This window comes from Haliotis rubra, unplaced genomic scaffold, assembly GCF_003918875.1.
Source record: "Haliotis rubra isolate DU_JTF1 unplaced genomic scaffold, ASM391887v1 Scf579, whole genome shotgun sequence".
Taxonomy (NCBI): domain Eukaryota; kingdom Metazoa; phylum Mollusca; class Gastropoda; order Lepetellida; family Haliotidae; genus Haliotis; species Haliotis rubra.
Genome location: NW_025767278.1, coordinates 473,810 through 545,898, shown reverse-complemented (window position 1 = coordinate 545,898; position 72,089 = coordinate 473,810). Strand labels below are relative to the sequence as shown.

The 72,089-nt window shown below is 39.8% G+C and overlaps 1 protein-coding gene across 1 annotated transcript; it reads right to left on the bottom strand.

The window, feature by feature from the left end:
- Nucleotides 1-24,083: 24,083 nt before the first annotated feature.
- On the bottom strand, nt 24,084-66,406 carry LOC124254654. The gene is made up of 3 exons (XM_046688493.1): nt 65,886-66,406; nt 34,458-34,527; nt 24,084-26,047 (listed from the first exon to the last, which is right to left on the bottom strand). The coding sequence occupies exon 3, from the start codon at nt 26,033-26,035 to the stop codon at nt 24,698-24,700; it is 1,338 nt and encodes a 445-aa protein (XP_046544449.1). The 5' UTR covers nt 26,036-26,047; nt 34,458-34,527; nt 65,886-66,406; the 3' UTR covers nt 24,084-24,697.
- Nucleotides 66,407-72,089: the final 5,683 nt, after the last annotated feature.

Sequence of the window (72,089 nt, the reverse complement as noted above, 5' to 3'; positions counted from 1 at the left end):
CAAACATACTTGACAGAACATTATGTGTCAAACATACTTGACAGAACATTTTGTGTCAAACATACTTGACAGAACATATTGTGTCAAATATACTTGCCAGGACATCTTAGGGCAAATATTCTTGACAGAACTTCCAGTGTCAAGCATACTTGGCAGGACATTTGGGTCACATATACTTGACAGGACATTTGGGTCAAATGTACTTGCCACGACATTGTGTGTCAAATATACTTGACAGAACATTTTGTGTCAAATGTGCTTGACAGAACATTTCGTTTCATATATACCTACCAGAATATTTTGTGTCAAATATACTTAACAGAACATATTGTGTTAAATATACTTGCCAGAACATTTTGTGTCAAATATGCTTGACAGAACATTTCGTTTCATATATACTTGACAGAACATACTGTGTCAAATATACCTGACAGAGCATCCAGTGTCAAATATACCTGACAGAACATTCAGTTTCAAGTGTGTTTGACAGGACATATTAGGCCAAAAAGCCTATTCTTGACAGGAAATCATGTGTCACTTCTGATTTATTCAAATATTTGACTGATTTAATCAGACACGTGTCAAAAGACCGTGGCCAGTCCAGCGTTCGTCCCACAGCCTAAATGTAGTCTACATATGCAGTACCCCTGTATCTGTAGACACGTCGTTGATAGATGCGTGTTAGCTTGTGTTAAATGTCAGAGTGAACATGATGCTTGGTAAACATGTATAGGAAAGAGATTGGATGTTGTCATTCCCACTAGAAAATATCTATTATATAGAAAGCTATAACTAAACTCACTGACGTCAAAGATTTCTAAATATGTCCATTCACAGATATTAATACCTTTAAATTAGAAGCATTGCACACTTTAAATGAAAACCCTATCACATTCAAGGTACCGTTTTAACCGTTTATAAAAGCGTTTATGAATGAATATTACACCTGATTTAGCTTAATCATTGGGTGCTTAAAGATAGTGGTTTGTTTCTAAAATACTTCTGGCTCATGACATCATAACTCTAGATTATATATATCACATTTGCATGTATGACGAAGAGTATAACACAATAAGCTAGGCTGTACGTCCTAGTTTAAAAAGTCGTAGTCAAAAATACATATTGTTTCTATTTGGCAGGCAAATCATGTGGCACTCTACAATATACAATATCTACCCTAGAAAATGACTAGCCGCTAAACCCAACGAAACATGTCTTACTTGGAGGAAGGTAAAATCATATATGAATTAATCACAACATGCGTTCGCAAAAGCGAGTGAGTGAGTTTAGTTTTATGCCGCTTTTAGCAATATTCCAGCAATATCACGGCGGGGGACACCAGAAATAGGCTTCACACATTGTACCCATGTGGGGAATCGAACCCGGTCTTCGGCGTGACGCGCAAACGCATTAACCACTAGACTACCCCACCGCACCCGTTTGCAAAAGGGATAAGCATGTCCAGTCCAACCGGTGTTATGTTAGGTGCGAATTTCACACCCGGGATTAGCAAGTAAAACCTTGTCAAAGAAACTGAAAAGGAAATAATACTAAGTAAGAATAGGTCTTCTGAAATTTCACACAAAACCGGATTCATTTTGCAAAACACTGTAATTGGGTATTAGTACCACAAAATACTCTCAGCGCTATATAAATAGATTATTATTTCAAGGAGACGATACTGGCAATTAGACATACTTGATAGGGAGATGATACCGAGAATTAGACACATGTTTTAAAAGCCATCTGAATGGCATTCCAGTTACATCACAGTTTCAATATCACAAGCGATGCTGGTCATAGACTTTTCCCCACCAACAAGGATATGGTACAACAACAACAAAAAATCAGTATTCGCCAGTCCTGGATTCGAACCCGCGATCATATGAATTTTGCACGCTAAAATATTCGTGAAGACACTTATCGGAAAGTGAGTGAGTGAGTTTAGTTTTACGCAGCTTTTAGCACTATTCCAGCAATATCACGACGGGGGGCACTAAATATGGGCTTTATACATTGTACCCAAGTGGGTAATTAAAATCGCGACAAGCGAACGCTTTAACCACCGCCCTATAGGATGAGCCATCAAATAATGCTAGTGTTTATAGGTTATAAAATGGTAATGGCAAACCGATAGGCAGGCTTACTGGAATGTTGGCAAACTATGACTTCCCACCTTTGAGAACACCCTCCAAAACAGAATATTCAAGAACATACTTCGGACAAAACTGTCGTCTTATATTACGACACATATATACTAGTTCTTAGGCACGTGTGATCACTGCATTAGATAGTTTTCTTGGTGTGAAATTAATACTGAATGAGACCAAACAATGTCACAACTATGAATTCGCCGATGTTCCTATAATCATCTCTCATTTGAAGGATCTGTTGCCAGGGAACACAAGGTGACTGTGTTTCGTATTCCTCACTAATTACCTAGAGGGAATTAATGTTCAGATGAGATCATCCTTCAGAATATCACTCCATATCACACACTGTAGCGTCGGGACAACGTTGTTTAATTACAGACGTGGACGTTGGTGTTTGGAGAGCTGTGATCATCGGCCTCAGTGGTAATTGTAATACGCAGGTCCTCTGGGACGAAAATGTGAAGATCCACACCGACCAGACACACAAACCTTGTGTGTTTATGGTGTATCACGAAATTAATCAGAGGACGGGTTCCAATCTTGTTGAAACAAGATACAGTCACTTCAACCAGAATTGAAGATGACGTGTAATTGACTTGAATTCTCCCACAGTTTAGTATCTATACGTAGATGTATATGGTCGGTATTGGGATACAGCAGACGACTGAGGCAGACGACATATTGTTGACCTTGACACTGACACTGATGTGGGCCGTATTGAGCAAGTATTCTTGATCGTTCCTCCGTTTGTCCACATCGCCTTCTTAACGTCTCTGAACATCGCCATCTTGGTCCAAGCACAGCGCCCTCTATCCATGAAACCGTCCATCTTCCAGAAGAGCGCCTGGCGAGCTTTGGATGCCTCTGTGGGACGACACATCCGTTTGTTGATGGCATCCAGTTCCTCATCACTCAGAGGGACAAGTTTCTTTGGCTGTGGAGGGGGAGGAGGAGTTAGGGACCCTCCCACTTGAGGTCTATGTTGGTACCATGGAGACGACAAGGTCGGCATATTGAGAGATTTTAGACTGGCTCTTGCCTGAAATTGAGAAGCAACATTTCACAAATATAGATGATTGGTTTTTGATAGGCGACGATGAAAATATGTCATACTGTGTACTCATGAATGACTCTGAACAAAAGAGACCATTGAAAACCCGGGTTAGAATTTATCTTCAGCAACCCATACTTGTCGACTAGCGATGCTCATGATGTCAATCACTAGACTGACTGGTCCAGATTCAGTTATTCACAGAACGCCTAGACGAATGCAGTGTCAAACAATAAAAGAGTAATCACACAAACTGTAAAATACAAAAAACACGTATAGTTTAAAAATAAGTTGAATGAATGTCAGTGTATGTGTTCAGTGTGTATGTCCGAATTGTGTAAACATACATAGATTAATAGCCTCAAAACTATTAGACATTTAGCCAAAATATAAATTAAATTGTAACTTTTTAAACATTCTTTCAATAATTAAATAAATCTCGTTTATCTTAAGAAGAAAGACTACCTGAGCTTTCCGCGAAAGCAAGTATATTCCTGTCTACAAGGCACACTCTTCCTATCCTGCCAGGGGTAGAGCCGCCATTAATATGTCCATGGGTGTGAAACCGTTAGTGTAAATCCGTTGGGAAAGGAAAATTTCTGAAAATAATTTAGTGAAATTATAAACAGTAACAACTTGAAATAATGACTGAAACAAAAAAAGTCACCATGACATGTTAAACCAGTTGTTAAACAACAAAACAATTAGAACATATCAATAAACGATACAAAATCACAAATTACTGACAGACAAGAGTAACATTAAAGCCAATAATGTTACCACGTGTCAACATCATCAGAATGATTACAAATTATCACAATGGTATTGTCTGTGGTGCTAATCAGAAAGCTGCCTACCTGATTCAGTCACCTGTAAATACTGGCATCCAGGGGTCTCCTAGCTACATCCCACGTGACTGCACGTGCAGCACGTTGATCAATTATCTTCCGATAATGTCCAAAACAAACACCTTTCACACTTCCAAATTGCGTTAATCCTTTACAGGGATCCCGAACATGGGCGGATACTTCACTCTGACTTGGTTCGTCAAATTACTTTCCGATAACCACCGCCATTAATCATTCAACTTTTTCTTGGTGTCTGATATTTTCCATGGCAGTCGTTTTCAGTCAGGGCGAGTGTATTGAGTCCTCTCGTCGAACACAGAGCAGTACTAGATTAGTATATACTCACACTGCTGGCTTTTCAGATCACTGGGGCAAAGGTTTGCTGTTTAAAGCTTATCCCTCATGTATAAAAATCCCCTTGGAGAATTATCTTTAAACAGTCGAGGCACCAATCAGTTGTATGAGAGATCGATATATCGATATAATTCATTGTATTCATTCCGTTGTTATTGATTGGTAATTAATCGCTCGGAACGCTAACTACAGAGATAACAGACGGGGGCTGTAGTGTCTTGCGAGGAAGGTAGGCGTAGAGAGAAACATAAGATTCGTGGTCGGCTGATAACAGTGTCAGCGTACCCGAACCCGTGACTGAAACAATCATAGACTTGGTCAAGTCTCTTTATGGTGTTTTGTTAACTGAGACTAACACAAAGAAGTCCCTTGTAATTCTATGGTGACGTAATCGACCTAATATCTCAGCTAACCACAGCCTTGTTGAATTCTCTGGTACATTCTTTCTTAACACACCCAGGCCGTACCTAAGACAGGATAGACTTTTTTTTTTTGTAATTTCGCTTTCTTTCAGGTATATTCAGGTATAGGATAGACTTGGTGAAGCCTGTTGTTCATTCGTTGCTCACACAACTGTACCGTAACTAAGGTGAGGTGAGGTGAAATGGGGTTTAACGTCGTACTTGAGAATATTTCGCTCATATGACGAAAGGTATGCGTGTGTATGTATATGCTGCTTGTAAAAGCCCAGACAAGCCGGTTTTATAGTGCTAGCCCACTGAGATGCCATGCCGCAGTGAAGCATGAATACCCCACTCAGACACAGTATACTGACTCCGAGCCGACCAGTCCTTGTTGTACCCATTAATGCCGAGCGCCAGGCAGGGACAACAAGTACCATATTTTAACGTCTTTTGGCATGACGCGACCGGGGATCGAACCCGCGACCTTCCGCTGTACCGCAACTGAGACAACGTAGACTTAGTGAAGTCTTTTGTACATCATTTCGTAACACAACCGTACAGTAACTGACACAACATAGACTTGGTGAAGCCTCTTTACATTCTTTCTTAACACAACCGTACCATAACTGATACAACGCAGACTTGGAGAAGGATCTTGTTCATTCTTTCTTAACACAACCGTACAGTAACTGACACAACATAGACTAGGGGGGGCGATAGGGTAGCCTAGTGGTTAAAGCGTCCGCTCGTCACGCCGAAGACTGGTTCGATTCCCCTCATGGTTACAATGTGTGAAGCCCATTTCTGGTGATATTGCTGGAATATTCAATTTGCTAAAACGGCGTAAGGCCATGCCCACTCACAATTTTTCTATTTAAATTGGACATTGTCCCCAACCCACTCGTTCGCCCACTCACCGACGTATCTCAATAAAGCTTGTGCATAGAACACTCTATGAAACTATACTGTTCCATACGTTTGCCTTGGGAAACCTAATACTCAGCTTCGTGGACATCTGCTCATAATACAAATATATTCTGATTGACGTGCACACAACTTTGACATCTAATGACGCATTCACATCGATTCAATTAATGACACAACATTTTGTATTCAAATGTAAGGTGATCTTCATATAAAACCCACATTCATTTTGTAAATGGCTGGGGTTCAATAATTCAAAGTGGCTTGGCCTCTTGTAGGACTCGCTTGGCAGTCTCGACAGCCCACGTTGATAATCCTGGGAGGTATTGTGATTATATCAACATGGTAGAAAGAATATAACCGCTGGTTCGTGCAGCGTGTGACCGGTGGGTGATACGGGTAGATGTACCCGTCAGATATGATGAGCACCTGTTTGGTAATGCGCACCTTGTTTACACTTGTTGCCAGTGGAGACGGAGTGCCAATCAAGATACTTGTGTGCACGATATATTGTTTTACAATCGGTTTGTTGAAAAAAGTTGTCGCTCTTTATAACACGTCCGCTCCAAACACATGCCCCACCATCCCCATCCCCCCGCACTCTCAACCCGACCATATCTCTACATACATTTCAAGCACTGTTAAGAAATTAAAATTTCTTTTTTGGATTCCGATTATACACCCCGAGTTGGAGGTGACGTTGCCAAAGCAAGTAACGCGGTACATTGGCATCAAGATGGCTTACATGGATTTGAAAACTAAAGAGAATATAATTTGAAATAAAAGAACCCTCTCTCCCTACCCAGTTATTTTTTTATAAATATACTTCCCATCAAAAGTTTAGACTAACTAGTGTAAATAAAGCCACCTACTTCAGGCAACTGTTCTAAACTAGATTTTGCAAAATATCCCATACTGTTTAAAGGTACTGTTTACACATGAACTGATGTATTGTAAAACAAATTCGTAATCTCGGAAAGAGTATTGTCATGAGTTCAATAAATGATAAAAAACAGTGAAAAATGGCGAATTTTGAACAAAACTTTACACCAAAACGCAGCTGTTCACATGCACGATATTTGCACATGCTTTTCAGCAATTTGACGCATGATCCTCGTGCAATTCATGTGCATAAAAGGTTTGCAGTTTGCAGGAATTCAGGGTAATCATTGACCCTGAGGAACAATCTTTGCTTGTCGTAATCGGTGACTAAATAAACTATAAAAATGATAAGGAGAGGCTCGCTAACTTGATAGTAGCGTGATATCCAATTCCAGTTGCGTTGATATATGCTCGTGATATCAGTCACTGGAGTGGCTCGCAGTCTGGGTTGATACATGTCACCGTACCCCAATTTTGTATTCCGAAACTCTTGATGACTGACAATCACTGGATTGTCTAGTCCAGACTAGGTTGTTTTCAGACCGCCGTCATATAGTGGAGCGGGAGAGCGGAAGGTCGCGGGTTCGATCCCCGACCGCGTCATACCAAAAGACGTTAAAATATGGTACTTGTTGGTCCCTGCTTGGCGCTCGGCATTAATGGGTACAACAAGGACTGGTCGGCTCGGAGTCAGTATAATGTGTCTGAGTGGGGTATTCATGCTTCACTGCGGCATGGTATCTCAGTGGGCTAGCACTATAAAACCAGCTTAAATCTGGGCTAGTACAAGCAGCCGTAGACTAACAACTAGGCTCTGAAATGAACATATTTTACTGAAAAAAGTTCATAGTATAAAAATAAATATATAATGAAAAGGAGCCCTGAGACTTTCTTCATTTTCAGAGGAAATCTAGACTTGCCACATTTTCTAGACTTGTGTTGGCTTTCTTGGATATATTTGCTTCAGGGTCTGTACGAGAGACTAAAGCAGCCGCACAGACACATACACACGCATGCACATCGTCATATGAGCGAAATATTCTCAAGTACGACGTTAATCCCAATTTCACCTCACCTCACCATATAGTGGAGTGCGCCTTTAAACAACAAACAAAAATGTCCTTCACGAAAGTCTAAATTCTAATAATATTTGATGGATTTTAGCAGAAACAGTGTGGTTGTTGTTTAACGCCGCACTCAGCAATATTCCAGCTATATGGTGGCGGCCTGTAAATAATCGAGTCTGGACCAGACAATCCAGCGATCAACATCATGAGAATCGATCTACACAATTGGGAACCGATGACATGTGTCAACCAAGTCAGCGAGCCTGACCACCCGATCCCGTTAGTCGCCTCTTACGACAAGCATGGGTTGCTAACCTGAATTCTAACCCCGGATTCCCGGTAGAAACGGGCATTAAAACAGTACAGGAACAATAAAGGAACATTAAAAAATGTTATTATTTTCTGTACTTCAGAGCATCATAAACCTCTAATTAAATCACCGCCCCTTACGTTGCATGATGTTGTAATTAAGTATATGGTATCAAATATGTTTCGTTTATCGACGGGTCACCTTGACATTAATCTAATAAATTGAAACAAGTGAGTTATCTCGGACTAGGTGACCTGTGCAATCAAAATACTTGCCAGTTTAAGGGTATCCAAGAGCCCTGCACATGCAATACCGCGCGAGGTGTCAGGTCTGCCTAGCCGTGATACATTCCCTGCACGGAGTGACAGGTTAATCAGCCTAATTGCCGAACAACATGATCTATTTGCTGGAGTTCATCGTGATCACAAACCGCAGTAGCCATCTGGTGCTGTCACAGGCCTACAGCTTCAACTCATTGGTGTCAAGAATATTATTGTTATTAACATAATTGTGCAGTTTGACGAAACAACTTAACCTGTGAAATATTAGGGTAGAACTGGCCCCCCATGTTTGTCAGAACAGCAGTTTAAAGTGAGTACAGTTTAACGATATAAGCAATATTCCAGCGAGGGAAGGGGCGGTGGGGTAGTCTAGTGGTTAAAGCGTTGGCTCGTCACGCCGAAGACCCGGGTTCGAATCCCCAGATGGGTACAATGAGTGAAGCCCATTTCAGGTGTCCCCCGCCGTGATGTTGCTGGAATATTGCTAAAAGCGGCGTAAAACCAAACTCAGTCAGTCAGTCAGTCCAGCGAGGGAAACCACCTCCGTGGTGTAGTGGTTAGAGCGTCCGCAAGGAAAGCGGAAGGTCGCGGGTTCGATCCCCGGTCGCGTCATACCAAAAGACGTTAAAATATGGTACTTGTTGGTCCCTTCCTGGCGCTCGGCATTAATGGGTGCAACAAGGACTGAGCGGCTCGCAGTCCCTATAATGTGTCTCAGTGGGGTATTCATGCTTAAGTGCGCCATGGTATCTCAGTGAGATAGCACTATAAAAAAAAAAAGCTTAAGTCTGGGCTAGTACAAGCAGCCACAGATATACACGCATGCACGTCGTCATACGTTCATATTCTTAAGTACGACGTTAAACCCCATTTCACCACACCTCACCTCCAGGGAGGGAAACCAGAAATATCCTTCACACATTATACCCATGTAGGGAATCGAACCCAGATCAGCGTGACGAGTGAACGTTTTAACCACTTCATCGCCCAAAATGAGGATTGGATGGTTATAAGGTGTAACCTGGATGTTATTGGCCCCCGTTCCGCTGAATATTGCTCATGTTATCGACCACATGTTTGCCTGGACCAGAATCTATTATAAAAACACTGTAACTATAGTATACTGACTGAACATTCAATCACTCCAAATGGATTTCAGTCTCCTCTATGCTATACGTATATGCTTAAAAATACTATACTAAGCAGCAAAAGAAACGTCAGTTGGAATTTTCCTTCGCAGAAACGGATAACTGCAAACTCATTAAATGTTTTGATTGTATATTTTTGACAACATTTCCAACTTTACCTGAGCAAAGACATTCCTTCCCAAACTCAAAATGGAACCCAGGAAATGGTCTCAAAAACGCAATCTGATCTCGGAGATGGTACGGTGTTCTCCATGTTTTTTCATGCAACTCATGCTGCACGTGCTGTGCACAAGGACCAGCCCTATAAAATGCATCCCCAAACCTGGTTGAAACATTCACATTACAACGTCAGCAGGATGCCGCGACGCAGCTCAGAGGAACCAGGCGCTAGGAAGACTTGAAGCTGGCCACACTGCACAAGCCGTTGCCAATCACTTCCAGGTCAACATTCGGACCATCTACAGGCTGCAGCAACGTTTCCGTGCCACCAACACCACAAATGATCGCCCCCGTACTGGCAGACCAAGGGTGACCACAAGACAAGACCGCCATGTTGTGCTATACAGCATGTACAGAATCCCTTCATGCAGGCATCCGAAACAGCACGTCAGACAGTGGGAACACACGGGTTCGATTCCCCACATGGGTACAATGTGTAAAGCCTATTTCTGGTGTTCCCAGCCGTGATATTGCTAAAAGCGGCGTTAAACTGAACTCACTCACTCCGAGTTCAAGACGACTATTTGAATGCAACGGTCTCAGATATCCATATTCTAAGAAGAGTCCAAGAAATTGAGAAAGTTGTCTAATGCACGTATAAACTATAGAAATTTTACTTAAAGTGTCTTTGCAGTACCTTGTGAGAATTGCCCTTGCCCTGTCACGCCCCTTTCAAAGTTATCAAGAGCCAGTTTTCTTTTCTCTTCTGTTGTCAAATCTGCCATGTCAACAAAGGAAGCTATCTGCTCCATCAGGGGAGATAACTCTTGATGTAGTAAGGTTCATTCTTAAGCCTACAAGAGTTGCCTCCCATATCTAGTACCTTTACTACATAATGTTTTACCTATTTTAAAATTATATTATCAGCATTAGGAAACAAAGATTTTCTCAATAATTTCTGAGAAAACTGTAACTCAACTGTATTAAACAGCGATGATGCCAGGTATCCGCGAAAAAGGAGTGCGTATCCTGACACACCGTCAGCATCACCCACATACCCATGCAATGTCAATTGTTCACCCGATAAAACACACCTAAAAATGGTACAAGTCAAAACTGTATATTGCATCGGATATCTGGCCTGGGTGCTCTACGACATTCGCAAGCCTATGATAACCTTAGAGTTACGACAGGTTACGAACGCTTCGTTGATCGGGACCTTGGTCACTATAACGCATAGACTTGAAATGATAGTCTACTTTTGAATACACATATTTTGTAAAACTTTTGTGTTGTAACCCTGGTCGAATAACATATACTAGCCACATAAAGAAACTGTGCATTGTCAAAGGTACATATAAACTTTAATGGAGGGATCATGAGACGATAACAAGTCGGGAGAATTTCAGTTGAAAAGTCAATCACAATGACGTCACGAGTCCACAAGCGGGACAGGGGTCAAACGACCATGTCACAAGCTCAATAACGGGTATGTCCACCATCGGCATTGAGAACAGCAGTGCATCGACGACGCATAGAGCCTATCAAACGTGCAAGGAAGGTTTGTGGGATGTCACGCCAGATTCTCTCAAGTTCTGTTGCAAGGTCAAGGACGTTATCTGGCGGATGAGGATGGCGGCGTAGACGTCGATCCATCTCGTCCTAAACATTCTCTATCGGGGAGAGATCCGGTGAATTTGAAGGCCAAGGCAGTAAGTCAACGTTGTGGTGTTGCAAGAAATCCATAGCAACCCTTGCCGTATGAGGGCGGGCATTGTCCTGTTGGAATGTTAACCCAGGGCCATGACGTTGCAGAAAAGGAATTGTCACAGGTCGAAGAACCTGATCCCTGTAGCCCACACCAGTTAAGTTGCCCTGAACAATCACCAAAGGAGTTCTTTGGCGTGCTGTTATTCCACCCCAAATCATAACGGAACCACCACCAAAGCGATTCCTCTCCAAGACACAGCCCTGTGCATAACGTTCTCCCACGTGGGAAATGTTAAACCTGGACTCATCTGTAAAAACAACATTCTCCACCAAAACAAGGGTCTGCGGACATGATTTCGGCACCACATTCGGCGAGCTTGTCGATGACGTTGTGTCAAGATAGGCCGTATGGCGGGACGTCGTGGTCTGATCCCGTGATGACGTAAACGTTGTCGAACTGTGTTGGGGCGGATACGGCGAAGTCCTGGGATGGTTCGGGCAGTCATCACTGCAGTCTGAAACCTGTGGCGAAGATGGGTCACCCTTATCCATATGTCCTGTCTTGGCGTTGTTACAGAACGTGGCCGATCGATGACGTCATTTGTGTTCTGGTAGCGTCTCACCAGTGCAGAAATGGTGTTCCGGTGGCAGTGGAAATGTGCAACCACTTGTCGTTGAGACATTCCCCCCACGGACCATCCCAATGGCCTCATGACGTTGTGCAGACGTGAGCCTTGGCATGCTATGCGTTTCAATAGCCGTTTAATTTTTTGAACGATCGCAAGGGCAGGGGTTGAGCTTTCCAAAGTGACAGTATTGTGCGGCATTCATTTGCTCTGTTTTTCTTTCCCGGAATGCAAGTGCAACAACGTATTGCACGTCTCAAGGACGAACCCACTGACGTCACGGAACGTGGAACGTGCATGCATGTTGAATACATGTCACTCATCTCTGAGTTTAAATCCTTATGTGTCTACACAGGTTTGATAATTTTAGATTTTAAATTTTTGTATGCACAGTTTCTTTATGTGCCTAGTATATAAGAAATGTGACGCTCTTTCGCAGACTCCCTTCTTCATGCACCTTACTTCCCTACCAAACCCGATACGTGTTGTTATTCCTTTCGTGTGCACACTCCAGCTCTACCGAATATAGGGGCGGTGTGGTAGCCTAGTGGTTAAAACGTTCGCTCGTCACGCAGATGACCTGGGTTCGATTCCCCATATGGGTATAATGTGTGGAGCCCTTTTCTGGCGTCCCCCGTCGTGATATTGCTGGAATATTGTTAAAAACGGTGTAAAACCATACTCACTCACTCACTTCCGAATATAGCAATATATACAACTCGAAAACCCGTGAAATTCCCGATTAGAATTTGTCTTTAATAATGTTGATCAAAGTCCTGATCTGGTCCAGACTCGATTATTTACGCACCGTCGCCATATAGCGATAATATTGGTTTGAGCGAGGCGTTAAACAACAAACAAACAAACAACTAAACATGAGTCAAAGAACACCCAGTTCCTCCATATTGCTATAGTTAATCTCTCTCGCCACAACGAAGGCATAAACTTAACTGCTGAACAGTTTTGTCTGACCGGTGCAGTAATGAGCTTTATCGACTAAATTACGATTGAACCCTGCTAGAAGATGCGTTTGTAAAATCCTAGCTAGTTATAAGGTAAAGGCATTCTCTCGACGCTATTGTGTGTTCAAAGTTCCTCGAAGCAAAGGCACGGTGACTGTTTGCGACTAAAGGCCACTCTGTGATGTACTTCAGTTATAGGTCGGTCACAACTGACCCTTGGTTCCTGCGCCTTTGCGGTAGATTTACACTACTCCTAATAATATATAAAGTTCATATCTGCATTGCGCATAATTCAAAAATTTGCTCAAAGGCGCAGGTCATAGGGTCGTTTGGACAAGAGGGTCTTCAGCTCACTATGAAATATGTCACAGTCATTGATTTACAGGATATTTGGCGGGACTTCATTCCTGAGTGCAGGGCCTGCCTTGGCAAAACATTGAATAACTCGAAATTTTAGCCTCCGAGCTGGAGAATATATTGCCATATCTTACAAGTTTGATGTCGGTAGGCCTAACTAACATAACGGGTATCAGGGTAGGGTAAGGTAATAGGGGTGGGGTACCCGTGTAGAAAATTAGGACCCGTCCCAGCCCTACTTTACGAGCGTTCCCAGGACGGCCATTGAATTTGACCCTGGAGTTTTTCCCCTTTGCACACGTCTTCAACCTTGCCTGTTGCACGTCACACGAAAAGCACGTGTGCACACGTGAAATTGGAAAATGGCCACTTGTCACTTGCTACTGTGTTATCATCGTCGGCAACCGTACACACAGTGACGACAGCTTCCAAAGGAACGGTGCATAAAGGTTTGTGAACTAGAATGTATGTATAATCTTTATAAAAACTCATGAATCTTACGAAGTTCCATAAATTGTAAATACCAGTACGAGTTGTGTCCCTTGCCTTACTCAGTAATGCCATTACTGTGTAAGGCAAGGGACACAATTCGAATGGTCAGAGACTTCAGTAGAATTTTGTATGCGGAAATAAACGTTAAGTTTAAGTGACAAACTCAAATCGAGTAAACAATCGTTTAACTGTACTAAATTAAATATTTTACAAGTTTAACCAAGGTTATTAAATAATCCCAACATCAGAGCTAGGTGACAGTACATTGCTACATCAAAAAGACCAATATGATGGAGAGTTCTCATGAAGGGATCATTTCTGATTTTTTGTTACGTCAAGGTGGTTCGTTTTAAGATATGTATCGTGAATGAGTATTAAATATCAAACTGGCATATACCTGAAATATTCTATTCACATATTCAGACACTTATTTGCTGATATCAGATGATTTCCATAAGAGTTACTTGCCCCTGATGTCGCAGACGACACCATTGATGCATTTGGGAAGGTATTTGTCATTTTCATATTTTCAGTCATCATGGGTATATTTTATGATAACTTAGATCAGCCATTTCTTGACAGAAAATATGAACATGGTCTTCACCTCTTGTGAATTTCATGACCAATATTATGACTTCATTCTCCTTGTTTGATTTTTCACCTTGTCAAGACACAAGTCACATTTGTCCAAAAATCAGTTTAAGAGAGTTTTGACTTGTTGACTATTGATAAAAAACGATAATTTGATTGTATTGATACTGAATGTACAGACAAGATTTGTATGGCTTCAGTGATATTTACAAGGTCAATATTGATCCATGTGTTTGCTTGCTGTTTTACCATACAAGTGTTGTTTTAAATCTGTACCTTCTGTCACTGAAGAAATCTAGCATGACCCAATTTTTTTTAAATGATTAATTGGTAAGTTTTAAATTTGTGACATTTTGCTAATATTAAACACTCCATCGAGACCTGTCTTTGTAAATTTTGATTTGGGAAATATATTGAATTTAAATATGGAAAGAAAATTATTTCAGGCAAGACAGAGAAGGAGGAGAATTTGCCTCAGGTTTGATAATTGATCACTAGTCATGCAAATGTCTTGAAAATATTAGGTTGTGTTTGCTCATCCTCTGGTAAAGGAAATGCCAGCATCCCCTTATTTGTCAAATGTGCCATTTCAGTTGGATATAATGGACCAGGCTTTCAAAAGACATGTTACCAGAGAACTACCCAATCATCCTCAGACATGTATGAAGGCCATGTGGAATTTGAAATAGATTCCCTGGCAGAATGACACATTTATTCTGGCACTGATACATCATACTGTTACACGCAGCTGCAGCAGTGCACTGTAGGTGTCCTGCGTCACCAATACATCTGACAATCCATGGAACTCCTTCTCATGTACAAGACACCTCTGTGAAGGTGATGATCTGGGTTAGAATTGATCTTCAGCAACCCATGCTTGTCGTAAAAGGCCACTAACGGGATCGGGTGGTCAAGCTCGCTGACTTGGTTGACACCTGTCATGCTGTTGATCACTGGATTGTTTGGTCCAGACTGGATTAATTACAGACTGCTGCCATATGGCTGGAATATTGCTGAGTGAGGTGTTAAACAACAAACCAACCAACCAACTGATGGTGAAACCTATGAAGATCCAGGTTAGGATTGGTTTTCAGCAACCCATTCTTATGTCTCCCCATGAAGGTCAAGGTAAATATTGGTTTTAGCATCCCATGCTTCTGTCTCCCTGTGAATTCAGGGTAAATATTGGTCTTAGCATCACATGCTTCTGTCTCCCTGTGAATTCAGGGTAAATATTGGTCTTAGCATCCCATGCTTCTGTCTCCCTGTGAATTCAGGGTAAATATTGGTCTTAGCATCCCATGCTTCTGTCTCCCTGTGAATTCAGGGTAAATATTGGTCTTAGCATCCCATGCTTCTGTCTCCCTGTGAATTCAGGGTAAATATTGGTCTTAGCATCCCATGCTTCTGTCTCCCTGTGAATTCATAAATATTGCTTAGCACCCATGCTTCTGTCTCCCTGTGAATTCAGGGTAAATATTGGTCTTAGCGACCCATGCTTCTGTCTCCTGTGAATTCAGGGTAAATATTGGTCTTAGCAACCCATGCCTGTCTCCCTGTGAATTCAGCTTGTGAATTCAGGGTAAATATTGGTCTTAGCATCCCATGCTTCTGTCTCCCTGTGAATTCAGGGTAAATATTAGTCTTAGCATCCCATGCTTCTGTAATTCAGGGTAAATTGGTCTTAGCAACCCATGCTTCTGTTTCCTCCTGTGAATTCAGGGTAAATATTGTCTTAGCTTAATTCAGTGAATTCAGGGTAAATATTGGTCTTAGCGACCCATGCTTCTGTTTCCCTGTGAATTCAGGGTAAATATTGGTTTTAGCGACCCATGCTTCTGTCTCCCTGTGAATTCAGGGTAAATATTAGTCTTAGCGACCCATGCTTCCGTCTCCCTGTGAATTCAGGGTAAATATTGGTCTTAGCGACCCATGCTTCTGTCTCCCTGTGAATTCAGGGTAAATATTGGTCATGACATCCCTTTCTTGTGTCTCTCCATGAAGGTCCAGGTTAGGATTGGTTTTCAACAACCTTACTTATGATTCCCTGTGAAGGTCAGGGTAAATATTGGTCTTAGCATCCCATGCTTGTGTTTCCCCATGAAGGTCAGGGTAAATATTGGTCTTAGCATCCCATGCTTGTGTTTCCTCATTAAGGCCAGCAATGATGTTGCCAATGGGAGATTCATGCATCATGCATGCCAATAACCTGCTATCATGTATTTTACCAAAAGACTATGTTTTGCAATGTCAAGAAAAGCTAGGTTTCAGTACTGTCACCTTTTAAATCAGTTCAGTAAACTGCAATTATAAAATTTAGTCTCCAACATGCTTGGCACCTTTGAAGCACATGAATATATGACCCATAGCTTTTGAACCATTTTGTGAAGCACATGAAAAATTATTGTTAAGCATTTGCATGTGCAATTAAAACAAATGCCTATATATTTAGGGTATGCTCGACCATTCAAAAATTGCCCATTATATTTAAGGGTTTTGACTCAGAACACACCTGCTTAGCTGGTGTTTAACTAATGCTCATGTCTGTGGCTGCAAAATATTGGTGAGCGTTGCTTTAAACACACAAATACAAGGCAAGGCGGTTTTGTACAAACAGCTGATCACTGGTTTATTTCAAATCACATGGTCAAACTTCAACAATAATTACACCTATATATATGTATCAAATTTCAACAATACTGAGACCCCGATGTCATGCAGCAGGGACTCAGGGACCATTCATCTGGTGATCTGAATTGCATTAATGTAGATTGATTGATATATTGTACACCAGTTTTCTAACAACCATGTACCTACACTGAGTGGGAAACACAACAATGGGGTGAAAGTAATATCTGAATATATGAAAATATACACTCATCAATGCCATTTATTATCTAGGAGGGATAAGATCTTCCATTGATTTTACACATTTGTTTTGTTTTTGTATTTAAAAGATTCTGGCAATATGTTTTTTCAAACACGTTCAATCTATACAAGTAGTATTTTTTAACTCTGATCTTTAACAAATATAAAGCTCATAAAAATTTAAAATCATCTTTTAAAAAAATGATTGCTGAAAATAGGTGGTTTGAAATACTGTTGATATTCACATACACATGTTTTAATGATGCATTCCTAGAAGCTACTTACAAGTATTTCTAATGCTACATTAGGTATCCATAATTTAGTTGCTTGTTCCATAAAGTATTTGGAATCTGTACAGTCATGTTCTGAAAGTTTAGGGGTCAAATCCTGCTAAGTGATCAGATTATAAGATTGAAACGGTGGGCACTTGTTGGCAGACAGTGTTGGGTGTGGTCAGATTGTTTGGACACATGGTGACTCATTTTGTCATGTGTGGCCAGATTGTGCTTAACCACTTAAGCAGGGATGTACCTAGCCTATGCTTGACCACATTAGCAAGGATGTGCCTAGCCTGTGCTTGGCCACATTAGCAAGGATGTGCCAAGCCTATGCTTGACAACATTAGCAAGGGTGTGGATAACTTGTGCTTGACCCTATTAGCCAGTGTGTGCCAAGCCTATGCTTGACAGCATTAGCAAGTGTGTGGATAACTTGTGCTTGACAACATCGGTAGGGATGTGCTAAGCCTATGCTTGACAAGTGCCAAGCCTATGCTTGACAACATTAGCAAGGTGGTGGAGATCCTGTGCTTGACCACAGTGGTATGGATGTGCTTAGCCTGTGCTTGACCATATTGGGTGTGGATAGCCTGTGCTTGATCACATTAGCAAGGGGGTTCTTAGCCTGTGCTTGACCATATTGGGTGTGGATAGCCTGTGCTTGATCACATTGGCAGGGTATGTCTACTGTAATGGACAACACATGTCCTATGATATGTTCAGGTGTTGGGTGGGTGGTCCGACTGACCATATATGGGTGGCAGGGCTAGCCATACTGTGTTTGACCTCATGGACAGAATGTGGCTATAGACTGTGCATATATTTATCCATTACTAGATGATGTCGGCAAACCTCTAATGATGTTCTCATGTTTTCATGCACCAAACAAAATTAAATGTACAATATTTTACTGTTCTAATGTAATGGTCAACGGAAAAAGTATGCATAATGTCTCATTCATTCCAGACCAGCAGCAGACATTTACAAACAACAGCCTCTACAAACTTCCAACATCTCTTGTATAGGTTTGAAAGTGTACGTCACTAGCTGTACAATCTTCTTGCTAACTATTTGTTGAAGAAAAGCGTCATAGTTTTGTAACACCCTGGTATAGTTTGTCTAAACCCAGACCAACTCACTGTTTTGTTCAGTAAATTCTTTGGTTGTGTATCACATAGAGCTGTGCTCTTGTGTCTGAGACAATATAGCAGCAAAACAATTCAAGTCCTCAGGGATTAGGAAAGGCAGGGGCCATGGGCCATTTTGCACATTAGAATAAAAAATGGCCCATTAAAATTTTGAAGTTTACTATTGATACAAGGGCAGTGGCCCATTCTAAATTCAGAAAATGGCCATTAATCCTGAAAATGGCCCATTGTCAAAGTTCTCTATCCCAATCCCTGAGTCCTATGATAGGAGCTGAACCCAGTGGACCTTCTGATTCACGTTTGGATGCCTTGACCAAACAGGGTGAATCCCTTTTACAAAACAGGATATTGGTTCATTTTCTTTAAGGATGGGATCATAGCTAATCAAATGTATGGGATGATATAAAAAAACTGTTTTGGTTTTAATTAGAACGTTCATTTTGGACCTGATAGATATGAAAAAATGTATAGTTGATCTTTCATTTGAAGTTAAATTATCAGTAAATTTGGATGGCAAAATACATTTGGAATGTTTTTGTGTTCCAATTTTGAAAACCCCAAATCAACAAGTCAGCTTCTGGGCTTACTCCTTGAAAATGTTCAGTTGTGTTTGTTGATGGAAGCAGTGCACTAACTACATTGAACACATATACATTTATTGATTAATAGTAACAGTGACCTTGACCCTGACAGACACAATGGGTTATTTTCAGCTTGTCCACAAATTGTTGTTTGATCATTAATGAATATTGTATTAAACTACCAGTCATGAGACCTTTTCAAAAGCTTCAGACTAACAGGATGTGGACACAAGACAGCCACCGTATTAATGATAGGTTTATCTCAGCAGGGATACTCCTCTTGAACCTCATCTGACCAATCGGGTGGCTGAAAGGTAACATTAGTTATAGGTTATAGAACCAATCACACAACACCTCCCTAATGTTATGTATAAAACAGAAACTACCATTAATGTATACAAATTTTGAAAGATAAAATCAGGAATACAAACTTACCAGTCAAATTAGTTTTTAGTCATTTGAACAACAGAGACTTAAGAGCTTGTAAATACCATAAGAAAATAACATTTAGCCATTTATTTTTATGTTTTAATCATATCTGCCTTGTTTGAATGGTTAGGCAACACCTGTTTTTATTCAAATTGTGTGAGGGGCAGGTGCTATTCAACCTTATTTGAATGGTTAGCAACAAACGTGTTTTTTTATTTAAATTGTGTGCATGAGAGGTGTGAACAGCAGAGCAGGAATTGCTGCCCTTGCTATTCGACCTATTTGAATGTTTAGACAATAAACAGTTGGTTTTTTTATTAAATTTATGTGAATGCATGTGGCAGATGATTTTCAACCTTATTTCAGGGCTCCAGATAATTTTTCAACATCAGGAGAACGTACTCCTTATTTTTTCAATATAGGAGTACTGGAAAACCTTAAGAGTACATTTAGAGTACTGAATGGAATTTAATGGAGTATCAGTAATCTTGTGTTTTGTTTCATATATGCACCACAACATTGCTACTCTTGTGTAAACAGGTCAATAACAATACTTTTTCAGATAAATATGTCTGTAAATGATTAAGACTAAGACCGTACACCACTGCTGTGGTGCGTATCTGCTACGTTTTCTAAGTTACTTTCTACCGTATCGTGCATATCTTTTAGCCGTACATATGCCGATACGGCCCTTATCTGGAGCCCTGTTATTTATATGGTTAGCAACAAACATTTTTTTTTATTCAAATTATATTCAAATTGTTCTAACAGCAGAGAAGGAATTGCTGCCCTTCCAAACACGTGCTGCTATTCGACCTATTTGAATGGTTAGACAATAAACAGACAAATGGTGTCATCACAGTTTTACGTGATCCACCTGTAATCTCCGTCCCTGCTATCCCTTTTCACTCATGGTAATCTGGGCAGATAATCACGACAAAATATTCTCTGACATATCACTGACAATTACCTGTTTGGTATCTCACACAGAATCGTTACTTTATGTTACGTTAATAGTTGTAGACAAGTATTGAATAAAGGACAAGGATAGTTTATATACAAGTTTATAATGTCACAGCTATTTGCTACATCGTCTAAGGCCTCGTCATCATATAGTACAGAATATCACACCTTGGCTGCTCCCTCATAATATTAATACAAAATTTACAAAATAATTCTTGAACAACATTTTGCACGAACTAAATGGCTTGCAAACAATTTGTACCTAACAACATAAAGTGACTACTAGCTAGCATACATACATATAACTTTAAGGACTGTTCTGCCTTACACACCTAATGCAATGTTTTCAAGGACTGGGTGCTCTCTGGTGTTGAGGTATGGTATGAACTCAACTAAAGACAGACAGTATTTTCAAGGAACTCAAACATTTGGGCAAGTGGTTAAGGTTGATGATTGGTTACATAGGAATACCATGGCAGATTTATGAACTTGGAATTCATATTTCAATTTGGTCCTTCCTATAGTGTGTGTTACAAGGGCATAGACTGAATATTATTCTGTGGAACAATATTCACCTTTATGACTACTGGTTGGCTTAGTACAGAAGATGTGATAATATGCTGCCAGGTTATATGTTGCTTACCATGGCATATAACCAACCCTCTCACTCACTACCTACCTCACTCACTCACTCACTCACTCACTACCTCACTCACTCACCACCTCACTCACCCACTACCTCACCCTCTCACTCACTCACTACATCAATCTCACTCAATCACTACCTCACTCACTACCTCACTCACCACCTCACTCACTTCCTCAATCACTACCTCACTCACTCAATCACTACCTCGCTCACCACTTCACTCACTACCTACCTCACTCACTCAATCACTACCTCACTCATCCTCTCACTCACTACCTACCTCACTCACTACCTCAATCACTACCTCACTCACTACCTCACCCTCTCACTCACTCACCTCACTCACACACTACCTCACTCACTCACTCACTCACTGAATGATGCATGTGTAGAGTCATTGGCAAAGCATATCTACAACAAGTTGAAGCTACGGGGTGTTACCAGTTAAATATTTAGATTGATTAGGCCAAAAAAAAAATGTTGTGGTTCCGATTTCCTACATTTCAGAACTAGGGTAGGTAGGTAGGGTTTTGTTTTTTTGCAAAATATTTTTACACTACACATGTGTCTGAAAATAAATTTAATTTATTATGTGGTGAGTAAAATTGTTAGGCTCGGCGGGAATATTTAGGGTCGGTCGGGGAAATCGGAACCACAAGCTTTTTTTTTTAGGCGTGATGAAATGATTGATTACAGAACATTTGCAGAGGATGTCATCAACTTGTAGCTTCAGTAACCTATTGGCTCCCAGGCTGCAATATTTTCAACAACAGATCCAGTATTTAGTGCTTAAGTGTTGACTTCATGTTGTGAGTTACACATGTCAGTAGCAGGTCAGCAGGTTGTTACAAGCCGGATGGACTTGTACACCATGAGACCAAAGCTCAGACAATGTACGAGACAGCTCAGCCTGTACATTCCTGTACACACCACTGTTGACACAGGGAAAACATTGATCACTACGTGTTCACAGAGTAGTGCGATGGAGAATATTTATGTGACAGCATCGGATATGCCAACAGGTTCGGTTTGGTTTCTCAAAATGTGTACATGGTCAGTTATCACATGGCAAGGACATGAAACATTATGACGTCAAGATATCCGGACAGGCTCACCGACCAACTGACCGATAAGACAGCAACTAACAATCAGATAACTGGATTTCATTACAAACTGATAAAGGTTACAACAGGTATAACCTGTATGCTGAAATGTGCCCTGTGGAAATGTACAATTGTATACCAGACTATCGGTATGTCTGGTACCAGAGCCAGGATGGCACCACTCAACAACCCACACAAACAGGCTTTGGTCTCTGCAGCCAACATGGTGTAAATTTCCAAACTAGTTTCATGCATTGTGGAATGGCAGTGTCCACTGGTGCCAGGTTGAACCCAGGTTACATTTTCGTATTCCTGTGTGTATCATGGTACCACCCTACAATGCACACAAACAGGTTTTGGTCTCAGCAGCTTACATAGTGTAAGCTTTCCAACCAGTTTCATGCATTGTGGAATGGCAGTGTCCACTGGCATCAAGGTTAAATTTTGGTATACCTGTCTGTATCAGGGTACCACTCCACAACACACAAACAGGTTTTGGTCTTTGCAACCTACAAAGTGTAGATTTCCAAACCAGTTTCATGCATTGTGGAATGGTAGTGTCCACTGGCATCAAGGTTAAATTTTGGTATTCCTGTCTGTATCAGGGTACATTTCAGAATACAGAAAGGTTTGAATCCTTCATCATTAGGAGACAGCATCCCTATTTTGAATGGTACAAGAATGGTTTTCTTCTTGAATAAAACATGAAATGCTGCCATCGGGGCTGATATTTTAATGATGAAAGCCTGAGCACTATGCTACAGTTCTGTAGCAAACAGTGAAGTAATCACTGGACCAATATACTACTCAACATGTGATCCGATGTGTCGTTCTATTTACATATACATTAACACATTATGAGAATCAGTTGGATCATAGAAAGATGATCCTTCCCAAACAAAAGTTGAGTAGTATATTAAAGAGGTCGTGACCTGTAGAAAGGTTGCATCATCATTGTGCATATGTCTCGTTCACAGCTTCCACTCACCGCACTGTCATGAATATGTTGTGAACCCCATGGATACTGCTGTCTCACACAAGTAAGCCATACAGAAATATAATCTTTGTGGGATAAAATTAACGTTGAAAGTCTGCTAGCTTAAATAACAACATATCACAACATCAAACATTTTTAACAATTTTGAGTAGCAGGGGCAATGTTAGGCAAATTCCTTAGGCTAGCATGCTGATGCTAATTTCTTTATCTGATCATCTGTTTCATAGGGTTGTGCTTTGCAAAAACATGTATATATGATCATCTTGAAATATGTTCAATATATATGCACCTGGAAAAATTCAGCACAGACCCGTCATTATTTCATATATCTCCCACTTCAAATGAAATACCTACATAATGGTCTTATTTCGATAAGTAGGGTATCACTAATACATGATCATGATAATGCATGACGTTTGTACAAGAACACTGTTTCTCCAGATAGCTGCATCTGTTGACTGGATGCAAAGAAGCTTCTGAAAGGGCAGTGTATGAAATGGATTTCTGGGCTAGATTTCTGACGGATTGACTAAATTTACAGCTAGCCAGCCCGATGGTCTGAAATTGAGCGTTACTCTGACAACAACTCGGAGTCGGATTTCTCTGAAAATGACTGTTGTGAAAAGACCGTTAGACAGTAAATACATGTCTCAGGTTCATTAAATTATTAATTGTAACTAAAAATTGAGTTGTTTTTTTGGGGGGGGTGGGGGGGTGTCTGGTCTGGTTAAATCCATTTGGGGCTATTAACATTTTGAAGTTACACGCCCTTATGTCTGGCTGGGTTTTAGCTTATTTCATACACTGGAAAAGGGTAAACAAAGAAATACTGCCAATGAACAGATTCCAAACATATCAGCAAATCCATTATGGTTTCTGAATTTGAATGAGTATGCTACTCAATATTTGTTCAGGATCACACCTTTGACTAAAGATGACTATCCTTATCAAATTTTGAGCAGTGTGGTTCTTTGTAAACAAATGTAAATGTGTTTGATTTATAGGATAGAATATTAAAAATAACAATGTGGTAAGTGGTGTTTGATGTTTTTCCAGAAATATGCAAGTCATTTTGCAACAACATTATTACCAAACCAGTGACTTCTATACATGTGAATTGAAGTAGAGTCCTGTGTCAATGTACCTCCTCACACACAAATATAACCTTTCAAATCAAACAGAATTTGACTTAATAACATGTACACATTGATCACATACCCTGAAGATGATTTAGCTAGATATCCTATGAAAATGCATGAAATGAGTCTGCACGATACTCTTGCTATTTCCATACATCAATACAAAATACTCCATTAGATTTCAGACAGGACCAACGTGTAGTTTGGCACCGTGTGATAAATGCTATAACTTGGTTTCCATGCTATCTATCTTGATAATGGGATGTAGATGTGAGGTATTACACTGTGTATCCTCATTGCAGTCGGAATCTTTGGTCCGGGGAAGTGTAATCATGTTTTTGCCCACCCAGCCAATCTGCATCTGAGGCTGAGCAAGTAACGGATCCTCAGAGGAGTTTGAGGTCATGGAATCATTACTGTTGTTCCTGTGAAGGGGGGAGTTTTTGGTGTTTCCTTTTGAGGTAAAGTTCTGTATCATCACTGTGGGCGTTACGGGTATAGGCACTGGGGAATACGCATTGAGTCTTGAAGAGGAGGAAAATTCCTTTAGATCTGGAATTGGTATGGTCAATTTTGGCAGCACTTTCACCTTCTTGTCCTCTTTGTAGTTTGTTTTCTTCTCTACAGAGAGCTCTTCGCATGATATATGCAAATTCTCAGACAATATTGGCATGCTTTTGTTCCATGTTTTGGGTGTTACTGGAGTCAGATTGTGTCGTAATGTCAATGAATCCAGTGGACAAGATCCTGGGATGTGATTTCGCACTGTGTGGGGTTGAACTTTGAGAATTACTCCTGAGATATCTTGGAAACTGGCGCTTTGTGAAGATAGTGGTTGATCCTGAACCCATTGAGCTGTTGCCTGTGCGATGTCTGTTTCAACGCTTGGAAGCTGCTGAATAAGTCGCTGTTGTCGCATCTGATGGAGGTCTAGTGTTGTAACTGAAGGGGAAGAAAGGTTGCATGTTGGAAGCAGAACAGGGGAAGGTAACTCTGTTTGATTCCATTTCGAATGCTGATCATCAGTGGTGGGGCTGTAATTGTGTTCGTTGACTATCAGCTTTTGGCATTCTATACTGGCCTGGATTTGATCTATCACAAAATCCTTTCCAAAAAACTTTTGTTCAAATCCACCGATAGTTGAATGTTCCAACAAGCCACAAGTCTGCTCCACAGTGGTCGGGATGAACCTTCCCATGACCTCTTTCTCGGCAAACACTTTATCCTTTTTCCTTTTTTCTCGAATTAATCGAATCACAGCTTTCTTGCACTTTGTTCTATAAAACAGGTATATAATCACCCACACAAGAATCCCACCTAGCACTGCGGCGGTGTGCAAGCCCACATTGGGATTGTAAGATCGGTAGAACCTCTCCCTTTCAGTGAGGACAGGACTTGTTGAGTCTTCAATGGCATCTGTTAAATTGAACTGGTAGTTTGCGCTGTCATTGAGGAATTGAGGTGAAAGACCGACAAGTGAGGGGTTATTATACATGGCATTCTCATTGGCTGGCTCTTGCTCCTCGTCTTGATCATTATTGGTCGAGTCCTCTATGTTCATTACGTCATGAGTCTGAAACAAGAGAAGGCACAGATATTATGGGTTGGCATAACAGAATAAATCCAAAATAATCATATTTTATACTTCAAAAAACTTGCTGCAATTTGAATCAAGTTGAATCATGGGTAATTTTTTACAAAGTTTTGGTGGGTGTTTTTTTAGCATGGAAAATAATGTAGGGAGTGACAAATCACATATTTTTGACATTCATGATATAAAAGGGTTCAAGCTTTCAGTTTATTAAAGCACCATTAATCAATAAAATGTGGTAAGAAGAGTATAATTGATGGAATATATTTACGGTGTTCAATGTGTGTTAGGGTTAGAAGTGAGCAGATACTGTTTTTTCTTTGAACATAAAACGGATATTGCAGCTTTGATGATATATTGCCCTTTTACTTGATGAAATGGTTGTTGATAAAAAATAATGATCTATTTGGTAGGGTTATCAAGAGAATGACTTGAGTTTCCTTCCGGTAGTTGTCACTATCATACATCAGGATCAGGATCATTATCATTATGTGATATTTGTATAACGCCAATATCCAGCTCAGCTCAGCTGCCCAACCGCCATATAGCTGGAATATTGCTGAGTGAGGTGTAAAACTAAAACTCACGACTCAAAGGCGCTTCGTGTTTTCCTTGATCATTGGATGTCAATCACAATGGCACATCATATTTTTCAATCTCAACTCCCTGGGGAGCATACAACTCTTACAGCCTTTTAGGCACTCCAAGTTAATGTGGCTTTCCCATCCTTACGAGGTACCCATTCACAGCTGGGTGAACTGGGACACATAGTCACAGTACTTTGTGGCTCGATCCACAAAGGATAAACCTTTGACTAAGTTCCTGTATAGTATATAAAACAGTGAAGCTGAATCATTCACTCACTCAAAACTTATCTTCTTTTTCTATCCCTTCCTTACTTGGCCTATTTAAGAGGGATTTCTAATAAAGTATTTCTAAAGGTTTAATTCAAAGGATTGTCCAGATAATGATGAAGCTTAGCTTTCTCATTTGTAGTTGCTAGTATGTTTGTAAAGTACGTGAGTGAGTGAGTTTAGTTTTACGCCGCACTCAGCAATATTCCAGCTATATGGCGGCGGTCTGTAAATAATCGAGTCTGGACCAGACAATCAAGTGATCAACAGCATGAGCATCGATCTGCGCAGTTGCGAACTGATGACATCTGTCAACCAGGCCAGCGAACCTGACCACCCGATAATGTTAGTCACCTCTTATGACAAGTATGGGTTACTGAAGATCAATATTCTAACCCGGACCTTCACGGGTATTGTAAAGTAAGCGAATTAATCAAAGTTTAGATTAATCCTTTCATTACTTATGTTAAGTGTAAAACACTCACTTATCAACCAACCCACTTGCTCATTCGTTCAACCCGTCAAGATCTGGGTTAGAATTGGTCGGGTGATCAGACTCACTGACTTGGTTGACACATGTCATCTCAATCACTGTACCGGTGTCCAGTTGACTTTCCAATGTTAATTATGTTGTTTATTTTAAAAATCAGATGTGATGCTCATGTTATTTCCACCCCTGACATGTCATGTCAATCACAGGGTTGTCTGGTCCAGACTTAATTCTTTACAGACCATCATTATGCAGCTAGAAAATTGCTGAGGGCAGCGTTAAACTACAAACACTGATTCGCTCGCTCGTTCGTTCGTTCGTTCGTTCGTTCGTTCGTTCGTTCGTTCGTTCGTTTTTATCATAGCTGCACTGTCATACTAGCAGTAGGGCTGCAATGAATACACTATGTGGCGAATATGATACGTATCATGAATATTGGGTAACGAATACGAATAATTATTCACAAATACAATATTGTAGTTAAGTGATTGATGTACAATATGGAACGCCCATGCTGACAGGTTTGATTTGTCACAACAATAACTGTCATCTCATGGCACTCAAATTTGGTATGAAATAGTTATAATCGACAGTACCATGTGCAGTCTTGGCAAACTAACATGACTTGCACTACTGCAATGCTAGTACATGTTCCATTCTTACATATCTCACTTTGGTAAGGACATAAGGGTTCAAGTAAAACTTGCTCCCTTAACAAAATTATGAGTATTCGTTAATATTCGGTTCTGGTGACCACGAATAATGAATTGAATTCATGAAGGGCTACGGTTCGATTCACCGAATATGCGAGTGAATCGTTACAGCCTTAACTAGCACATGCTAACTTTCATTGCTCTTATCTTATCCAGCCATTTTAAAGAACCATGTAGGTCTTTAATTTTCAAAAATGATTTACACTTTCCTGACGTAAGTGAAACACTGCTTTCGGATTCACTCTTTAACTGTTCGGCTGTTTATTATATTGTATGCTGACTTGACAGTAATATGAAGACGCCACATGCATCTTGTTAAATCTTAATGAAGTGGTACCGGCTATACTAAATGAGAAGTCATGCTCCGCATTATATCAATTACACATGTACTTGTTCTTGCTGATGGCTCATTTACACTGCTGTGCTTTACTTTTTTTAAAGCTGCATAAACTTTGTTTTTATCTTTGTGGGAGAGCCGGACTTGGCACTGATGTTTACATTGATTGCCGAGATTTACAAAGTTTATTTAGTTTTAGGAGAATACTGGCTGTTAAGTGCAGTCACAAATATTATTTGAGTCATGAGCCCCTGTAAATGAATTCTCTAATTTGGCATATTTTGTTTCCAGCTTTGCATGATGGTAAATAATGTTCCTCGTAATGTACAGTTATGTAAATATTATTTTCAAAATTTAACTGTTCTCGGCATTCTGCCTGTTCTGAACTTCAGCATGGAAATTAGGACATTGGGCCTTTTCCACAAAGTGATGTTATCGCTATAAATATCATCAGTTGGAAGTTTGAGAGTCAGGATCATCTTAGAGCTAAGATGCTTAGCAGAACGGCAACCTGGGTGCTGTAGTACAGAACAACAGAACTGTCATAAGTATATGTTAAATTTTGGGAGTTACAAAACATGGAAATGAGAATATTTGGCCTTTGCCGCAAAGTGATGTTATTGATGTAAATATCGGGCAGTGGGGTAGCCTAGTGTTTAAAGCGTTGGCTCGTCACGCACACCGAAGACCCGGGTTCGATTCCCCACATGGGTACAATGTGTGAAGCCCATTTCTGGTGTCCCCCGCCGTGATATAGCTGGAATATTGTTAAAATCGGCGTAAAACTGAACTCACTCACTCACTCACTCACTCACTCACTCACTCACTCACTGATGTAAATATCATTGGTCGGAAGTATGAGAGTCAAGATCATCTTAGAAGTAAGATCCTCAGTAGTTACGACTATCGTAAATCTGCATGTTTAAATTTCTGGGAGTTATGATCATCGTAGCACTAAAATCTCTTTGTACTGCAGTGAAGTACTGCGGTGAAGTACTGCAGTTCCAGTTCTTTCTTGTCATCATATCACAAAGGCATGGTCTTTTGTTGATAGTTTTATCCAATGGATGAGATTAATTATTTACAGGCCACTTGAACAGTGCTGACTGGCCCATTAGTCAACATTAACTCACTTAAAACATTGATCACAGCTCATGTGATGCAGGGTGCATGAACTTCAACATCTCCAACAAAGTCATTCAATGATCTGTGCATCGAACTTACACAGGGTGAGCGAGTTTAGTTTTATGCCACATTTATCAATATTCCAGTAATATCACAGCAGGGGAAACCAGAAATGGGCTTCACACATGGCACCCATTTGAGGAATCAAACCTGCGTAATCTGTGTGACGAGCGAACGCTTTAACCACTAGGCTACCCCTCTGCCCTGAACTAAGACAGGGTAATATTCTTGATTATGGCTCCAGGATCTCAAGTGGGGAGCATGGGCACAATGTGTGAAGCCCATTTATTGTGTCCCCTGCCGTGATATTGCTGGAATATTGCTAAAAGTGGCGTAAAACCCAACTCACTCACTCACTCAAGTGGGGAGCATGGGCACAATGTGTGAAGCCCATTTATTGTGTCCCCCGCCGTGATATTGCTGGAATATTGCTAAAAGCGTCGTAAAACCCAACTCACTCACTCACTCAAGTGGGGAGAACTGTCCCCATGCAGTGAGAGAGTAGGGTTATATGCCACTTTTAGTGACATTCCAGCAATATCACTGTAGGGGACACCAGAAAGGGGCTTCACACATTGTACCCATGTGGAGTCATGATGAGCGAATGCCTTAACCACTCAACTACCCCCATGCAGTAACCCATGCTTGTCTTGAGTGAGAGAGATGGTTTTATGGCATTTTTAGCAAAATTCCTGCAATATTAAAGCTGGGAGGACCTAAAACATGTTCACACATTGTACATATTGGTGATAGAACATGGTTTTACAGCATGACATCCATTAATGAGGAGGCCATGGCGGCTGAGTGGGCGGGAATGCTCCGACTTTGTGTGCTGGAATTAGGTACCTCACTCTGACGGTGTGGGTTCGAATCCCGGGTGGGACACAACCCAAGGTTGTAGAATCTGTATGGGAAGGTCTTATCCAAAATACAACATTTTTTAGTAAGTATTGTGATACACCTGAACATTTGCAGAAAATGCTTCCAAGGTCTTGGCACAAGATGATCAGATGATCATAATGCCGATATGTGAGTCAGTGGCACAGTACAGCTTGGTTTGTTTCTCATGTTATCAACCACTGAAACGAGTAGTCCAGATTAAATACTGTACAAAATCTGTGAAGATCCGGGTTATGGTAACCCATGCTTGAGGGCTGGAGGGGCAGTGATGATGATTTTATGGAGAAGCATGTACAATACAATGTGAATGACCCCCTAAAATTTATGTACAAAATAAGTGACCCCCTGCATGTCATGTACAAAATCAATTCTCCCTCCCTCTCCTTCCCATAATTTCTTCAAAGCATAATTTTAAATATACTTTTATGTACAAAATTGCTGACCCCCCCAGTAATGTGTGTGTACAAAATTGATGACCCACCTTAGCTCTCCTGAACAAAATGGGTGCCCCTTGAAATCATCATTTCTCTCCCTCCTCCTACCTTTCTCTTTTCTCTTTCTCCCCCAAAAAAAATAAAATAAAATAAAATAAAAATAAATATAAAAAATAAGTTATGAACGGTCCCTAACGGGATCGGGTGGTCAGGCTCGCTGACATGACTGGCACATGTCAACAGATCCCAATTGCATAGATCAATGCTTTTGCTGTTTATCACTGGATTGTCTGGTCCAGACTTGATTATTTACAGACTGCATAAACTTAACTCACTCACTCAATCATGTACGAGCTACGATTATATTGCTGGTCTATTTTTCTCTCGTTCCATTCAGATTTCCAATGTGGCAAGCACTCAGTGTGAGTAATCAAGGGTATGATTACAGCAACCTGACATTATTCAATACCGTCTCGTTGGTACAGAAACATTATCCTCAGACAACTGTGGGCTTTCAGCGTAATTGGGCTTATAGTGGGCTCTCCAGGACTGAATAGGTAGTGATGATCATGTATTAATATTGAACATGAATATAAAGGATGAATGTTAATAGACTCATTGGATGGGACCAAATTTCGCAATAACCATACTCATTAGTTTCATCAAAGTGGTGACCTGAGTAGATCCAGGTTAGAATTCTTCAACCCATGCATTAACACTGCTTGTAAGAGGCGTTTAACGGGATCGGGTGGTCAGGCTTGCTAACTTGGTTGACTTGGTCGTTGTTTCTCAGTTGTGAAGATGGTCCAATTTCAATCACTTGATTGTCTGGGCCAGACTCGATGGAATATTCATGTTGAACTCAGTTGCATTGAATATCAGTGAGTGGCCACGATACAGAAACAGACTAGTGTATACATATATCTCAAACAAGCATATATATCGGTAAAATAATCATCATTAAACCTCATTGTCCTCACTTCCTTCCTCCTCGCCTGACCTCACCTTACTTCACCTCACCTCACCTCACCTCACCCTCCACCTCACCTCTCCTCACATCATCTCACCTCACCTCACCTCACATCATTTCACCTTGCATCTCACCTTACCTCTCCTCACCTTACCTCTCACCTCACCTCACATCACATCACCTCACCTCACCTCACCTAACATCACATAATCTCACATTACCTCACCTCACCTCACCTAACATCACATAATCTCACCTCACATCATCTCAGCTCACCTCACCTCACAGGTAACATTGATCAAAGAACTACACGAGAAATGTCTTGACTGATCACTGTGTCAATCCAAAAACATGTATAATGACTAACATAAGTCTATATTTAGACCCTGTCAGCCAGAAACAAGAATATATTAAGAAAGAAAGTCAAGCTGAGTTCGAGAATGATTGGGCAAGTCTTCGTTCGTTCATTTGTTTGTTCATTCGGTACATTATTAAATAAGACAACTTTATTTTTGGGACAAAATGTCAGTCTAGTTTGTATTTAAACAAACGCTTATTATCTGAAAATGTATAATTTTCATAGAAGCAAACTATTCCATGTAAATTGAAAAGAAGTCCGGGTGAGCTGCAGAAAATCGGGACTTGTTTCTTTTGGGGCTCTTGCATTACAGAGTGAGTGAGTGAGTTTAGTTTTTCGCCGCTTTAAGCAATATTCCAGCAATATCACGGCAAGGGACACCAGAAATGGGCTCCACACATTGTACCCATGTGGGGAATCAAACTCGGGTCTTCAGCGTGATGAGCAAACGCTTTAACCACTAGGCCACCCCACTGCCCCGTGCATTACTGAAAGGCCTGGTCTAAAGGAAAAATGATTGGTTCAGTGACTGCAACACAGTCTAGTTTATGTTACACCATAGAAATTGGATCAGGTTAATTAGAAAGCCCCTTACCAATTGCTTTGGCCTGGCTTGCTGTTTGTCATCTGTAAATATTTGCTGTTTATTTTCAGCATGATTTTATTACTCGATAGCCTTTCCTCACTTTAATCAATTATTTTTTCTTCTAAAACATCCAATAAATTTCTCTTAAAGCATGTAGCGAATTGATTAACTCCAGTGTCACGATCTCACCTCTGACGTCTGACTGCTGACGTTTTATTACGAGTCGAAAGAAGCACAAACCCTTTTCTACCCACTCAATCACTGACTCTCATTTAATGGCTTTTAAATCCAAAACGTGGAGAGAAAAACTGGTCATGCATTTGTTAAATCATACAAATTTTGCAATGAATTTAAAATATTGTAAAGTTAAATATGACAGTTCTAGCGGGCTGAAAAAGGTCACTTTTTTATCATTTGACTTGATTTGACCAATCAATATGTTTCACAGGTTGAGATTTTCAACAATACCTTGGCAGCCATTATAGAAATATTTAATAATTTCTCCAATCTATAATAATCTGTATACATATACTGATATTATGTTTAATGTTAGGAGCTCTGGAATTGTAGAAATCCTGGAAATGAAATTGATATTATTTATGTTATCTTTCTGTGCATTACTGTGCATATTGATGTTTAATTTCCAGACAGTGTCTCCTCAAGACGCACAATTAGCCTGATTCTAATGGCAAAACCACGCCCAATCTCAACATTTTATTGCATTGATTTTCAATAAAAGGAAAGAAATTTGAGATTGTGAATATTTTTGATTCATGAAAGCAGGCAGTAATATAAGGGTTTTGTGAGAGTAGTACATTCTGATCAATATAGCTCCACACAATGCATGGGTGTTTGGAAGATAGTGTTAGTCGTAGGTTGGTACAGAATAGACATACTTACTGCTGGTCGGAAATAACACCTGAAGCTAAAACTCAACTTTGACATTTTAAATTTTGTGAAAAGGAGTTTCTGTTGATTTATATTAGTTCTGTGATGATTCCCAGCTATTTTAGTATTCCAGTTCTCATATTGCAAGCAGGGCGATAGGGTAGCCCATGGTTAAAGCATTCGCTCAACACGCCGAAGATCCAGGTTCGATTCATCACATTTGTACAACGTTTGAAGCCCATTCCAGTGTCTCCCCGCTATATTGCTGGAATATTGCTAAAAGCATCGTACAACCATACTCACTCACTCACTTCTTTGCAAGTAGTTAGCGGACGGTGGGGTAGCCTAGTGGTTAAAGCGCTATATCCAACACCATAAGTTCTTCTCACATCATCACTGTTAAGCCCCATTCTGGTGTCTCCCGCTATATTGTATTACTAAAAGCAGTACAACCAGTAAAGTCTCAGCAGTCGAGTCTTTGCAAGTCAAACCAGTTAAGTCTGGTCCAGTCAAACCAGTGATTGATAGCATGAACATCAATTATCACACTCAATTATCCAAATCACACTCTCTGATATGTAATCTTCATTATATGTTTTTAAGACAAGCGCTGGGTTCTGCTGCAGAATCTGAACAGTAGTTGAATTATGAAATGTGGAAAACGAGACTAAGGTTACCTTGATTTGCTAGTGACCATCTCTGTCATGAGGTGTTCCACTGCTGCTATTTAGATACCTTGGACTTCATCTGAAAACAAACAAAACAAACTTGATAACGCTGATACACATTGCACTCATGAAGGCTGGCATTGTGCATGGGCAAAACTCGCTTTCCTTTCTCTACTTCAGAAAGATGCTTTGAATAAAATCAAAAATACAAATTTTAAAAACCCAACTGTTCTTGAATGAGGGTCAACTTATCTTCAGATCTGTCTGTAGATATTTTTATTTCAATTTTGACCACAAGAGTTATGAGAGTTGCCTCCCTTAGATGTACCAGGCCATAGGTTCAAATCTTTGTCTAGTTTGACCAGTTTCTAGATCTATCAGTACAATATCCACACATGTGGTTTCATCAAGAGGTAAACATCCGAGGCTTCACTTCAGACTTGGCTCCCATTGGCTCATGCTGAAAATGCCATATCATTACTGAACCACAGCTTAGAGCAGCATTAACTAAAAAATATCACGAAGTGTTGTGAATTTTTCAAGCTGTTCTCTGTTCCTTCTCCTCATTCAGCAGGCTTTGATATAATACAGCAAGGAGTTTTTTTATGAAACAGGAAATTCATTCCTTTCAGAGATCGATGAAATATAAAACTGTTTCCATTACTATCAAGTTGTTTGGTAAGTCATGATGGTGTGAGATGACTCACTAAATGGCATAAGCCTGATAAAATGATTTCTGTTATTGCATGTTGCAATATATATATGATCGCAGACAGATATGTCACAAGATAAATTGTTAAAATGTAGAGTTGTGGCTTAGTGTGTACTTGTGCATACCTGTGTTTGTACTTGTGCATACCTTTGTGTACTTGTGCGTACCTGTGTGTTTGTGTGTACATGTGCATACCTGTGTGCTTGTGTGTACCTGTGTACTTGTGCGTACCTGTGTACTTGTGCGTACCTGTGTGCTAGTGTATTTGTGTGTGCTTGTTTGTTTGTGTGAACTTGTGTATACTTGTGCATACCTGTGTTTGTGTGTACTTGTGCATACCTGTGTGTTTGTGCATACCTGTGTACTTGTGCATACCTGTGTTTTTGTGTGTGCTTGTTCGCACCTGTGTTTTTGTGTGTGCTTGTGCATACCTGTGTGTTTGTGCATACCTGTGAGTTTGTGTGTGCTTTTGTGTACCTGTGTGTTTGTGTGTACTTGTGTACTAGTGGTGTTCCGATTAATTGAAATAATCGAAGATTGGTCGCAGTGGCCAAACGACCAAGCAATCGATCACATTTTCTCATAAACACAAACGACTTTGGAACCGCTGTAATAGAGTTTGAAATACTTGATGATGGAGCATATCTAGGACGTTGTCAGGGCTTGAAAACGTGTTTAATTCTTAGAAAACTCACTTCACTTTCTGAAAAGTCATGACTGAATATTTCTTGAAGAATCTTGGGAAGTTTATGTTACACTGGAACTGAATCATTTTCCACTGGATGTGAAATTTGCAAATGTAATTTGTGCAGTTTTTAAATAAAACAAAAACCCAACAGAGAACCAAATGTTTTTTCTTTATACTTATCTGCAACTACAACCTGAATAGGAAAATCTAAAAAATGACGCTAACCAATTTTTTTCGATGATTGGTCGTTGGTATTGAACCAATCATCAATTGTGAGATTTCAACCAATTCCCAACACTATTGTGTACCTGTGTGTACTTGTGCATACCTTTGTGTACTTGTGTGTACCAGTGTGCTTTTGTATACCTGTAAACATGTGTGTATCTGTGTGTACTTGTACAAAAGCTAGTTGTATTATGCTCTACACAACTGAAATATGGTTAAACGTGGAATGCCTACTTAGACACAGTACACTTCAAGACAACCTTCTTATCTCCCTTGATGTCCAGCAAAAGGCAAGCAAACAACAAGTAACAGCTCACCCAGTGATACAATTATCAATACATTCAAAACTGTATCAATGTTTAGTTTTGAAAGTATCGGTTTAAATATGTTTATGTATCGTTTACATTTTGTATCATGTTTTTTTGATGTTATGAGAGTTATAAATGATTATTTTTCATGCACAAATATGGGAAGTTAGAACTTTTTGATCTCTGAGAATAAAAAATGTTGATCTTTTCATGGACAATTATAAGATATGAAATATTAATGTTCAAAATGTAACTAAATTTACTCAGTAATGTAACGAAAATAGGTATCGTGATATGTATCGAATCTTGACATGGGTATCGTGATACGTATCGATTCATGAAACTTATGTATCGTGACAAAGCAGAGGTAATTATGATTTCACACTAAATGTATTGGATCATATTTCATTGATTCTGGATGTACTATTTTGTGATGTAATCTGCAATGAATTTCATTCAGCTCAAACATTTCCAAATATTGGTAATCTATTTTGTGAACAACTGCATGATCCAATCTAGGAATTACTTGGAGAGGGCAAAATATAATCATATAATTTGACCTTGTACCAGTATGCATGAAATACACATGAGAAGTCAAAAACAACTTTACATAGCGGAAGTAACCAATATTCAGGACCACTATAACCAGTAGTTTGTGTTCTAGCTGGGAACATGTGAATATTCCAGACAGTGCTCAGTTTAGGCAATATCATGCAGACAGATCCCACGGGTACATCTTTTAACATCTTAGGTATGACGTGCGTCAGAACCACCTACCTTCCACACTCAGAGCAGACGTGCTGATAATGGAATCACGTTATATATACAGATGTTAGCTCCCGCGACAACACTCTGTGTTCAGAGGACAAACAAATCTCTCCAATCTTAAATTTGTTACTCATTTCAAAGAAATGTTTCTGATGTCCAAAAGCAGGATGTAGTTTTGCAAACAGCTGAATAATAGGCGAGCCAATAGTCTGTCTCACAGTCCCTGAACCACATTATTTTCCCCACTGCCAAGCCCTCTCTGCAGTGCTAAAGCCCTAAATAAAGCAAGTCTAGATTTCCTCAGAATCTCTGGTCTCCCTGGGGCTCCATTTCAATTTAAATGGGCTTGTTTGTTATTATCAATATTATATATATATTCAGAGAATAAGCGATAGTCTAGTGAGCCCACTGCTAACTGCTTCTCTTAATACATCCAGCTAGCACAGGAGCTGAAGGGAATTTGTCAATAAATGACAAATCCCTCGTAAATTGGAAAATGGAATGTCAAGATTTCAAATGGTTGGTGCATATATATCATGTAGCTATTGACAAGTTGTAAAGAGCAATGCATTAAATTATTACCCAGGGTTTCAGGTAGATAAACTGGAATTTTAATTTAATTAACTTTATGTCGATCCATTTTGGCTTAAGTGGTATTTTTGGAGCTAAAGCCAGGCTTTTTTTCCTTGGTTTACACATATTTCGAGGACACATTTTGGTCAATAGATGGAAAAAAGGTATTTTAGATTTTAGAAAATGTCTTCTGGGAGTTTTTTCAACAGGTTGCCATGGGCGCTATGTTGAATTATAGCTAAAACACAAATGTAAGGCTTTGATTCAAAGTGACGAGCTTTTCCCAAGTTCAAGGTTTTAACATTTTCAACTAAAACCAAGGTGAGAGAAAAGAAATGCAGCATACAGACAACTGCTTCCTTTCATCATCAAATATAGAACAATCTTTTGATAGTGTTGCTTTGCCAACATTCAAGGCCTCAGTAAAGCTTTCAAAAGGTTTTATGGTAGACATATGGATGACATTTCGAAATTTGATCCATCAGTGACAAAAGTGATGTCCGAAGCAATTTCCTATTTTGACTTGTACGATATGTTCCCGATTATTTCAGGTGAACAAGTGACTAGACTTTGCATATGTTTGTGACAGGTGCCACCGGTGGGGCAGGATGCGCTCACCTTTTCGCGAACACCTGGTATCAATTCACTACGTCATAGTGATTCTTGAACACATGCTCTCTCATCGTATGGCATGGTGACAATCACTTGATTGTCGGTCCAGTCTTGATTTGTTTACAGTGTAGTATCCTCATGACATAGTCAAATTGTACAATCAACCAGCTTTTAGCAGAGATTTCTTATGACAGTGGATAGGATTTGTTGCTTATATTTACACTTGTTAGTAGAACATGTCAGGACTCTCTCAGAAATGTATGTAGTGTATGTGTGTTATGTTTAGCTGCATGTGTTTAGATGTATGCAGCATTTACATATAGCTTTAAGATGCACCATGTCATAGTGTATTTACATCCATCTTGTGTTTGAATGTATGCTGTTTTTATGCATGTCATGTGTGTATTCTCCTGTGTTTATATGCACCCTGTGTCATAATGAATTTACATGCATCCTGTGTTTGAATGCATGATGTGTTTATATACATGTCATGTGTATATTCGCATGTGTTTAGGGCCGTTGGGGTAGCCTTGTGGTTAAAGCGTTCACTTGTCACGCCGAAGAGCCGGGTTCGAATCCCCACATGGGTACAATGTCTGAAGCCCATTTCTGGTGTCTCCCGCCATGCTATTGCTGGAATTTTGCTAAAAGCGGCGTAAAACGTCACTCACTCACCTCTGTTTATATGCATGTCATGTGTATATTCTCCTGTGTTCATATGAATGTCATGTCATGTATGTATTCTCCCTGTTTATATTCACTCATGTATATTCACCTGTATTTATATGCATGTCATGTGTATATTCTCCTGTGTCATGTATATTCACCTGTATTTATATGAATGTCATGTGTATATTCACCTGTATTTATATGCATGTCATGTGTATATTCACCTGTATTTATATGCATGTCATGTGTATATTCACCTGTATTTATATGCATGTCATGTGTATATTCACCTGTATTTATATGCATGTCATGTGTATATTCACCTGTATTTATATGCATGTCATGTGTATATTCACCTGTATTTATATGCATGTCATGTGTATATTCACCTGTATTTATATGCATGTCATGTGTATATTCACCTGTATTTATATGCATGTCATGTGTATATTCACCTGTATTCATATGCATGTCATGTGTATATTCACCTGTATTTTCACCTGTGTTTATATGCACCTGTTTTATTATCCACAGTTTACCTACGTCTTGTATGTACATGCATCCTGTGTTGTGTTTATGTGCATCCTTTTTTATATATCTGCTGTGTTTACAAACTGCTTTTCCATGCATGCTGTGCCTACATACATGTCGTCTTTTTGTGTTCCATGCATAGTGTAAACATGCAAACAGTGTATGCAATTTCTGTGTAAACAGATCCCTTCCCTTCCTTGAGTTTGTGCAGCTGGATAAAGGAAGGGTTCTAGTTTTACATAACTGTGGCAGACATAAAGTTTGTGCTGCCTTTCCCAAGCTAATTGGATGATTCAGCATACCTGAACTATTCTCCAATAATATTGCTCCTCATTGCCACCCATAGGATTGGTTGGTGTGTTGTCTAACGCCACACTTGGCAATATTCCAGCTATATGGCGGCAGTGTGTAAATAATCAATTCTGGACCAGATAGTCCAGTGATCAACAGCATGAGCATCAATCTACTCAACTGGGATATGATGACATGTGTCAACCAAGTCAGCGAGTCTGACCACCCAATCCCGTTTGTCACCTCTTACGACATGCATGGGTTCTTACCTGGATCTTCACAGGTAGCCACCCATAGGAAGAATCAGCTATTGGGATGAGTGAGTTAAAATTTGAAGTCACATCTGCAGTATTTCAGCCATATCATGACTATGAAGCTATATATAGTATGACCAGAAATTATTGAGAATTTCTAACTTCTTTGATCAGTATTATGCCCTGCCGCATTGAAGCCTGCATTGCTGCCCATGGTGACTTGACAAAATACTAACTGTTCACCTGTCTTTCAATCTGGAGTTATGTTCTGCAAATATTAACATTTAATATGTGAGTAATGAGTGAAAAAAATAAATAATTACAATCTTAAATTCTCAATAATTTCTGGTTGTACTGTATCAACAAAAACAATCTTGAACTCTATGAAGAATGAGATATAGAAATGAATGGATTTTCTTCTTTTCTGTTTCTTAATCTAAAGATTCACCTTCAGACTGCCATAAAATCGGTCAATCAGTCGATTAAATTTTCCTTATGGTTTGAGAAATATCTTTGATGATCATATAGTTTTATATTAATAGCCTGAAATGCTGTCATTCGAAGCCTGTCTTGACGGTTAGAGGTTGCAAGTGATGAGAAAGAATGGTGGGTTTGATATCTGGTATGGTAAAACCTTGTCAACACACACTGTATTTCTGTATGAACAAATGGGGCGGTGGGGTAGCCTAGTGGTTAAAGCGTTGGCTCGTCACGCCGAAGACCGGGGTTCGATTCCCCACATGGGTACAATGTGTTAAGCCCATTTCTGGTGTCCCCCGCCGTGATATTGCTGGAATATTGCTAAAAGCGGCGTGAAACTAAACTCAGTCAGTATGAACAAATTCCCAGTTAATTGCATCACTGATATAAAAACATGACCGATACATACAGACACTCTGTACAAGATCATTCAAAAGGAAGAGTTTCCAAATAAACAAGATCCAAACAATTATCTTTTCCCTGGGTTTAATTGACAAGAAACACACGTTTTTTTAACCAGTTAATAGTATTCATTCTTCACACAACCAGCACTTATATATAAGTGAATACTCTTGTGATTGCAGAGTGCGTGATCTAGTCGAGTGTATAAGAGTTACATTGACGTTCATTGCTTTATTCTGTGTTTTATTGGCTTCTGACATTACACTACTTCTTTGACTCAGCTGGAATGTTCGATCTGTTTGGCATCCCTGCTGAGCTTTAGGAGTTTACACACATTTATCTATCTGTATCAAGTTTTCTCAAGGTATTTACATTCTAGTGTTGATTTCCATGGTAGAAATCAATCAATATAGACTGTGGATCTTGAGACATGTTCTGGAAGGAAGCAGTAGGAACTGGCACAAATGCCAGAGCTTCTCTTCTTTCGTCAGTTATTACAATCAATAAACAAAGTTGTGGTTCATAAGATATTGACCATTTATTGTCAAGATGGTGAGCCAACTCATCAACTGCATTGCAAAAGAAAGTCATTCTTAAAAACAGGATTTGACAAAAATATAGGAAATGGTAGACAGTCGTTGCTTGGCTGAAAAAAGTCGCCAAAGCACTGCAAACTTAATGAATATAACATAATTCTCATACCATCAATGTTGTATAACCATTTCATTTTAGCCATTGTCAAACATGGTAGTATACTTTGTTGCTCATCAGATCACCTCTGTGGTGTAGTGGTTAGAGGGGCTGTGTGGAGAGCAGGAGGTTGCAGGTTTGATGCCCGACCGCGTCATACCAAAAGACGTGAAAATATGGTACTTGTTGGTCCCTGCCTGCAGCTCGGCATGAATGGGTAAAACAAGGACCCGTTGACTCGGAGTCAGTATAATGTTTCTGAGTGAGGTATTCATGCTTAACTGCGGCATGGTATCTCAGTAAGCTAGCACTTTAAAACCTGTTTAAGTCTAAGCTAGTACAAGCAGCCACACACACACACACATACATCATATAAGTGAAATATTCTTAAGTACAACGTTCAACCCAATTTCACCTCACCTCACCTCTTGCTCATCAAGTTTTATTAAAATTTTACATTTACAGTTGAGCACCGTTGTGCCGAACACAACAAGCAAAATTACCCTTTTAACTTGATCTTTGCAAAGAAACTCGATATTTACCTACCTTTCAATGGCAAGTATCCCTCTGAACTGAGGTTGTTTCCACACGTTTACACATGGTGCAGCATGAATCAAGGGATGCGGTAGTGTCAACCAATTAGGGCTCATTGAGTTGAAGGTGTCGCTTGTTTGTTATTTAATTAAGATTAATTAAGAAGGATTTAATTAGGAAGTACTCACTGCTACGACTAAACACTACTGATAACAGATTATAATACATTTAGCAAATTCTGTTAATGAAATGTTCAAAAGAAGATATAAATATTTTTACCAAAGGTTATGTATATATGGTTTTATAAAAATCTTTCTATCAAGTATATTTTAACCCCCATAGATAACAGTGTCTCATAAGAATGTTAAGGCTGGATGTATGACAGTAAAACATTATGTGTTCATTGTATATGTAATTTATATTTTGTTTACATACGTGTGACACTTTAATATACTATGTCTGTCTGTCTGTCTATAATTTTGAATCAAAACATACTGAGAAGCGTTTGTTTTCTTTCATAGTGATATGTGATGATATGCCCTGGTCGGATGTCTCGAAGTCCGGATAACTCGATATTTTTTTCTTGGTCCCATGAATATCAAGACAACAGTGCTCGACTGTACATGGAAAAACTGGCACTGATAGCTTCATATTCTCATGGGTCAAGAGAGCCGTTACCTGTAATAGTGAGTGAGTGAGTTCAGTTTTACGCCACACTCAGCAATATTCCAGCTATTTGGTGGCGGTCTGTAAATAATCGAGTCTGGACCAAACGATCCAGTGATCAACAACATGAGCATCGATCTTCACATTTGGAAACCGATGACATGTGTCAACCAAGTACTGAAGATCAATATTCTAACGACAAGCATGGGTTACTGAAGATCAATATTCTAACCCGGACCTTCACGGGTACCTATAATAGCGACTGACCAGCATTTACAAGAAATGTAATAGCAACAGCCATTTTCAATCCTACATTGATCCAGGTCCCCTTCCACTTTGAAGCACTTTAACTGGTAAAAATTAATTTGCTCAGATTTCAAGGAAGCGGGACAAAGAAATATGAAGTGGCGTATGGATGCCAAACATTTGATCTGTCCACAAAGATCAAACAAAGCCTTCAAAAACACAAATACATGCATCGCTGGCTGCAAATTGTCTTTAAGTGAACCTTACGATTTCATTGATCTCAGAACACCTGGTGTCCTATGAAGAGGAATATGTTCAACTGGTGTTTTCACTGTAAACCTCACCAGGAAAGGTTGATGAATGCCTCTGGAATGCCTGTGTAATCTCTTTGCACTGATAGTCACAAAATCAATGAAGCTGTACTGAAGCTGATTTGATCATTTGACAAGAACTTCAAACAGCTCTTTGATAAGCTTTATTGTGACATCTCTTGAAGTATAATTGCACCTGTATTTAACTTGCACCAGTGCAGTTGACTTAATACTCAATCCATTTCAAGTGCTTCAAAAAATTAAATGTTTACCAGAAATGTTAAAGTTCATTTAAACCTTTGACAAAATTGGACATCTTCCATCTGGTATTGATCTTCCAAATAAAAAAATATGAGTTTCCTCACCTGATGAAGTTTTATTCAGATGCATTTGTTGACATAAGAAGGAGCGGAATATTTTTTGTACTATTTCAGGTCTTTTTGGGGGGAGGTTTGTTCTCACAATGTATTGATTAAGCAAACAGTTGTAAAATATTTTTTGTCCCTGTCTTCTGTGAATATGGTTAGCACTATTCCAGTAACACTATATCCAGAAATTGACTGCACACATTGTATCCACGAGGAGAACTGAATCCCATTTATTTTACTTGACAAGCAACCACTTTAACCATAGGGCCGCCCTCTATTATGGGAATTTCATAAAAAACTATGGAAAATACAGCATTTATACAGCTTTGTCCTGAACCAGCAGTTAAGAAATACACTTATTACCCCTTACAAATGAAGAATTTTGATTTTCAAGAACCAGTGTCTATGAAACCACACTCTATAGTTTCACGGGTAGTATGAATCCACCTTACCCTGTTCTCATGGGTACTATGGATGACCTTGATAACTTTTGACATTGAAATCCAACTCACTTGGTGAATACAACTATCATTATCATGTAAAGCTCTTTTTTTTTCAAATTATAATATGCTATTTTTTATCAACAAAGTTGAATATCGCTTGATAGTGTTCATTTATGACAACAGATTACACAGAAGAAGTGTATTGCTTGAATGCATCAAGACAGATCTCACATATGTTGTAGTGAAAAAGAAACTTTTTCAAGTCAAGAGGGATGAGTCAAATTTCTACTCATTTTGTTCCAATGTAAGAAATCGATGTTGTATTTAAGGTGGCCTCAGGAGGAATCCTTCACACAAAGCAATCATAAGCAACACTGACTGTCATGATTGAGATGTTGATTATGAAACATTTATCACTCAAGAGAACACAAGATCGGTTTGGGAAATAAGCAGGAAGGTTAGAGACAAATGTGATTGCTGACACGGTACTACTATCTTCGACCTTGAGTAGTGTTTAAGAGAGCGAGGAAATTGTGTCCCATTGACAAGGAAGAATTTTCAGTGTGCAGGTTTATCTGAGAAGGTTATCCTACACCAGCATCCAGTATTCGCTTCAACAACCCCACCAAGACCATGTCCCAGGTGTTATTCCTTGCAAGGTCCACGTGATAAGGTCATCCCTCACTCTTCATCCAGCCTTCACTTCAACAACCCCACCTAGACCCAACAACCCCACCTAGACCCATCTACCCCACCTAGACCCATCTTTTCCACCTAGACCCATCTACCCCACCTAGACCCATCTACCCTACCAAGACCATGTCCCAGGTGTTATTTCTTGCAAGATCCACCTGATAAGGTCATCCCTCACTCTTCATCCTGCCTTAACTTCATCTACCCAACCTAGACCCATCTATCCCACCTAGACCCAACTACCCCACCTAGACCCATCTACCCCACCTTGACCCATCTACCCAACCTAGACTGATCTACCCCAACCTAGACCCATCTACCCCACCTAGATCCATCTATCCTACCTAGACCATGTCCCAGGTGTTATTCCTTGCAAGGTCCACCTGATAAGGTCATTCCAAACTCAACAACCAGCCTTTACTTCATCTACCCCACCTAGACCCAGCTACCCCACCTAGACCCATCTACCAGGTGTTATTCCTTGCAAGATCCACCTGATAAGGTCATTCCAAACTCTACATCCAGCCTTTACTTCATCAACCCCACCTAGACTGAGACTCGTGTCCCAGGTGTTATTCTTTACAAGGTCCATCTGATGAGGTCATCCCATACTCTACATCCAACCAACACCTGTGTCTCCAGCTGAGGCCCATCACACTGACCTACATTACAGAATCCACTGGGACTATCTCTTTCCAGCAGCACAATCGGAGGCATGACAGGCTAAACAGTAGTAACGCTGTCTACCAGACAACCTTTTCCAAACAGAAATATACACCATACAATGTCCGGGATACCCTGTTTCCCAAACCAGATGGTGGATTTCATGAACCATCAGTGCAATAGCACACTATTATACCTTGTCTACTGGACAGCATGAATGTGATTATGTTTGTTCAGTTGAACATCATTTACTCTTGAGTGATTCCTTTGTGAATTTTGACAGCCATCGATCATATTCTGCAGAAAAATGTTTTATCTTCAGGTCTATGACATACTCAAATGTTCATATTTCTGAGTATGTTTCTGAAAGTACAAAGCATTATGACTGTGCAAAATAGTGTTGTAAACTAATGGGATTACTGACTGTTTTATCAACATTGTTCCCTAGATCCTGGTTAGAATAGACCCATGAAGATCCTGGTTAGAATAGACCCATGAAGATCCTGGTTAAAATAGACCCATGAAGATCCTGGTTAGAATAGACCCATGAAGATCCTGGTTAGAATAGACCCATGAAGATCCGGGTTAGAATAGACCCATGAAGATCCTGGTTAGAATAGACCCATGAAGATCCGGGTTAGAATAGACCCGTGAAGATTCTGGTTAGAATAGACCCATGAAGATCCTGGTTAGAATAGACCCATGAAGATCCGGGTTAGAATAGACCCATGAAGATCCGAGTTAGAATCGGTCTTCAGCAACCCATGCTTGTCGTAAGAGGCGACAGACGGGATCGGGTGGTCAGGCTTGCTGATTACATGTCATCGTATCCCAGTTGTGTAGATCGATGCTCATGCTTTTGATCACTGGATGAACTAGTAAGAGGTGACTATGCTTGTCATGGGAAACAGGTAACTGGATCGGGCGGTCAGGCTCACTGGGTTGGTTGATGCATGTCATTCTATCCCAACTGCATCAGATCTGATGCTCATGATGTCAATCACTGTATTGTCTTGTCCAGATTGGATTATTTACAGACCACCACTATAGCTGAAATATTACTGCATGTACCATTATACAACAAACAAACACTGTATTGTGCATTCCATGGGTAGGAATTACAAATACAATGATGTTTACGTCAATATTTTTAGAAGAAAAATCCCTCAATCTGTTTTGCCTCACAGATTTGCAATGTGATCATTAATGCTGTTAACCAATAGCTAAAGATCGGTCACACAGTGCTACCCATTTATGTTTATGAGATAATAATTTCTGCTTGATTTCAGATTAAAAATGATTTCCATTTTCTATTATGGATAGTATTTCATACACTTTCGCCTCTCAAAGGCACGAAAAGGGAACTTGTGAAACCAATACGACTGTAATTTGTTCATAAATGTGTCAAATTGGTATTTATTAATGTGGCTTTATTACCATAAATTTCCAGTCTTGAACACCAGGAATTTGACCGTGCATTAAAACAATGATTTTATGGGAGAAATATGCTTGCTTGCGCTCCTTAGCTCCATGGCAACCGTGTACACAGGCTTTCTAGATAATGCAATCTGCAACAGCTTTTCCTGGTTTTGTGATGGGGCTAAGAACAAGGCACTTCAGTGCCATATGGCGCTATGAACAGCTGAGAACCATCAATGAGCAGACAGCTCTGGTTTTTGGATGCGATGATGTGGAGGACAGTGACATAATCAAATGAAACTGATGTCAAATAAGGACGTCAAGTACAAAGGTCAAATAATTATGGCATCCATGTAATAAATCCATAAATATTATACCAAGGAAAAGTTGGATATATACTGGTAGATTTAGGGGAAGTGTGTGCACTGCAGGGCCCTGTTCCTCAAAGCTATCATAGCACTAAGGTGATCGTAACTCCCATACTTTAACATAGACTTACGACAGTCGTAGCTCTATGATCACTTTGAGGAGCGGGGCCCTGATTGGTATTTCCAGCTGTGTTTACGAGACACATACACGCAGTAATCTTAATCCCTGCATATAATTCAAGGTCTAACAAAAAGAAATTAGAACTGTGGTAAATTGTAAGTAATCTTGCATAGTGATGTTTCATTGTAAATTTGATATCTTCACTAACAAAAGTCATTCTGTCTCGTTCCTTCACATGAAGCGATAACATGTCATTTTCTTACTAAACCAGACAGTATTGAATTATTTTAATATACGTAATTTTCTTACCACCAGGAAGAATCATTTTGATGAATGTGTAACCTTTTGATGAACTGACCCCTTTCTACAAGCTGAATTTTTGGGTCTGCAAAATTCGGCTTATCTGTGGTCATATACCCGTATATATGATAAAAAAAACACAGTAAATGATATCTGAGTCTGTCACTAGTGTGATCATTTCTTTGTCAATGTGTGGCATTTCTTTGATGGGCATTTTAGAAGTTGAGGTGAAAGGCGACATTTTGACGTCATTATTAAAGCTAATTTGCTTCATTTATTGATTCACTTTTTTAATATACTTAACTATCAGTTGATACATATGTTGCAAAACACCGCGGGCAAATAGAACATTCAGTTGTTGGTAGAAAATATTTTGGAACCAATAATGACTCTTTCGCAAGTCTGTTTGAAATTCTTCACTTTGTTTTGATCGTTTAACATGCATTTACATGGAAATTGTACAATGGCAGCTTTGTCGAGAAATGTAATGTTTGTTAACCTCTTGTAACTGTGTATAATGGCAATAAACATGGCTTTTGCGTTATTCCTTCTCCTCGGGAGATGCTGTAGCTAAAGCGTTGCCAAAAAGCCAGATTTGATTCCTCACATGGGTACAATGTGTGAACACCATTTCTGGTGTCCCCAACCATAATATTGCGGGAATATTGCTATAAGTGTCGTAAAACTACTACTAAAATCTGCTACAGACCCAATGTTGAATTGTCAGAACAGGACTTAGGATTGAATTGGCTGAATTGTCTAAACAAGACGCCAAGTACTGAATGGGCTGAATCATCTAAACAGGACATGAAGTATTGAATTGTTTAAACCAGACAGTATTGAATTTTGTAATATATCTGACATTGTCTAAACTAGCCAGTAAGTACTGAATCGTCCCAGACATAGTGCTGAATTGGCCAAAACAGACAGTATCAAATTGTGTAAACCCAACACAGTATTGAACTGTCTAAACCAGACATAGTATCCAATAGTCTAAACCCAAAATAGCGCTGAATTGTCTAAACCCCAAATAGCTCGACTCATGGACACACTAACTGGAGCGGAGAGTGGGTAATGAGAGAACATTGATGAGGCTCCATCCAAAAGTGACATTTAACCATGTGATTCAATTTCCTCACAAGAGTATCAGAAAATTAAGGTAAGAAACTTTAAAATTAAGAAATGCCTCCTCTGAATAATTCAAGAAGTTTCCTGCTCCTGTTTAGCATCCTGAAGGTTAATACACTGTGGAGCAGCATCACAATTAGGGAACCAAGTTCGCAAACATATTCTCATACTATTCTTGCAGTGAATCCACTGCAAGGCAAATATGATACATATCGTGAATATTATAGCTGTCTTATTGGTGTTAATTTATCATGACAATGACCAATGACCACATTAATGTCAAATTTAAAATATAATAGTGTTGACAATTATCCTCCCGCATTGGATATTTTCCAGTTTGCTTATCTCATGTCGATGAATAACACCCAAACTCAAATAAACACTGCTTTTTAAAAAAATCATAAATAATTTATTCTAGTAATCATGAATAATATAATCATGAATAGTGATACAATTCTGTTCAACGAATACATGAGTGAATCGTACTAGCTCTACCTCAAAGCACTCAATTGTAATTCACTCATCACGCTGAAGACCCGGGATCGATTCCCCACATGGGTACTATGTGCGAAGCCCATTTCTGGTGTCCCCCACCGTGATATTGCTGGAATATTGCTAAAAGCGTTGTGAAACCATACTCACTCACTCACTCTAGGTGGGGGTGACCCTAACCCTAGCACCAAGTTGCACTCAAGACACACCTAACATCAAGTGCTGATCTTCCATAAAGACAACTTTAATAGACATGGATGCTGACTTTGAAAGAGGGTCTTTAAAACTTTGATGTCAAGGTGTGTTGAAGATGTGCTCACAGATAATGTCCTACGTTAGATTGGTCTATTAGTAAATACTTACTCCACTGAGGAACACAGAATACATTGACTAATCAATTACTACTGATTGTCTTCCTAACAATGCTACGTAAAGGTGAATACGTCCAAGGGCTTAGACTGTCAATATTGTATAGGGCTGAATTAGCTGACATGATCAAGGGTTAGTTCTACCACAACATTGTCATCAGGGGTGGAAATAACCCATTGCCCGACGTCCCAGTCCAGTGTTTTTTTCTGTCGGGCAAGCAAATTTGTATATCATGCTGTACTGGTGTCAAGTTGACTTTCCAATGTTCATCATGTTGTATATTTAAAATATCGACAAGAATATTGGCCGGTATAGTGGAGAAATTATCAGGGCAAGTGATTGTACATGTGCCACTGTACCGGAGTACACTAGCAATTTCAAAGTTATTTCCACCCCTGGTCATAGATGCCATCGTCATGCATTTTTCCAGAATTATGGATGGGAGATGAGGGCAAAACATTCCACAGATTTGAATACTTGATGGCATGTGTATGTCTGACATTATTGGTGATGCAGGTATTAGAACTATAGGCCAGGACCATTTTCTCTGAGAAGTGGAGATTCATTTAGTAATCAAAACAGGCGCATGTGTGGTCTGAACCCTAGAAAACTGAACTACTTGCAATCTCAACCCTTGCAAACTGAAGTACTTGTAATTTGAAGCCTGGCAAAATGAAGTGCTTGAAGTACTTGCATCTGAACCCTGGCAAACTGAAGAACTTGCAATCTGAACCCTGGCAAACTGAAGTACTTGCAATCTGAACCCTGGCAAACTGAAGAACTTGCAATCTGAACCCTAGCAAACTGAAGAACTTGTAATCTGAACCCTGGCAAACTGAACTACTTGTAATCTGAAACCTGGCAAACTGAAGCAACTTGCAATCTGAACCTGGCACAAACTGAAGAACTTGTAATCTGAACCCTGGCAAACTGAAGTACCAGCAATCTGAACCCTGGCAAACTGAACTACTTGCAATCTGAACCCTGGCAAACTGAACTACTTACAATCTGAACCCTGGCAAACTGAAGTACTTGTAATCTGAACCCTGGCAAACTGAAGTACTTACAATCTGAACCCTGGCAAACTGAAGTACTTACAATCTGAACCCTGGCAAACTGAAGTACTTGTAATCTGAACCCTGGCAAACTGAAGAACTTGCAATCTGAACCCTGGCAAACTGAACTACTGGCAATCTGAACCCTGGCAAACTGAAGTACTTGCAATCTGAACCCTGGCAAACTGAAGTACTTGCAATCTTGAAGTCTGAACCTGACAATCTGAAGCAAGAGCTTGCAGTCTGAAGCAATCTGAACCCTGGCAAACTGAAGCACTTGCAAATCTGAACCCAAGCAAACTGAAGAACTTGCAATCTGAACCCTGGCAGACTGAACTACTGACAATCTGGACCCTGGCAAACTAAACTACTTACAATCTGAACCCTGGCAAACTGAAGCACTTGCAATCTGAACCCTAGCAAACTGAAGAACTTGCAATCTGAACCCTGGCAAACTGAAGCACTTGCAATCTGAACCCTGGCAAACTGAAGCACTTGCAATCTGAACCTGGCAAACTGAAGCACTTGCAATCTGAACCCTGGCAAACTGAAACACTGAACCCTGGCAATCTGAACCCTGGCAAACTGAAGTACTTGCAATCTGAACCCTGGCAAACTGAAGAACTTGTGCTGAACCTGAACCCTGGCAACTAAAGCACTTGCAATCTGAACCCTGGCAAACTAAAAGCACTTGCAATCTGAACCCTGGCAAACTGAAGTACTTGCAATCTGAACCCTGGCAAACTGAAATACTTGCAGTCTGAACCCTGGCAATCTGACTTGCAACCCCTGGCAAACTGAAATACTTGCAGTCTGAACCCTGGCAAACTGAAAGCACTTGCAATCTGAACCCTGGCAATCTAAAAGCACTTGCAGTCTGAACCCTGGCAATCTGAAGCACTTGCAATCTGAACCCTGGCAAACTGAAGCACTTGCAGTCTGAACCCTGGCAAACTGAAGCACTTGCAATCTGAACCCTGGCAAACTGAAGCACTTGCAGTCTGAACCCCAGGCAATCTGAAGCACTTGCAGTCTGAACCCTGGCAATCTGAAGCACTTGCAGTCTGAACCCTGGCAATCTGAAGCACTTGCAGTCTGAACCCTGGCAATCTGAAGCACTTGCAGTCTGAACCCCAGCAATCTGAAGCACTTGCAGTCTGAACCCCAGCAAACTGAAGCACTTGCAGTCTGAACCCTGGCAAACTGAAGCACTTGCAGTCTGAACCCCGGCAATCTGAAGCACTTGTGGTCTGAACATGGCAATCTTAACCTCTGGAACAGTCAACTCTGGTATTCAGTCACTCTATGGTGAGGCATCTGCAGCCACTGGGCCCATTCCTCATCCACCACCATTGTTTTGCTCCATTATGACTACAGCCAATTTAAGATATCACCAGATCATTACTGAAATTTTGAGTGTGCACATGATATATAACAGTGATCCATTGATATCTGTCAGCATTTTGATACCTGAGTAATGCTGTAAAACATCAATTTACGCTGCTTTTAGTTATATTCCAGCAACATCACGGCGGGGGACACCAGAAATGGGTTTCACACATTGTACCCATGAGGGAAATCGAACCAGGGTCTTAGGCATGACAACAGAAAGTTGGTATCAAAACTTGATAATACTTTTGCTGCATTATCTTTAAATACAGTGAGATTAGAATTTCGAAGTAGACCAATTTACCAGAATACCAACATTTTTCTGATGTGCTTGACAACTGTGCATGTGAACATCGCATGATTGTGCTCTTCATTTTTGCTGCATGAACAGACACAATACTTCATCATGAGTGAATGAATTGCATCATCTGTTAAGTAAAGTAATATTGATGGGTTGGGGGTGATGCCATCTGATGAAGAGGCCAGGATGAACCTAATGGCATCTCACACATGCACTCACCGTCACCAAATCAATGGGCAATTTGAACTGCCAGCAGTCGGGAGAACATATGGGTTGCAGTTATGAAGAGGGCCTGGTCACACAAGAATTACAACATTGTGCCATCATTTGTGTTTTATCAGGACAATGTCAGATGGGTTATCACCTGGAAACTCATGATGACCTGGGTTTGAATTCATCCGGAACAACCAATGCTGGTCATCAGATCGGAGACCGCCTCCCTGGTGTAGTGGTTAGAACCTGGAGAGCATAAGGTGGCGGGTTCAGTCCCCAAACGTCATACCAAACGACGTTAAAATATGGTACTTGTTGGTCCCTGCCTGGTGCTAGGCATTAAAGAGTACAACAAGGACTGGTCGGCTCGGAGTCAGTATAATGTGTCTGAGTGAGGTATTCACGCTTAACTGCGGCATGGTATCTTAGTGAGCTAGCACTATAAAACCAGCTTAAGTAGAAGCTAGTAAGGCTAGTACAAGCAGCCACATGTACACATGCATGCTCATATGAGCGAAATAATCTTAAGTGTGACGTTAAACCCCATTTCACCTCACCTCATCAGATCAGACTTCATGGATTGGTTGGTCAGGGGAAGTGACTTGGCTGATGGTGTGTGTGTGCACCCAGACAGAATGGATCACTTCTCATTGTATCATCACAGGTGAGGTGAGGTGATGGATTGAACGTCGTGCTTGAGAATATTTCGCTCATATGACGACGTGCATGCATGTGTGTGTGTATGTGCGGCTGCTTGTACTAGCCCAGATTTAAGCTGGTTTTATAGTGCTAACCCACTGAGATACCATGCCGCAGTGAAGCATGGATACCCCACTCAGACACATTATACTGACTCCAGGCCGACCAGTCCTTGTTGTACCCATTAATGCCGAGCGCCAGGCAGGGACCAACAAGTACCATATTTTAACATCTCTTGCTATGATGCGGTCAGGGATCGAACCCGCGACCTTCCGCTCTCCGTGCGGAAGCTCTAACCACTACACCATGGAGGCGGTCGTATCATCACAGGATTGTCTGGTTCAGACTTGAATATTTACAGGCTGCTGTCATATAGCTAGATATTGATGAATATGGCATAAAACAAAAGTCAAGTCTTAATGCATACAATGAACTAAGGTTATAAGAAACTCAACGGGCCCCTAATATTGGTTTGTTACAACCATATTTCCTTATACACATTTTTTTAACTATTCAAGTGGTCTGGACCAGAAAACAATTTGCTGTATCTGTCAGTGCATTATATGCAGCTTCATTATATATATTGTTTGGTGTAGAGATGTTGACAAACTTGTTGGGCACTGAGACAGCTGACAATGGAACACTGAATCTGTATCACAGGGTTTTTACACGACACGCAAATTTGCGTCCAGTAAGCACAAAAGTAGAGAATGGACACAGAAAACAATTCACTGCGTCCAGAGGGATGCAAAATATAATTCATTGTACCCACAACACATTTATGACTTTGCTAAGTGTTTGACCGGTTTCTTTTAGCGCAGTTACGTACATCATTTCACCCATCAGTCCACATGATCAATGATTCATTCCAGCCTCTAAAGAAATTATCAAAACATACAGTTCTCTACACTGATATTTCACAGGACCCAAGGACCCTGAAACTGATAATTATGAGTCCCCAGGACCCTCATTTTTGAGATGAGGTAAAACCCTGGTATCGTATGTTCAGTTTTGGCATTACATTTCCTCAGTTAAGTACAGATTCTAGTACGTTTTGGAGTTAAGTCTAATCCGGGATCCCTCACTCTTGGAGTGAGGCACACAAGTTTAGCGATCTAACCTGCTCTTCAACCAGTGGCCTCCCTAATGGAAATTCAGGTACTGGTAGTCTGGGTTACATACTTTTTGTACCCCTGACAAGTGTAGAGTTACACGGCTCCCATGGCTGATAGCTATGAATACAAATTTGTGGGACTTTCCAAAAGATGTCAGTGTGACAGTGTATCATTGCCGAGTGTATAAAGAGACAAGCAGTTATAGATCCGTCCAGAGCCACTGGGAATTCAACAGACCATGGTATGTATGATGGCCGCATGATATGCAAAACAAATAAGTCTGTTTGGAGCAGATGTTAAGTGTTGCTGATGCTGATCCAGTGATAATGCAGAATATATATTGTAAAACATTATTGGTGATGCAGGAGTCACTTAGTGATGTGGAGCACAGGACAGTTACAGTATTATTGGTTGATTACAGGGGTGGAAATAAGTTTAAAATTGCTAGTGTACTCTGGTACAGTGGCACATGTAAAGTCACTTGCCCTGATTATTTTCCCACTATACCAACCGTTTTCTTGCTGATTTTTAAATAAACAACATAATAAACATTGGAAAGTCAACTGGACACCGGTACAGTGTGATATACAAATTTGCTTGCCCGACAGAAAAAAACACTGGACTGGGACGTCGGGCAATGGGTTATTTCCACCCCTGGATTAACCAGTGCTAAGGTCTTCAGTAACCCATACATTTGTTTATGTTCCTTCCTTGTCCTTGTACACTGTTTTCATGCCCTCTCGCTACCCTTGATTGAACTTGTTTGAACTACAGCAACTCATGCTTGTCCTAAGAGGCAACTAACAGCATTAGGTGATCATGTCATCATATCCCAATTGCATAGACTGATGCTCATGCCGTTGATCTCTGGATTGTCTGGTCCAGATTCGACCATTTATAGACTGCCACCATATGCCTGGAATATTTTATTGACAGTTTATCTCCATAGATGTATCAAACATTATATTTGAAAAGTTGAAATTGCTGGCAACTTGAAACAAAACAACAACAAAAATAAATGTTATAGGAATCCTACCAGGAATCATACCAGCATTCTTGAAGTTTTTTCTTTTATTTCCTTTTGCTCAATTTTAGTATGAAGCCTTACTGTAGGAAAAGATTGTGTTTAGGGTTTATTTGGCAATTTATATATATAATTGACCTATGCGATTTTCCGGATTACCATGTTGTGAGTTTCATCAAAGTGTTCTATGACAGTGACCTATAACTGACATGCAGTGATCAAGCTGACACGCCATAATTTATTTGTCAGGGATCGACACACAATCATCTGCGGCAGCAAAGCTTGTCCACCTGATCCATTAAGTTGCCCTCATGACAAGCACTGGTTGAATCCATTTCTGACCAAGAATGCCAAGTGGGGTGCCCATCAAAGTAAGAAAATTAATATGTACTGATAATCAACCATTTACTTTTATCCAGAAACGGAAGCAGTCATTAAATCTTCAGCATCATCATCCATCACAATGTTTACATGGAGGCAGGTATCTATTTAGAACACATTCATTCCTGGGATTCTGTCACAGACAATAATCTGAGCTGCCTCAATTAGCAATTTCCTCTGCAATGTACCAAACCTGGGAAATCTGTGACATTGACGGATGTGCTGGGCTTTGACATAGTCAATTAATCAAGCATATACACCGTGGTTAGGTAAATGTATTTATCAAACGATGGGCAGCGTTATCGATGCGATCAACCAACCTGACAATCTTGGTATCAGGATCCGATAAATATGCAAATGAGGTCACATATCCGAATCGAACTACTTTCAGTGAGCTCTGGACATTGATGTGATGCATCCTTGCTCAAAAACTATTGTATAACATTGTTCAAGTGATAAAATGTTTTCTCTGTACGTAAGTGCTATAAACGAACATGGCCACAAATTATTTGGCACAAAACCTTTATGTGGCAGTTCACTGATGATTTGTATTCTGTTCACAGTTTCCTAAGTTAATAAAATAGCAGTATGTCTTGCGCATTGATTATTTCAAAAAGGACATTATATGATAAAGAGATTATTACTCTGTGTGTTTTCTCGTAGCAAATGGAATAGAAAATATATATGAAATATGTATAAAGCCAGCTAAAGTCCACACGATACATATTTTGTTTCTAATGTGCTATATAATGTGCAATATAACAACATATATTGTGCAATATGACATCATATAATGATCTCTAGTTATTTATCTATCACAATACGACCACAATATAATAATAGTATTTTTGTCAACATGGATACAAGCTTGTAGAAAATGGGGAGAAACAATTTTTCAATGAGGCAACTAACAGGATCAGGTGATCAGGCTCGCTGACTTGGTTGACAAATGTCATCGTATCCCAATTGCGTAGATTGATGCTCATTGTGTTGATCACAGGATTATCTAGTCCTGACTCAATTATTTACAGACCACCGCCATATAGCTGGAATGTTGCTGGGTGTAGTATTAAACAACAAACCAACAAACAAAACTATGCAAATACTGTTTTACTATTGCGAAAGTGAGTAAGTATGGTTTTACTCAACTTTTAGCTATATTCACACAATGTGACAGCAGCAGATGACTGAAATTGGATTTATGTGGGGAATCAAATCAAGTTTTCAGCATGATGAGTGAACACTTTAAATTACTGAGCATCCAAATGACGGAATCATTTACATAAGTTAAAACATAAATATATGTTCAAGTAAATAGTATAAATATTGATTTTATATCTCATCCCAGTGGGATAGGTCCAAGGCACCCTTTTAAACAACAATAAAAAAAGCCCTAAAAAAACATTCGTCCCAAGGAGGGACATGCTTTTTCACGCGTCCTAAAGAGGGACACCCCCTTTCATGCATCCCAAGGAGGGACACCCCCTGCTCATGAGTCCCCGGGAGGGACAACTTCTCCCATGCATCCCGAGGCGGGATAGGTCTGCTGAAATGCCAAACGGCGAAGGCTGAACTTAATAAACATGTAACAAACCAACCCATGTCATCCCAGTGTTGCATGCAGCTTGTACAAGACAGGTGAGTGTGCAGGCAAGTGGAGGTGGAGAAGGTAGAAATAGTGCAGCCGCTAATTAAGTCCTTTTACACCTGAATCATTCATCAGAAGATGATTAAACAGCACCATATGAAACTATGACATGGTTGGCAGGTGCTCAGAAAGCATCCTCCAGGTATAATCAATATATTTTTTATGGAATGATTCTCTGAATCTTTGCTGGATGTAATCAAAATGATTTGTTGTCATAGCAAGCTATATTTACCATGACCGTATTCATCTATTTTCATCGAACTCTGTTTTTCAGATTACAATAGGTTCATTGCAGTATGTCATGTCTGTTTTAAAGAGAGGCTGAAATCTGTACGCATCATGTGACAACATCCTTGATTATCCTCTGTGTTTATTTGTTTTATTAGGGGCAGTGGGGTAGCCTAGTGGTTAAAGCGTTTGCTTGTCACGCCAAAGACCCTGGTTAGATTCCCGACATGGGTACAGTGTTTGAAGCCCATTTCTGGTGTCCCCCGCCGTGATATTGCTTGAATATTGCTAAAAGCAGCGTAAAACCATACTCACTCACTCAACTTGAATCCGCAGGAAAACTCTTCGATGCTTTTTAAAGGTACAAGGAAATCTTTAATTCATTTTTTATCCAATCAAACAAAGCTTTTCACTGAGGCATTTCCTTTTAATTCATTTTTATCCAAATCAAACAAAGCTGGTAATTGCTGATGACAATGATATACATCAAACAGACAGTTTGTGACAGAACCAGAAGACTATGAAAAAGACAATGATAAACAACAGACAGTTTGTGGTACAACCAGAAGACTATAAAACAGACCTTTATCCCAAAGGAGCTAACCTTGCTTGAAGATGGTCTCCAATCCACCAGTCCACATTTTTATAGCCTGACATTATTTAGTCTTTTTACAATCTCCAAAATAACTTGTTAACTGGGCTGGGCGTCTGGTAAATAAGATTGTTTGGCTCCCAAAAGTGTTTGGCAGTTCTTTCAAAAACAAAATTGTAAGTCATGAGATGAAGAAATATTCTGTCTCTAACACAGTTCTATGACCTTTATATAGAGGTTTTGTGGCTTTAGTCTGGACCTGTTCCTTCTTCAGTATCTTCAGTAGAGTTTACTTTCAACATTTGACCTGAGAAGATTGAAAGATATTTTACAGCACTCGACTTCAGGCAAGTGGCCACAGTACACCAGTAGACTTAAGATGAATTCAATATTCATTGAAACACACTTAAGGGAAGTGATTGTTCACTCATGACTTCCAATAAAGTCAAATTAATTAAAATACACTTGAGACAAGTGACTGTACACATAGACTTCAGATGAATACAAATTCCTTTAAAGCCACTTAAACTCAGCTGTTAGGTGACATTTTCACTCCCATCTTGGGTGTAGACTGTATAATGAATACACTGTGTACAAGATACATCTTGTTCAGTTAACTGTAATTACTGCAAGGTGTGGGAATGGTGGGGTAGTCTAGTGGTTAAAGCATTCGCTTGTCATGCTGAAGACCCGGGTTCGTTTTCCCACATGGGTACAATATGTGAAGCCTATTTCTGGAATCCCCATCGTGATATTGCTGGAATATTGCTAAGGTTAGACCAATTTTATTTCTTGTTTTACAGATTTTGTCCTCAGAAAACCTAAAGGTAGGAGGGGAAAAAAATAAAATCAGTCAAAGTAATATTCCTTCTAAATACTAAAAGTATTTCACTTTTGGCATTTTGTGAAGTGTAGATGGGGCAAACTACAATCTCAAAAAATTGTTTTTGTAAGTTTACATTTTTGGCCAATCAAAACACTAGGATTTTATTTTTTGAGCGGGGCAAATTAATTTTTGTATTTTTTCTTATTAAAACAAGAAATAAAATTGGTCTGGCCTAAAAGTGGCAAAACCTAAACTCACTCACAACTGCAAGGTGTGTTTGATGAAGATGTTGTTCTGCTGATGTTTGTGGAAAGAGAATTTCATTCTGACAAATATAACTAAATTAAAAGTTGAAGACCATTTGTATATTACTATTACTATAGTTAATATGTCATTGCACAAAACAATTTGTGGTTCTTAACTATTTTTGAGTAGTATGTTTAGGCCATGTTTTACTGCCAACCTGGATCTGTGACTATCTGCCCACATCATCAGCTTAAGGTCTTCAGATAACAATTGATGTATAAGGAAGCTGCTGGTAACAGATACACACAATTTTCTCGAAGTCCTCAAATAAAACTGACATATTTGTTGTTCAGTCTTCAAAAGTTGGAATCCAATATGCAAGTGCTTTGAAGAGTTCAGTTTTCTGGACACATGATGATGGTGATGATTTCATCAACAAATCATTAATAAAGTGTGAATCAAAAGAATCATTAATGACAAGTGACAATTTTCAAATCATTGATGACAATTGAGAGTTCTCAAATCATTAATGACAGTTGAGAATTCTCAAATAATTGATAACAATTGAGAATTTGAATCGATGACAAGTGAGAGTTTCAAATCAACCTGAATTCCACTTGACATTCAGCATTTTTGGATTAACAGTGAAAACCAAACAGTTATCGCTTCACTTAGAAATCAGCAAAACAAATATGATGTATTCACACCTGAACATCTCGGTGAATGAAGGATTGTATTGCTTCCTGTCAGGCCCCACAAGTGCATGTCTGTAGCAACACTGTACACGGCTGAAGCTCCGAGCAACTGATGAATGGGATCGTGGGTGTTGGTGGACAGACCATTTTGCAATATCAGAAAAATTATCTGGCAGCTTCTAGTGCTGCATTGTTATTTCTGTTTATTGATGTTAAAGTCACAAAGAAAGAGAATAAATGAAGAATAAATGTGCTTTTAAAAGTCATTATCGTAAAGAACCATATTGTTTTTGTGAAGGCGAGCTAATTGCTAGTTTGGGACAGTTTGAGGTACTCATGTGAATGAGGTCAGTTTTGACTGCGTAATTTGCAGAAAACAAATGGCGCCATTACGTCAAAGACAATCCTTGATACATTGCTCGCTCTGATAGGGTGGATTGATGTGTTTTTGAAAGTAACACTGGTAGATTGGAGAAACATGATGATCAGAAGTGGTGTTTGAAATATCTGAGGTAAATAACTAGCCAGATCGTGGACCAGTAGTTCTGTACTCATTCTAATGAAACAGCACAGGTTACTGAAGCCAGTGATGGAAAGCACCATTGTTTTTAGAGGTATTTACCAAACAGCACTGGTTACTGGAGCCAGTGACGTATGAAGGTATTTACCAAACAGCACAGGTTACTGGAGCCAATGACATATGAAGGTATTTACCAAACAGCACTGGTTACTGGAGCCAATGACGTATGAAGGTATTTACCAAACAGCATAGGTTACTGGAGCCAATGACATATGAAGGTATTTACCAAACAGCACAGGTTACTGGAGCCAATGACATATGAAGGTATTTACCAAACAGCACAGGTTACTGGAGCCAATGACGTATGAAGGTATTTACCAAACAGTACAGGTTACTGGAGCCAATGACATATGAAGGTATTTACCAAACAGCACAGGTTACTGGAACCAATGACATATGAAGGTATTTACCAAACAGCATAGGTTACTGGAGCCAATGACGTATGAAGGTATTTACCAAACAGCACTGGTTACTGGAGCCAATGACGTATGAAGGTATTTACCAAACAGCACAGGTTACTGGAGCCAATGACATATGAAGGTATTTACCAAACAGCACAGGTTACTGGAGCCAATGACATATGAAGGTATTTACCAAACAGCACAGGTTACTGGAGCCAATGACATATGAAGGTATTTACCAAACAGCACAGGTCACTGAAGGGGAGCACAAGGATGTATTTATGTGTGGCATCAGCATGCAAGAAGACAGTTATAAATCATTTTATGATATTATGATACACAGTTTATTTTGAACACAATGGTGTGAGTGATAGTTGTTTAGTGCCCCCCCTAATTTCACCTTTATGATGGTCGTCTGTCAATAATCAAGTTCGGATCTATGATGGAATGTATCAACAGAAGACACAGAAACAACATACTCTATGGTTTCCCCATTAATTATTTAATTAATTTAGAAACAAGAAGGAAATAACATCCCAAAAGGACTGAAACTGGTTTGGGCACATGACGGAAATGGGTTAACAGGGTCCTCAGTGTGTATGTGCTGATGCTGACCATTATTAAGGCTATTCTCTCCAGCCGGTCTGGTAGTTGTCCAAGCTGGTGTCCACAAGCCCTCTGCCTATCTAATATAATCCCACAAATCAATGTAATTCTAAGGGACAGCAGAGGCTTTGATGACCATATCAACAATCCTGCTCATGCTAAGCTGTTTGCCTGCAGCCACAAAATGTAGGTGACCCTCCCGAATGGATCTTTCTGTAGTCATGACCGAAAATAAGAATCCTGTGTGCTTTCATTGAATTTGCTTGCAGTAGAGTCACAGGTCTGGCTGTGTTGGGCAACACAGTTAAAAGTTCTTGTTGATTGTTGCAAACAAGTTTCATGAATTACCAAACAGGGTCTACTGGTTTGAAGCGCCAGTTTCTTTAACAATTCATTCATTTGGATGTGTTAACAAATCAGCAGCTGGGTTATGCAGTCAAGCCACCTGATGTCCATTAGTAGGCATGTTGGAGTACAGGGGCCCATTTGGCCCACAATCCTTTCAGGTACTCACAGGGGGCATATTGTGCCCCAGAATACCCACTGGACAGGAAGTGAAGCAAGAGAAGCATGGGTACTATTGTGCCCCAGAATACCTACAGGAAGAGAAGCATGTGCCCCAGAATACCTACTGGAAGACTGGGGACCTATTGTGCCCAGAGAATACCATGGGTACTGGGACCTGGCCCCAGAATACCTACAGCTGGGTACTGGGGGGGACCTATTGTGCCCCAGAATACCCACAGGAGGAGAAGTGCCCTGGGGAGAATACCTACTGGAAGTGAAGCATGGGTACTGGGGACCTATTGTGCCCCAGAATACCTACAGGAAGAGAAGCATGGGTACTGGGGACCTATTGTGCCCCAGAATACCTACAGGAAGTGAAGCATGTGGTACCTACAGGAAGAGAAGCATGGGTACTGGGGACCTCTTCTGCCCCAGAATACCAACTGGCATACATGTATGTCACACTCATTCACTCACTCACACAGAAAGGGGAGGTTGGAGTTTGCTGGTAGTTAAAGTATTTGCTGAATGGCTGGTTGGATTAAACATGGACACTTTCATCGTCACTCACTCACTCACCCACTAACTTGGTCACTCACTACTTCAGTCTCTCCCTCCTTCACTCAGTATGAGCCATTTCACTAATAATCCGTCTCACAAGAGGTTCAGATTGTATGTTCACACAGGCTTGTACTACACATGAGTCATCTGGTTGGAGCAGGACTGATGTGCAGAAGATGGTTTGATCTCTACGATTGATTCCATATCTGGCTTTGACTTAGAAGCAAATGACTTGAAGGCCAATAAAGCCATCTTGGGATGTTTGATGTCAGTTACATAGCCAAGGGTTATACAATGTCTGTCATCTACAGTGACCTACTTGTTTTGAGAAAATCAGAAAATTGCATTTGCTATGAAGATTTGTGATAGTCTAGAATTATTATTTGTTTTGTTTTCCAAATTTTAGAGTCTTCTTTATCAGAAGCTTCTTTGAAACAGAATTATGGAATGAACCTGCCATTGCTTACCAAACACATGTCTAAACATGTTCAAAGGATAATACTTTGCACCCAAACATATTTAATCTGGTTAATCTGGGTAGTAGCTAATCCACATGATTGGAGGTTGGTTGTTGTTTAAGGCAGCACTCAGCAATAATGATCAACATCATAAGCATCGATCTACACAATTGGGATATGATGACATGTGTCAACCAAGTCAGCGAGCCTGACCACTCGATCCCGTTAGTCACCTCTTACGACAAGCATGGGTTACTGAAGATCAATTCTAACCCGGATCCTCAAGGGTGCTACTTCAAATGAACACCTGGAACCCTGTCCTGATTATGAAGGTTCCGTTGTGTGATTGTTTCATATATATTATTAAAAACACTATCAAGGGTCACAGGTGGCCAAATCGTCTGAGATGCCACATTTTGGTGTGTAGAGTTGCTTCCCTTTGGCATGCCAGAAACTATGGGATAAAATTTCATTTCGCCCTGATAATGTTTTTCCGTTTGCCAGAATCATACCCATGATTATGGCTTTCATCAAAGTTGTAAACATTAGAGATCTGCATCACAGCTGACATGCTTGATATAACTGGACATAAACCTACCTCACTCACTCACTCACTATATATACTACAGAAACCATCCTCATGATCAAAAGCATTGTTTATCACTCTCTTTTAATTATAACCACTCTCCGCCTGTTATGCCAAATAGAGTCAGATTTAGCAGAAAAATCAACTCTGATTATTCTCTGCCTGTAACATTTAGAAAATGGCAAAAGTATTCATGTATTGACCTTTAAGTGAGTTGAACTAAAGACACATTTTCCAGAAGTTGAGGACAACCAGGACCCTTTGGACAGTCACTAGGTAGCATCTAGTGCTTAAACCTGAATCACTCAGCCCATAAATGATAGAATCACATTCAATTTACCTTGACTGTAAACAGTACTGAAAGCATGAGGGATTCAACATTGTTCACCCATTGTCAGTTTGTTATTGATTGTAGCTGGAGACGAGCGTGCATCTCTATCAATAGTCCATCTTTCTTATCACTACTTGTCGCTTTCAAATAAGCATGGATGTCTTGTGTAAGAATAATTTCCTGGAATATGTAGTGTTAGCAGACTTAATCTCAGTTTATAATAATAACATAAAATCATGCTTCAAATTGACTAAAGCTAAAAAACAAACTACAGCTGAAATAGAACAGGAAAATTAGTTTTAGAATAATTTCCCAAGGATTCAAAACACTGAGGATGAGAAAAATATGTCATGTATTGTCTTTTTTATCGTTTGATTCGTATTGGAAACAGAGACTGCTGGTAGTGGCAGTACCCTCCAGTCTGTCCATTCTTATTCACCCCAATAAACATTTCAAGAAGAGTTTAATGTTCAATGGCCAAGAAATAATGATAGCACTCAGTAAAATTTTCTTTGTGAGGATTTCAGTTTTTCAAATTGTACTTGAACTGAAATCATGCAATGAATATAATTTGAATTTAATTGCTCATGTGAACTTGTTAAAAAATAGGTAAGAAAACAGCAATGTGTACATTCTGAAATGAAAAATTCAAAACATCCGTTTACGCAATTGGGATGAGTCTCTTTGGGATGAGTGAGTGAATGAGTTTAGTTTTACCCTTTCTTTTAGCAATATTTCAGCAATATCACAGCGGGGAACACCAGATATGTGCTTCACACATTGTACCCATGTGGGGAATTGAACCCGGATTTTCTGCATGATAAGCAAACACTTTAACCACTAGGCTACCCGCCACCCATCATCCCAAAGAGGGGGGGTGGGGTAGCCTAGTGGTTAAAGCGTTGGCTCGTCACGCCGAAGACCCGGGTTCGAATCCCCACATGGGTACATTGTGTGAAGCTCATTTCTGGTGTCCCCCGCCGTGATATTGCTGGAATATTGCTAAAAGCGGCGTAAAACCAAACTCACTCACTCACTCATCCCAAAGAGACAAAACTGTATAAGTAGAACTTGATGTACAATGATATGCTGTTCAAAACAGAGATAAGCACTATTCACTCATGAAGTCTAACACTTTTCTGTTTGCTAACTGGGGTGGTTGGGTAGCCTAGTAGTTAAAGCGTTCGCTTGTCAAGCCAAAGACCCAGGTTCAGTTCCCACGGGGTTACAATGAAGCCCATTTCTGGTATTGCCCACCATGATATTGCTGAGATATTGCTAACATCAGAATAACACCATACTCACTCACCTCATGGTTGTTCACAGGTGGCACAGTAGTCTGTGGCCCAGATTTACCCAATTATATTTCATGGTTTGTCAGTACCACACCTTTTCTCAAAAGTTTCAGTGCGAAGACCTGCATCTCTACATTACACTGTAGCACAGCTGAAATGCTGTTCATTCTCTACAATGTAAATAATTCACTTCCCTTTCTTACATTTTGTACTTCTCCATTTCCTTTCAATTCTTAATAAGGCTAATTGCTGTTTTTTGTAAGGAAACCCCCAGAGAGGGCTCCATCTTGGGGCAAGCCTTTACTAATCACCTAAACCAGCCATTTTTAAGACCTGGGTAAATAAATACTCATTATGGTATTAATTCATTACTTACCTGATTGAGTAATTAATGCCACACCTTGAAACACATTTGTTATTGTTTCCAGTACATCACCTCACTTTAATCAACGAAGCTATCCCGACTGTTGAAACACACCATGCATGGCAGTCTTAACATTGAAGCCAAGTCATATGTCAGTCTTTGATCTCAGGATCAAGGCCTTGGGGCCTGTCTGTGTTCTGTTCACAAGAATTATATTTCTCACAGGGTCACAACAGTCACTCGCACTTTACACAAAGTTCCAGTGAACTGTCCCTCTCACAATGAGATGAGGTTCTGGAACTCACAACCTTAATTTAATCCACGAGTTCCTATTCAGATCTCTGAAGCGTCACATCTGCTTTGCCTTCGGTGATGTCTCTGTGGACAGATAAAACTAACTGTTATTCCTTCAGATGAAATTTCAACGTCCACAACCAAACACATTGCACCAAATCCATCTGAAGTTTCTTACTCGACTCCGTACTTCCGGACTGTCAACAGAACAATTTTTTCAAGGTCCTGGACACACGATCCTTTCACTGTCCCACATGAAATTTAATATCCATTAAGCTCTACATTGCAGTGATGAATTGCTGTTTGGATGACTGCACCAAGCTATTAGCAGCCAGTAGACCTCTATCATGTACATGCTCTATCGGCGTTGTATATAATCATTACAAGAGGATCGTCCAAGTGACAAGCTATTGTTTTAGATTCTCCCTACGACAACGAGCATTGTCGTAGCTGCATCGTCAGGATTGATTTTCTCGGTGTTGTTTCAAGGCTCCGACCACACACCTGTTCAGAGGAGACGCTGTCTCACACTGCGGCAAGCTTTCGACCCATATCTGGCTCGTGGTGTTGCAGCTTCATTCAGTGTTGGCCGTTCCGATATCATGTCGCACCAAGTATTGATGGACGGGGTAAGTGGACGGAAGACACTCGCTCGCGGGATGACAATGCAAGAGTTAATGCAATACCATACCCAAAATAAGAAATTGCACAGTTAATGGCCGTCAGATGGAAATGTCCTAACAATGCTGATAGATGGAGGAATCAGATGTTGTCATCTTAATGCCAACATGTAGTAGTAGGATAATGTTATGTTCTAATGAACTTGTTTCTCAAAGACATTGCTCTACTTGAAATAAATTATGCATTTTTTGTAAGAACTTCCAATAACTTTCCACGATTGGAGATAGACTTGAAGTACTTAACAATGTAACTGAATGGTATATTTGATTGTTGAAGAGGAACAAGCTAAATGGACTGACAAGTTCTTTATTGCAATGGAGGGGCGGTGGGCTGGTCTAGTGGTTAAAGCGTTGGCTCGTCACGCCGAAGACCCGGGTTCGAATCCCCACATGGGTACAATGAGTGAAGCCCATTTCTGGTGTCCCCATCCGTGATATTGCTGGAATATTGCTAAAAGCGGCGTAAAACCAAACTCAGTCAGTCAGTTTATTGCAATGGATGTGACTTTTTTGTGTAGATGCTAGTTAACATCATTATCGAGTGATAGACAACATTGTGTACAAGGAGATTAAATACATGAAGGATATTTGAGTTTGTACAACTGACGAGGTTGTTGTACAGAATGATGACATTACTTTTAGGGAAGTTCTTATAAATAATGGCTATGAGACCAGATGGCCAATTTTCTTCGGGTCGGCTGGCTTCTAGGGCTGGGACGATTCACCGATGCATCAATGCATCGTGATACATTGTTTGATACAGCTATCATATTGTGGACTGGTGTATTGATGCAGAATGATAAACACAACTTTTTTTCAAAACAGTATTATCTTAAACATGTTTTAGTACCTATTTAGAGAAAAATACTCAAGTATGATGGAGTTACTTGTTTGTTTATTACAACAGTGTTATTGTTAAACAAAAATACCTTAAAATAAATTATTTTAAATCTTGATGCTGTGTTATTCTTTCAAGGTGTATGTATTGTGATACGTATGGTATCGCAGGTAAAATATCACGATATGTATCATATGGTGACATAGTGTATCGTCCCAGCCCTACTGGCCCTAACCATTATCATATGGTGACATAGTGTATCGTCCCAGCCCTACTGGCCCTAACCATTATCATATGGTGACATAGTGTATCGTCCCAGCCCTACTAGCCCTAACCATTATCTATAAACACAACAAGAGGTTAAAGAATGCCCAATTCTTTCATATAACTATAGTTAATCTGTCAAGGCTGGTGGGTATTGGAGTTGCCCTATTGTTTGTGTTCTTTACTTTGTTTTGAGTGGTATATTTTTTACATGTACAAGATTCCAGATTGGAATAGGTCCCCAGCAGTGTATTGCTTGTCATTAGATTGGGTTGTATTTTACACTGACAACATGGGCCAATCCTCATAATATCGACCACTGGTTTTTCTACAGATATTCAAATATACTCCTGCCAATAACTGTTGTCACCCCAGCCTATTAATAAAATTGAAGGGGGTGACAACCATTATTGGCATGATTATATATACATTTATTGATTGAATATTGCTGCCTGTGGAACAAAACACACACCATACGAAGATGAACAGGAACAATATTAGCATAAAAACGTCTCATGTATTTAATATGTTGTTCGTTTCATGATACTGCCACTGACATATCCTTCATAATCTCAGGAATATGCAACATGTTTAACAAATCACATTTTCACAGTTGGTCATACAGACCAAGCAAGTGAGAGACATGGGTCAGATGTAGTAGAGGACTAAAAAATGTTACATTTATATTGACCCAATACATGGAATTGAATAAAGTGACAAAACCCTTTAGATGCACATAAGAAAAGGGGCACTGGGGGTAAGCCTAATGGTTAAAGCGTTAAACTGACGGCTTTAACCATTAGGCTCATACATGGAATTGAATAAAGGGAAGGACCCGGTCTGATTCCCCACATGGGTACAATGTGTGAAGCCCATTTCTGGTGTCCCCTGCCGTGATATTGCTGGAATATTGCTAAAAGCAGGGTAAAACTAAACTCACTCACATAAGAAATATTTATCAAATCCAGAGTCAGATGCTCAATTCCGACTATATTTTGAGCATATGTTTATGAAAATCAATCAAACACCAGCATGAATAGGCAGAAACACATGCCAAGGTCAGTCAGGCCTACATCTTCACCTAACCCGTGAAGATCCGGGTTAGAATTGGTCTTCAGCAACCCATACTTGTTGTAAAAGGTGACTAAGGGGATGGGGTGGTCAGACTCTCTGACTTGGTTGACACATGTCATCATATCCCAATTGCGTAGATCGATGCTCATGCTGTTGATCACTGGACTGTCTGGTCTAGACTTGATTATTTACAGACCGCCGCCATATAGCTGGAATATTGCTGAGTGTGGCGTTAAACAACAAACCAACCAACATCATTACCTTAGTACAGGTCTATCACTCACCAACTCACCCACCCACTTGCTAATCAACACAATTATAACGTTTCAGTAAGTATTGTTTTCTGCTGCTATATTGAGCATAAGCACAAATCTGGACAATAAGAAAGGAATCAAACCCAGGCCCATGTTGAGATGAAACAACGCTATAACCACTAGACTACCTGACTGCACTCTGCATTTCTGGACATTTCTATTTCTGAAAGTCTGGTCTCTTAATGTCAACAGAAACTACTGTATTCAACACTCAGTTTGCCAATCAAATTTATAAAAATAATCTCTGTGGGTAAATATTGTTTTGTATAGGACCCATGAAATATGTCAGAATGCATCTCTGTTAGGGTAATATCAGTCTATGACATTATTCAGGAAGATGTTTTATCAAATGTGTCGGGAAAACAATATCATTGGTTCATTTATGATGGGATATGCAAATCTCAAACCGAATCAATTTGTCTTCACAAAACCTAAAGAACAGTTTTACAGTTATTTAAGGCGTGTGAGTTGGCTGACAAACATCCATGGCTACATCCTACAGTCCTTCAATCAGGTTTAATCTCATAAACAGGGAAGCTTTATTGTCCTCGAGATATAGTGCGCCGTGGTAGTTACAACTTCTATATATATCGTAACATGAGGATGTTTCTCTCTCAAAATTTATTTGGCATGTGGAATGATGTGTAATCGAATGGCAAATGTTTTATTTTTATTTTCTTGGATAGAACTGACAACATTGCCAGTACCTGTGAACCACTAAGGCTACAATGCCACTGATTAACTGCAAGGTTTTTTTAAGACTCTCTATTTCAAGTGCCAGCAAGAGATATTTTATGCCTTTTTCCTGTGGTTCATGGAAAGTTTGTTTGAAACAAACATATTTACAATTGTTTTAATTTTCTTTATAGATAATTAAAGTTTGATAAAACACTCCTCTCATTTTTTTCTGAGATTTAAAGCCTAGGACGGAACCTTGGTGTTGATGCCTCTCAGTTTTCAGAAATCTCATGACACCCTGAAGACTGACGTGTACACTGGCTCGTCAATCTGTCATATTATGCAAAATTAAATATAGTATATGGAACAAAATGGGTGGAACGTCTTTAATGAGTATACACAGTATCAAATTTCATCCGTTTTTCATTTGTATTCTCATCGTGACCTTACACAGTGACATTTTCAGTTTCAGTTCTTTCGGTGTTTTGTTCATTATTAATGTTTATTTAATATATGTAGGAGACAATAGTAGGTACTTCTTTTTGTGGTAGAGCTTTTTCAGTATCTTTGCACTGGGAAACTGAATACAGTGGAATCATTGTTATCATCTTTATGGTTTTTAGCAGATGTATCAGATTACATGTGAAGGAAGTTTCAATAAAGATTCCTCGATAGTTCCTCAATTTCTAATTTTAGCAGTTATATGTTAATTATAAGCTGCAGGACTGGCACTGTCAAACAGTAAAAATTTGATAACATTTTCTATCCCATACTTTAAAACTTTTATACAGTTCACTATTTTGCCACATGTTACCAAAAGTCAGTTATCACTTTTTTAGTTGGATATTTCACAATGTACTGATGAAAAATCAGTTCTCTAATTTTACTGTCATATTCTTCTAAGAAGTATCAACCAATCAATTCTTAATGTCTTATTTAATCAGCTTTAATAGAGCAATACAATATTGCAAAATTTGTATGGAAAATTGTGTGATGTTGTCTTGTCAAATGTTCTATTACAAGAAACGTTTCAAAATTGACCTGTGCTCAAAGTCGAAGATCAAAAGCCATACAATTACTGCCAATCAAGTAATTAAAATGTCTTCTGCATGGCATAAATTATAAACATCAAATAAAACCCCATTCCACCTTTCTAGCATTCAGAAGCATTAGTGAAGCATGAGCCTAAGTCACCATGCGGAGTTGCCTCCCCTAGTTAGGTAGAATCTACATGTCATGGTAGGCGTCAAATACAAAATTCACACTGATTACCAGTAAGTCTTAGCCTTAACTGGTTTTCAGCATTAACACTTGTTAAGAATGCCTCCGTGGTGTAGTGGTGTGTCCCAGAGAGTGGAAGGTTGCGGTATCAATCTCTGGCCGCATCCATACCAAAACACAATAAAATATGGTACTTGTTGGTCCCTGCCTGGCGCTCAGCATTAATGGGTACAAGGACTGGTTGGCTCGGAGTCAGTATAATGTGTCTGAGTAGGGTATTCATGCTTAACTGCGGCATGGTATCTCAGTGAGCTGTATAAAACCACTTAAGTCTGGGCTAGTACAAGCAGCCACACATACACACTCATGCACATAGTCATATGAGCGAAATATTCTTATAGTTTGGCATGAAATGCATGTGGACCCGTTTTTTTTGTAAATATCTCTTCATCCAATGACCCAATCGATCGCAAACTGTGCAAGTGGATGTTTTGTCAGACAACCTAATCACATTGTAAATCACCGACTTTATGCATTTGTATTAAAGAATCTGTCTATGTAACTGTCAACAAAATAAACAGCAGAACGCAGAATGCTTGCAGAGGGAGGGAGCCACCTGTAACAGCGGCAGTGTTGGGTCACCCCGCTATGCACGTGACAGGTTGTCACAGGTCGTGGAATAGGGTAAGGTGGGTGCCAACTGTTAACCATCATCATGGAGTTTGTTTCTCTAGTTGTTCAACATTAACCACAAAACCCATTAGTGAGAATTATTCTGTAGGTTAAAATCTTTAAATTTTGCAAATAGCCGGCGTATCACATCTCTGATGACACTGATGTCAAAAGAATCTAA

What these genes read in the sequence shown, in the direction of transcription:
- LOC124254654 (XM_046688493.1), bottom strand. Translation starts at nt 26,035, where the DNA reads ATGAACATAGAGGACTCGACCAATAATGATCAAGACGAGGAGCAAGAG.